The sequence below is a fragment of the Nicotiana tabacum genome, chromosome 10, assembly GCF_000715075.1.
Source record: "Nicotiana tabacum cultivar K326 chromosome 10, ASM71507v2, whole genome shotgun sequence".
Classification (NCBI taxonomy): domain Eukaryota; kingdom Viridiplantae; phylum Streptophyta; class Magnoliopsida; order Solanales; family Solanaceae; genus Nicotiana; species Nicotiana tabacum.
The window spans coordinates 381,043-453,131 of record NC_134089.1 but is presented as its reverse complement, the minus strand read 5'-3'; the positions used below and the strand labels follow the sequence as shown (position 1 = coordinate 453,131).

The following is a 72,089-nucleotide window of genomic DNA, read 5'->3' as shown; positions in this document are numbered from 1 at the left end:
GAAGATCATCATTCAGCTGAGCCCGCTTATCAGCTTTCTCCTTCTCCACCCGAAGTTGAACCTCTACCGATGTTAGCTTTGCCCTGGTGGTTTTCTTTTCTGAAGCCAGCAGATCCATCTTGCTCTTCAACCCATCGGCTATGGCTTGGATCTCGTTTATCTCCTTTCGGAGTTGGTCGACCTGGTCGATCTTTTGTTTGACTTGCGAGGTTTTGTTATTAGCCACTATGACTAGTTTCTCGTTTCTAACTTCAAATATGTTTACCTTTTCGACCAAGTCGGCATGTTCCCTCCTCAGGGACGATGCTTCTTTCTGAGCCCTATCCAGATCGACCAGAAGGTCCTTGATGGTCATGTCTTGTTGCTCACTGAGGAACTTGTACATATCCTTCTTACAAGCCTGGTCCTTGTGCTCGAGCTCGAGTTGATTGACCTCGACACAGTACCAGAGAAAGCTCTTGTGGTGAAGTACCGAGGCCTGCAAAACAATGAAGGTCATGAGAAATATCAAAACGTAAGTAAACTACAAGAAGACGTAATGATGCCTTACCCGGTTCAGCGCCTGCTGCGCCTCATTGAAAAGACACGGCATGTCCACTTCATTTATTTTGGCCTGGTCCTCCTCGGTCACCAGGCATCGGAGGTAACTAGCTATGCCCACGGGAGCAGATAGAACCCGGGCATCCTACGGGACAGTCAGAATAAGAGATCTCTTGCGACTAGAGTCCACACTCGGAGCAGGAAACTAATTAATCAATTTTGGGCTCGAACTCGGCCCGCCAGCTTCCGAAGATATATCTTTCTTCGGGACTTCCAGGTCACTAGCCCGGAAAAATCTTCCAAAGTGGATGAGTCCACACCATTGAAGAAAGAATGAAGGGGATCATCTGCTCCATGAACCCCTTCATTGGACTCCTCTTTTCCTGCTTGGGCCTCCTCAAGCATGGACTCGGTGTAGGAGGGCATCTCCACAATGTCTATTACACCAGGCGCTTCCTTTGGAACGGATCCGGCGTCCCGGGAGGTCCCACCCCCGTATCCATATCGGCCTCACGAATCTCACTCTCAGTTGCCGCCTGCTCCCCGAGAAGGGTCGATCCATTTGCGATAAAAATGTCGTCTTCTTCCGACTCATCCCTGAGCCGGAGAAGCGAGTCGGAATCTAGCACCCGGGAGATGGTACTCTTCTTGGGCTTACTATCCACACTCTTGTTTGGCTTCACTTCGGGACCCGGGGATCCCGGAGTTTTTCTTTTCCTCTTTTTATTTTTTCCCTTCGGCAGCCCCGGTCTGTCTCTTAATGGAGGGATCAACGGACAAGGATACGTTCTTGTCCCTTTCCAAAGGCCTAAGCTCAGTGGTCTTAGGCAAACCTATAAAATAAAGAATAAAGGTCAGTATAGTGTGAGTTAAGAACACGGTGATAACTATTCGATGGAGAATCTTACCATCAGACGGGCCTCCCATCGACCCTTCGAAAACGTGCACCATGAGCGCTCGAAGTATGACATCTATTTGCAGATGCCTTCGATCCACTACTTGAGCCCGGGGACCGTATTTGGAACCCGGGCAACAACTGCACAACCACAAATACGAATGATGAGAAAGGAAATGAAAAACAATTAACACTTAAGGAAAGGTTGCACTTACGAGATGCATTCCACTTCTCGGGGAATGGCATGAACTCGGGAGGGATCAAGTCTTCAGTCATCACCCAAAAGAAATGCCCATGCCAGCATCGGTCTCGATATTCGTCAATACACGAGAAAGGGGCCTTGCTGGCCCGTGAGCTTGATTAGTTCTCCTCGAATAATTCGGGGACTGTATAGACGGAGAAGGTGGTCGATGGTGAACCGATGAGACTTGGTGTTATCATAAAATAACGGAGGAGGATCACGATCCTCCATAAAGACGGGTGGATTTGCCCAAGGCACGCCTCGTATCTCTTGCAAAAATCCAAAACAACTAGGTCTATTACGTCCATGCCTTCCCATTTACAGTCATCTCGGACCACGGGAAGGACGTTATCGGTAACAAAGCATATATACCTCGATGCTCCCTCACCCCGTCCTGTTTAGATGAGGGTTTCTCGACCTTGAAGTCGTCCGCAATTGAACAACCCCCGGGAATAAAAATTTTCAAGGGGGGCTCCGGGGCCGGTTCGGTGGCAGCCACTTCGGGAACAGTCATCTAGAGAACAACTATTTCGGGAGTGACTATCTCAATACCGGCAGCCGGTTAGGAAGATGAAGAGGCAGCCTGCTGAGGAACTGGCTTGGAAGTTTTGGCCATTACTATCTGAGAAAGTTTGAAGATTTAAAGAAAAAGTATGGAGATTTGAAGAAGCAAGTTTAAAGGCTGAAGAAAAGGGTATGAAGAATTGAAGAAAATCTGGGTAAGAACCTAAGAACAATTCTAAAGATTTGTAGATCAAAGGGGAAGATATGAAAGTTTGAAAGAAGTTGATGATAGCTGGAAAATTCGCATTCGAAGATAACTAGCCGGTGGTTGACACGTGTTCGAAGCAAGAACTACACGAGAGATGGGACGTTCCGACTTCTTCAATGTTTCGGTCGCGACGTATGAAGGAAGGAACCGGGGTTCATCTATCATTTCTCATCATTTCGGCAAACCTACTATTTGAAAAATGAGGGGACTATCTGTATACGGGTAAAACTGGGGCTAGCGAGTAACCCGATTTCCCGGTGGAGGAAATAAAGCAATGACATAACTACTCGGAATCGAGAACAAAGCTAGGAACCTATCGCACTAAGGCCTGGACGAAGCACTCACCACTGGGGACATCAAGACAATGCCCCCGAATCCGGTTCGGGCTCCAAGACCTCAGAAGGCACAATCAAATGGTTGCACACGACTAACAAGAGGCAGTGATATCCACACCCAACCGAATCTCATAATGTGGATCTCGGTCCGTATCAAGAGTTGATCAGTGATTAGCGAAAAAATTTTTTTTTACCTTTCTTAGAGTTGTACTTAGGTTAAAACTCCCCTACTATATAAAAGGAGAAGTTTATTGTTCAATAGACACATTGTAACACGCATATCATGGCAATATAAACTTGTTTTCGCTGTTTCTAAGCTATTCAAAGGTTCTTATTCTTGTTCATTGCTTTTCATATATATTTTGGCTACAAATCGAAGGCAGATTAATCGTTAAGCCCACAATCGAGCCCGGATTCAATACTACTGCTGGTTTGGCTATTTATCTATCTTTCATTTACGTATCTAACATATTATTCACTTGTATCGTATTAATCCACATATCCTTAAAACCACGTATAAATTCAATTGTTATCCATTTTAAGGGTAAATAGTTTGGTGCCCAAGGCACACCTTGTATCTCTTGCAAAAATCTAAAACAACTAGGTCTATTGGGCCCAGTGTGAAGGGGTATGTGTAAACACTTAATTACCCCTCCATGTGGATAGTAATAGCGTCCTCGGGCCCAGTACTACTACGTCCTTGCCTTCCCATTTTCAGTCCTCTCGGACCACAGGAAGGTTGTCTTCTGTAACGGAACATATATACCACAATGCTCCTTCACCTCGGTCCTGTTTGGATGAGGGTTGTTTGACCTTGAAGTCGTCCGCAATTGAACAGCCCTCGGGAATAAACATTTTCAAGGGGGATCCCGGGCCGGTTCGGTGGAATCCACTTCGGGAGCAACCATCTCGAGGACAACTATTTTGGGAGCGGCTGCCTCAGTACCGGCGGCCGGTTGGGAAGATGAAGAGGCAGCCTGCTGAGGAATTGACTTGGAAGTTTTGGCCATTACTATTTGAGAAGTTTGAAGATTTAAAGAAAAAGTATGGAGATTTGAAGAAACAAGTTTAAAGGCTGAAGGAAAAAGTATGAAGACTTGAAGACTTGAAGAAAATCTGGGTAAGAACCTAAGAACAATTCTGAAGATTTGAAGATCAAAAGGGAAGATATGAAAATTTGAAAGAAGTTGATGATAACTGGGAAATTAAGGTAGAAGCTTGATCGAAAAGTGAAAAAAGAACAGAAGATAAAAGCTTTTATAAGTGAAGTACGTGGCGCTTCGCATTCGAAGACAACTAGCCGGTGGTTGACATGTGTCCGAAGTCAGAACGACACGATTGATGAGATGTTTCGACTTCTTCGACGTTTCAGTCGTGACATATGAAGGAAGGAACCGGGGTTCATCTATCGTTTCTCATCGTTTTGGCAAACCTACTCTCTGAAAAATGAGGGGACTATCTGTATACGGGTAAAACTGGGGCTAGAAAGCACCCTGATTTCCCGATGGAGGAAACGAAGCAATGACATAACTACTCAGAATTGAGATCGAAGCCACGAACCTCTCGTACTAAGGCCTGAACGAAGCACTCACCACCGGGGCCATCGAGACAACGCCCCCCGAATCCGGTTTGTGCTCCAAGACCCCAGAAGGCATAATCAAACGGTTGCACACGACTAATGAGGGGCCGTGATATCCGTGCCCAACTGGATATCACAGCGTGAATCTCGGCCCGTATCAGCAGCTGATCAATGATTAATGAAAAAGAAGATTTTTACCTTTCTTAGAGTTGTACTTAGGGTAAAACTCCCCTAATGTATAAAGGGGAAGTTTATTGTTCAATAGACACACTCTAACACGCATATCAAGGCAATATAAACTTTTTTCCTCTGTTTCTAAGCTATTCAAAGGTTCTTATTCTTGTTCATAGCTTTTCATATATATATATATATATATATATATATATATATATATATATATATATATGGCTACGAATCGAAGGTAGATTAATCGTTAAGCTCACAACCGAGCCCGGATTCAATATTACTGCTGGTTTGGCTATTTATTCTATCTTTCATTTGCTTATCTAACATTATTGATCACTTGTATCAGATTAATCCACGTATCCTTAAAATCGCGTATAAATTCAATTGTTATCTATTTTAAGGGTAAACAAATTTCTTAAAAATAAAAAATATTAAGTCATATTTACAGAATAATCATTAGTCATTTAACTAAATTAAATTTTTGACCATGCAAGATAATATTGTATCAATGGTAAGACGATTTTTTTCAACAAGTTAGAAGATAATTCACAACCCAATTCCAATTTTGGAGTGGTTAAAATTGGTGTAAGTTATTCAGACGAAAATCAGAGTCTGGAGCCAAGTGTTTAAGCTTTTGGTATGATTAAGCACGAATACCCTTAGAGAAATGTCGTTCGACTTTTTTGCCCTTTGAAAATAGAGTTTATATTGGACAAAACAGTCATAGCCATTTAATTAATTCATAATATTTAGACCTTTAAAATCAATTAGAAGTTTTGCCACTAAAGTTTCCTTATTTGAACTACTATGTAGTAACTCCAAATATTTAGAACTTTAAATCAATAAATTTTTTACCTTATATAAATTTTTTGTGTTAAACTTTATGTATTGTCCCGTGAAACTATTACAAAATTTTGGGCTGTTATTGCAAAGCATGTCTACAATTCATAAGCGGGAAATTAGATGCCTCGCCTATTCAAATATTGTGTTTGGACAAAATTGTGGCTTTTAGTTCAACTTTTCCAAAAAAAGGAATGCAAAAATTCTTAAGCACAATACACATGTAAAGAATACAATATATATGTAGAAATTTGCAAAAGGCTTAAAGATACTTGCATAGTCAAAAGTCTCCTGTTCTAACCTTTTTTTCTCTCCATAACTTCACTTAAGCATTACTTTAAAGTTTAACAGTATAAAGAAAAATATTTTTTCATTTTGAATTTCGAAATTAGTATATTGTGTTAATAATAAGTGAAAAACAAGAAAAATATTTTCTTTCGGGACTTCACTATATATAGAGAGAGAGACTTGGAATAAAAGTTAGGAGAAAGAAAATAAAAGAAAATAGTTAAAACCTACTATAGCACAGATGTTCAAAAGAATATTGAGAAAATGGTTGGTGTAAAAACTTGAAGAGAAATTATTAATTAATATGAACAAATCCACTTTCATGTCTAAATTGATAAAGAGCAAATCAATTTATATTAGCTAACTCACTTCCCTTTTATTATTGATACGCAATTAATACTGAGAAAATAGAAAACAAAAATCAATAATACTTGGTTTTAAAATAATTTTTTTTTATTTTCAATTATAGCATGGAAATGCTCAAAGGTAAAGAAAAATCTTCGAAAGAAGAACACTTTTGTCATTTGGATTATTTTATCCAAGTTTATAATCCATCATTATATTGTTATATCATATTCATTGAGGTTTAAAATATAATTCTATGATTATTCTAACAAATGATACATGCATATTAACTATAGTGATAACAAAATAAAGTATAACACAATACAACTTTTAAAAAGGTTATTTTCCTAATCCTTTTAACCAAACGTACCCCTTAGGGTTATGCTGATCTCAGAGTTCTGATACAATACTTCTTCCTACATTTCTACTCTTTCTTACAACAAACAGATCTATATATCTACAAGCCAATAGTTGCATGATCTTCTAGCTAATGACTTCTTAAAACCTTTTTTTCTCTCTCTAAAACGCACATAACGACTATTTTCTAATCGCGAGTTTCCTACACGCTCTAGTCAATGGACTCGTCGGACGGTGCCGCTCCGGCACGTTTGGAAGGTCAAACTGCTCTAAACCCAATGGCGAACCAGCCTACTGAACTTACAGATGGAAAGTTGTCTTATGCTACAAAAGTCATCACATCCTAGAATGTGCCGATTCCCCCAAATCGCCACGATAGAGAATCAATTGTTGCTACCCACACCACTCACAATGGGATGCCGGCGGTGTTTTTCAAGGCATCGGATTACTACGACATTATGGCAGAAGAATGAAAACTTACCATTGTTGGGCGATTTCTCAAGCCACGACCCCAAATTGACAAAATTAGGTCAAAATTCAAGGAGTTGATTTAAATTAAGGGATCAACAAAAATTGGGGTTTACGATAACTATAATATTTTTCTGGACTTCACCAACGAAGAATACTTCAATACCGTTTGGTTTAGAAGGGTCGTTGAAATTGAAGGCCAACATATGTGGCTGCAAAAATGGTCCCTTAATTTCAAACCTGAAAAAAACCTGCCTATTGCTCCGGTATGGGTCCTTCTTCCTGGACTTCCTTTCCATATGCACACCTGGAATTATGTTAAACAAGTTGTGAGTTCAATTGGTATACCTCTTGAGATGGAATTGGCTACCATAGGTAGGACTAGGCCAACAATGATAAAGGTTAGAGTTGAAATCGACTTTCTAAAAGACCAACTAGACTCTATTTATGTGGGGCAAATATTCGAGAATGCTCCTGAAAAGATTTTGTGCAAAAATTGGAAGTTGAAGGTGTTCCAAAATACTACAAGTTTTGTAGAAAGTTGGGGCATAATATGATCAATTGTAGAGCTTTAGAAAGGAAGAAAGCTGATGAAGCTAGAGAATTGGAAGTACAAAAAGCTATGGAAAATCAGAATGGAGAGGCAAAGAGCAATGAAAAAGTGAACAAGCTTGATGTATTTGAAAATGATATTGCTAAAGATAATCCTCAAACTAGTGCAGATACGGCAAAGAGCCAGTCGTGCCAAAAGAATGATGTTGAGCTGGAGAATGCCATTCAAGGGCCATCAAACAATATCAAAGATAGAACCAACAGAAAGGTCAAGAAGCGCAAGCAGAAGAAACTTCCTAAGAAGAAGGCTAAAGTTATTTTCAAGCCTATGTTTAATCCTTCAGAAATCACAAACAAGGGCAAGAAGAGAAACAAAGAGATAGCAATGGCTCTACAAAAATTGGATCAGGGAAGTAAACATGTTGATAACAAGGATAAACAGAGTCAACAGAGCTACAATAGTGAGGGGGAAGTTCAAAGCCATGATAACTTAGCCAGAAAGCAAAGCAATAATGTAGGCAATCGAACTCTAAATCATAGTGAAGCCAAAGAAGATTGTCATGAATCTATACAAGAAAATAGAGATCAAAAGGAAAATGGTGATCAAGAGAAAAGACAAGCAGGAAAGAAAGATCATACATGGAAAGACTATGTCAATGAATCAACTAGCATACCATCTGAGATTAGAAATCTCCCTGGGATTAATATGGTAGTCGATCTCAATGTTGAATCTAATTTGAAACAGGAAAAGCATGTCACAAGCTAACAAATTGAAGTGACCTCCCCTAATAGGGTGACTGTCATGATTCTGGATGACCAATTGCAAACAGAATTGAAAGATGGTTCTTTCCAGATCATAGAAGGCAAAGAAAAGAGGAAAAAAACAAAAGCAAAGATACTATACCTCCTAAAGGAGGAATCTCATTCTAATTATCTGATTTTTCCATGATAAGTGCTATATTTTGGAATACTGGATGAGTCAATACCAAAAACGCCTTACCAAGGCTAAAAAAACTGATTACCATCTATAAGGTGAAACTTGTTGCTATTTTGGAACCTTTTGCCAGCATCAATCAAATTGAGATGTGCAGGAGATTCCTTGGCTATCAACACTGTATTTTCAACACTAATGGACAGATTTGGATCATGTGGTCAGGTAACAACATGACCACTGTTTTGAACAACAATGATTAGTAAATCACTATCAAATTGCATTCTGGGGCTGCTAATAGTGATATCTATCTCACAGCAGTGTATGCTAAATGCACTCCAAAAGAAAGGAGAGATCTATGGAGTAGTTTAGAGAGTACACATCTCCAGGTGAATAGTCCATGGTGCATTGGGGGTGGTTTCAATGTCATTCTAGATCCCGATAAGAAGAAAGGTGGCAGACCACATAGAATGAACAAAAGTCTTGAATTCAATACTTGTATGGATAACTGTGGTGTGATATATTTGGGTTTTGTTGGGCCAACGTATACATGGTGTATCAATTGGGAACATAGAAGAAGAATCTAGAATAGGCTCGACAAAGTGTTTATTAATAATCAATGGCCTCAGAGTTTTCAAAACAATATAGTCAATCATTTGGCTAGAACTGGGTCTGATCATAGGCCTCTACTTATTCACTGTCATGATCTAAATCAACAAGGGATTAAATCTTTTAAGTTTCTTGATTTTTGGACTAACCAACCATATTTTTTGCAGGTAGTAGAAGAAGTATGGAGTAATCAAGTTCATGGTAACCCTTTGTGGAGGTTACAACAAAAGCTTAAAATGCTGAGTAGAAGACCGACTCAATGGTCTAAAGAAGACATTGGCAATGTCTTTGAACAAGTCCAGTTTTGGAAAAATAAAATGCAAGATCTCGAGCAAATTGATCTCAATAACAGTAATGATCATTCTAGAGCTTAATTAAATAGAGGTTAAGCAGAATACATTAGATGGATGGGGATGCATGATGCCATTCTCAAGCAGAAAGCTAAGGTGAATTGGTTTGAAGAAGGTGACTCTAATACTAAATATTTTCATAGCACCATCAGAGATAAAAGAAGAAGACTGCAGCTTCATAGAATTAAGGACCATAGAGGTCGGTGGATTAAAAGAGATGCTAACATTGGCAAAGCAGTTGTTCATCATTTTCAACAGTTTTTCAATATCAAACACCATTTCAGGGATCGAGATATCATCAATTGTATTTCTCGGTGCATTAATGCTGAAGATAATGAAATTCTTATAGCCATTCCTGTCATTGAAGAGATTAAAGATGTTGTATTCAGTATGAGTCCTACTAGTTCAGTTGGGCCGGATAGTTACAATGGGAAATTCTTTCAAACATGCTAGGATATCATTAAGGATGACATTGCAGAATTTGTTCAGGACGTTTTCAATGGTAGGAGACTTACTAAGTTCTTCTCACATACCTGTCTTGCTCTTATACCTAAAGTGGACTCTTCTAGTAGTTTATCGGACCTGAGACCTATTATTTTGAGTAACTTTACGGCCAAGATTATTTCCAAAATCCTATCTAGAATGAATCCTATTTTAGGGAAGCCCATCTCTGAGAATCAGAGTGGTTTTATCAAAGGAAAACTAATCACTGAAAACATCCTCCTAGCACACGAGATTGCTCAAGGCGTGAACAAGAAGAACATAGGAGGCGATGTAATTATAAAGCTTGAGATGGCGAAAGCCTATGAGAGAACTTCATGGACCTTCGTGATGGCAGTAATGAGGAAGATTGGCTTCTCTGAAAATTGGATTGATCTTATCTAAGGGCTTCTTCAGGGAGTCTGGTACTCCATCATTATTAATGGGGCAAGAACTAGTTTCTTCACATCTTCACAGGGCCTCAAACAAGGAGATCCTTTATCTCCTTCTTTGTTCATTATTGGAGCTGAGGTTCTTTCCAGATCTCTCAATGAGTTGAATGATTTTATTAGCTTTACTCCTTTCAATATGGATCACAGGGGGTCAATCATTAACTACTTAGCTTATGCAGATGATATTGTTATCTTCTGTGGAGGTAATAATATCACTATTAGGCTCATCAAGAAGGTTATTGACAGATATGAAAAGGCATCTAGCCAGAAAGTTAACAATGACAAGAGTTATCACAACTCCTCATACTTGTGCCAGCAGAATCAACAGAATTAGAAATGCCACTGGTTTTATGGATAAGTCTTTCCCATTTATTTATTTATTTGGGATGCCCTATTTATTATGGGAGAAAGACTAGTAGTCTCTTTGATGGAATGCTCTCTAAAATTATCAAAAAGCTCAATAAATGGCAGGGCAATATAATGTCTCCCGGGGAGAGAATGATCTTGATTAAACATGTCCATCAGTCTCTTCCCAATTATATGCTGTCTGCTATGAACCCTCCTAAAGGAATTACTAAGCTCATAGAGAAACACTTTGCTAATTGTTTTGGGGGGTCTAACGAAGGTAAACATAAATATTATTGGACTTTATGGAACAATCTTTGTCTCCCTAAAGATGAAGGTGGAGCTGATGTCAGGAAAATGGAGGATATCATCGACACTCTTAGCATCAAAAGATGGTGGAGATTCAGAACTCATCCTTCTCTTTGGGCCACTTTTCTCAGGAATAAATACTGTAAAAGAGCTCATTCGGTGAGCAAAAGATTCAGTCCTGTTGATTCTCATATATGGAAGAATATGTTGAGGATCAGATTTAAAGTGGAGCATAATATTAGATGGGAAGTTCAAAAAGGTAATTGTCGTTTCTGATGGGATAACTGGATTGGTAAAGGTGCTTTAGCCAATCACTTACAAGGTGGTGGTAGGTCTGCTAAAATGCAGGTGAAACAGTTTATGCATAATGAAGGATGGAATATCGACAAGCTTAATGAAGTTCTCCCTGGTCATCTTACTGACTTCATATCTCAATTGAAAATTAGTGATCCAAATGAAGAAGACTTTCCTGTTTGGAATATTTCTGATAATGGGCATTTCTCTTCTACTTATGCTTGGCAATCTATTAGATTTAAAAAGCAAAAAAATAATTTTATAAACAAAATCTGGCATAGCTCTATCCCTTTTAAAATCTCTTTTATCACTTAGAGACTTTTTAAAAATAGATTTCCTTTTGATGATGTTATAGGCAGACTTGGCACTAATATCATTTCTAGATGTTCCTGTTGTCTTTCTGCGCATGTAGAGACAATGCAACATGTTTTTAACAATAGCGATGTAGCCAACTTCATTTGAAATTCCATTGGAAATGCACTTGGAATCAAGCACCAATAAGAACCTGTAATTGCTACTTTCAAGAGATGGTGGGAGACGAACGCCAACAATAGAGTTCATCAACAAATCCTCCAGATTGCTCCCATGGTCATATGTTGGAAACTTTGGAAGCAGAGAAATACGTATAGATATGGAAAGCAGAAGAAGTTCCAACTCAACACCATGAGACATCAAAGCATTTGGGCTTTAAAAGCAGAAATATCCAAATACATTCCAGGTGACTTTGCTCAAGTGAATTGGCCCTCATTGTGTGAAAATATTGAGAGACTCAAGCCATCACAAAAATGGATGCAAGTTATATGGGAACCTCCTTTGCCAGAACTATCAAAGTTAATACTGATAGTAGCTTTAGCAAGGAAAGTGAAAAAGCCGGCATTGGTGGGGTGGTCAAGGACTGTCATGGCGACCTCATCATGGCCTTTTTTGTATTCATCAATTGTGTTAGTAACAATATGGCAGAGGCTAAAACGGCTAAGTTTGGAGGGAAATGGTGTAGCCAAAATGGATACACCAATTTTTCTCTTGAACTTGACTCCATGATTATTGCCGAGATGCTTACAAAAAGAGAAACTAACAACTTGAAGATCAAGATGGTGATTGATAGAACCTCCAACATTGTTCAACATGCTAGAATTAATGTAAAGCATTGCTTCAGAGAAGGTAACCAGGTAGCTGATTGTCTTGCAAAGCTGGTCACAACCACAAATCAGAGGAGATTGTTCCACTCATTCCAACAACTTCCTAATATTGTTAAAGGCCTTTCCTATTAGATAAATGGAAGCTTTCTAGCATAAGGACGAAGTACGAAAAATCTAATTTTTTCGTCAGTTAATATGTTCATAGATTTTCTCAAGTAGGAGGGCTTATATATGAACCTCCTTTCCTGCTATTTTTGGGGTGATGGAATCACCGTTGTTGTATTTTTCTGAGGTAAGGTATAGCCCCCCTCATTGCGCATTTTTGGAATACAACACAACTAAACCTCTGTCTGGGAAATTTTATTTAAAAAACAATTCCCCTTAGGGTACATAATGGCTTCCCTCTGATAAGGTTTTTGTTTTGTTTTTAAAATATACATAAGTTATTGTTTATTATTTGAATTACTTACTTCTCTCGCTTCCCTTTACATCTTAATCTACTTGGTTATGCTTACTTGACTACTTTGTTGGCACTTAATGTAGCCAATTTTTATGATATTGAGCTGAACTAAATTGAAAGGTTTTTGTAAGTTTGAGTTAGCTCTCTGATACATATTTATTGGATAGAGGTTAAATTATTTTATTTTCCCCTTCATACTCTACTAATGCCGTTAACTTTATCATGTTTAGAATCCAGCTTCTTGCTGTAACTAAAACTATTATTTTTGTAAATCATTCTACCAGATTTGAGTTTTGATTCATTTTTCATATGATACATCATACAAACGATTATATTTTGTATTTCTTTAATTTCGTAATATTATGGATATTCTTATCCTTTGAAAACTAAATCATTAATTTATCATTGATGTACAAAAATATAATTTAATGTTGGCCTTTTAAATTTGTAAAGAACTTATAATATTGAATATATCTAAAGTTTACACGTTTTCTCATTATTTGCCCCACATTTCAAAATAACTTTTGTAACTCTCTCATTTTGAATTTCCAATTTCACATAGAGAGCCAGCATTTATGGGGCAGTATATATTTAATAAGTTGAAGTTAGCAGAGAATCCTCAAAGTCCATTCACCATTGTGGTTTCTGATAGGTTTTCCGAACTGGGGATAGTTGTGTTGTGTTGAGAAATAAAGTGAAGTTATTACATATTGAATTGAATGCGCCATTGTCTTCTTTTCCTCTCTTTCTCTCTCCTGCTTTCTCCTTCTTCCCGTTACTTCCCTTTCCCCCTCCCTTTATTTCTTATTTTCTTGTCCCCCCTCCCCCCCTTTTATATTTCCCTTTTCTCCTTCTCCTTTCTTTCTCCCCCTATACCTCGTCTCTTCCACCTCGTCCCCCTATTTTCTGGCGCACTGACCTAGCCTAGCGGCGGCGGCAGAGACTATTTTCCAGCGAGCCTCGGGCGAAGCGGGCGGGAACTTCCAAAACATAACTTTTGTGGACAACACCTTTCTCAGCACGCGTTGTGACTTCATGTTCTATTGTTCTTGCTTAAAATTTGCTATTTGTTAATATTGGACTCGTCTGAGTTGATACCTCCCGTTTTTCAGTTTCCCTTTATTGTGTTAGTTAAATTGTTGTCAGCTTAGTTCGTATTAGTTTATTCACTGTATTAGTGTGCATGTAGTTGCAACTTGTCTTCTTCTGGTTTGATCTGTTATATTGTGCGTGATAGTGATTTCCCTTACTCTGTCGTAGGTATAGTGGATATGGTTTGGGATGGTCGAGTGAGATCATATCCTCGGGGGGAATCACTAAACGTCGTTAGCGCTTATGCGCCGCTTGTGGGCCTAGATGAGGAGGCTAAACGACGCTTCTGGGAGGAGTTAGATGAGATTGTGCGTCAGGTTTCGCCTACTGAGAAGTTATTCATATGAGGGGATTTCAATGGGCATATTGGGTGGACTGCAAGTGGTTATGGCGAGGTGCATGGAGGCTTCGGTTTTGGGGAGAGGAACGGAGGAGGGGGAGGCATTTGGTTACTTTTCAAAATGCGGTGGCGAAGACTCAGATTGACTATCTTCTCCTCAGAAGAGGTGACAGAGGACTGTGCAAGGATTGCAAGATGATTCTGGGTGAGATACGCACGACACAACATAGGCTCTTGGTGATGGACGTTGGTATTATGTTAAAGAGGAGGAAAAGGTCTACTCGAGGAAGTCCGAGAATCAGGTGGGGAGCCTTAACTAAGGATAAAGCCCATGAGTTGGAGGGGCGGTTATCAGCTATAGGATCTTGGAGGAGCAGTGGTGACGCGAGCACTATGTGGTCAGCGATAACAAACTGCATTAGGGAGGTTGCGAGAGAGGTGTTAGGAGTCTCGACGGGCATCTCTGGTGGGCACAAAGGAGACTGGTGGTTGAATGAAGTGGTTCAAGGTAAAGTGAAAGTTTAGAAGGTGGCGTACCTGAAGTTAGTGGGGAGCATAGATGAGGAGGAGAGGCGAGCATGCATGGAGAGGTATAAGACATCTAGGAAGGAGGCTAAGCTGGCGGTCACAGAGGCTACGACTGCGGCATATGGTCGTATGTACGAGGAACTGGGAAAAAAGGGTGGGGAGAAGAAGTTATTCCGACTGGCCAAGTTGAAAGGGAGGAAGGCTCGGGATTTGGACCAAGTGAGATGCATCAAGGACGAAGATGGTAGAGTATTAATGGAAGATGCCCAGATTAAGAGGAGATGACAGACTTACTTTCATAAACTTCTGAATGAAGAAGGGGATCAGGATATTGTTCTAGGCGAATTGGAGCATTCCGAGAGACACCGTGACTTTGGGTACTGCAGGCGTATCGAGGTTGATGAGGTCGTGGGAGCTATGTGTAAGATGAGTAAGGGAAGAGCAACCGGGCCAGACGAGATTCCAGTGGAATTTTGGAAGTGTGTGGGGAGAGCATGTTTGGAGTGGTTGACTAGGTTGTTTAATGTTATTTTTAAGGCGAAGAGGATGCCGGATGAGTGGAGGTGGAGTACGGTGGTCCCATTATATAAGAACAAAGGTGATATCCAGAGTTGTAACAATTATAGGGGTATCAAATTACTGAGTCATACCATGAAAGCGTGGGAAAAGGTGGTTGGAGTGAAGGTAAGGATGACAATGTCTATATCTGACAACCAGTTCGAGTTCATGCCGGGTCGTTCAACTACAGAAGCTATACACCTTGTTAGGAGGTTGGTGAAACTATACAGAGAGAGGAAGAAGGATCTGCACATGGTCTTTATTGACCTAGAGAAAGCGTATGATAAGGTTCCTAAAGAAGTTTTCTGGAGATGCCTGGAGGAAAAATGTGTATCGGTTCCCTACATTATGGAGATTAAGGACTTGTATGATGGGGCTAAGACTCGGGTTAGGACAGTAGGAGGCGACTCTGAGTATTTTTCGGTTATAATGGGATTACACCAAGGTTCTGCGCTCAGTCCGTTTTTATTCGCCCTGGTGATCGACGCGTTAACACACCATATTCAAGGAGAGGTGCCATGGTGCATGCTATTCGCCGATGACATAGTTCTGATTGATGAGTCGCGAGCCGGTGTTAACTAGAGTCTAGAGGTTTGGAGACATGCTCTTGAGTCTAAAGGTTTCAAGTTGAGCAGGACGAAGATGGAATACCTGGAGTATAAATTCAGCGCTGAGCCAAGGGAAGTGGGTGTATATGTGAGGCTTGAATCACATGTCATCCCGAGGAGAGGCAACTTCAAGTACCTTGGTTCGATTATCCAGGAGGGAGGGGAGATCGACGAGGATGTCACACACCGTATATGAATGAAGTGGAGGTTAGCATCTGGAGTCCTATGTGACAAGAGAGTGCCACCAATACTCAAAAGTAAGTTTTATAAAACGGTGGTTAGACCGACCATGTTGTATGGGTCTGAGTGTTGGCCCGTTAAAAACTCAAATATCCAGAAGATGAAAGTAGCAGAAATGCAGATGTTGAGGTGGATGTGTGGGCACACTAGGATAGATAAGATTAGGAATGATGTTATTCGGGAGAAGGTGCACGTGGCTCCCATTGATGACAAGATGCGGGAAGCGAGGCTTAGATGGTTCGAACATATTCAAAGGAGAAGCCCAGATGCTCTGGTACGGAGGTGTGAGCGGCTGGTTATGGAGGGCACGAGAATAGGTAGAGGGAGATTTCCGAGGACATGACACTTGATAGGAAGACGTGAAGGTCGAGTATTAGAGTTGTAGGTTAAGATGTAGTTGAGTCTTGACTTACTTCGTACCATTGTGGGACTAGCCACGTAGAGTTTTTGTCTAGGATAGCTAGTGACAATGTTGTGTTTTACTACTACGCCTTTCAGTGCATGTCCTATTTACTAGCTATCGTTTTTGCTTTGCATCTTTCTTCTGCATTTCATGGTGTTCCTATTTTTTCTATGATTGTTGTGGTGATACTAATATTGTCTCCTCTTATTGTTTTGTCTTTTTGTTTTCTTGAGCCGAGGGTCTTTCGAAAACAGCCTCTCTATTCTTTTGGGGTAGGGGTAAGGTCTGCGTACACACTACCTTTCCCAAACCCCATTAGTGGGATTCTATTGGGTTGTTATTGTTGTTGTAATTGAATGCGCCATTGAAACTCTGAAGTTAGTGTGAGTGATCATTGGGTGTGCTCGACCAATTGAGCTGAGATGAACTTGAATTCCCGATTGCACACAAGTTGCTCGACAAATTGTATCAGTGAGTGAGTTGCTCGAGTTACGAGTGGTTTGCACAATGAAGGATGAAGATGATTCTTTACCAGATGATGTACTCCACGACATCTTTTAACGTCTCTGAATCTTTGATGTGGTTCAGCTGAGTTCTTTGTCAAAAAGATGGACATACATTTGGACGGCAATGCCTTACTTGAACCTTGATCTTGTTAGCTCTTATTAAATTGCGACTGACAAATTCAAAGACTTTATCAATTGGGTATTAGTTTCCCAAAGCGCAACTAAACTTGTTTGTTTCTTCTCTGTTATGATGATTTCTCCTTCGATAATATAACTATTTTGCAGTGGATTCACGCGACAACAAGGCGAAATGTATGTTCGAGAATTAATTTGTCTTAAGCTTTTGTCTTGGTGAGCCATTTGAGTTGCCGTGTTGTGATGTTTAGTTATAATTACATATTTTTAGTGTATAACTTATCTTATATTTTGAGGTTTTAATGCTAAACTATATTATATTTGTGCTTAATTGAGTCTATTTTATGTGTAGGTGAATTGGAGATGAAAGTAGAAGAAAAAAAAGACCTACAAGTCGAAAGCGTGCGCAGGAGCAGTGAATGAGAGAACCTGGTGACGCCAGGCTTGAAGCTGGCTTTGCAAGGCTAAAGCCAGGCTGAAGCTGGCGTTAGGCTGGCGACGCCAGGCCTAGGGCCAGGTCCAATCCGGACTTAATTCGTTTTCGGGTTTGACTAGGACTTTTTCTACACGTTTAGGTCTTTTCCTACACATATAAATAGACCTAAAAATGCCATTGGGGAGAACATACTTGAAGAGAACATACATGGAGAGGACGTTTTTGAAAGGAAAACACAAGCACAGAGCCGCCATGGAGGCCGGAATTCATTAAGTTCCATCTTTCTCCCACCAAACTTAGTAATTTTTATGTTTCTTTGTATGATTTGTTGTTTGGCTACCATGTCTATGTGGAGCTAAACTTCACGTTCTAGGGTTGTGGTTCTTTCATGACTATTATTATTCGGATATTGATTTTGCCTTCTTGATTTATCATATTGGTTTATTTATTCAATCTTGCGCTTAATTATTTAATTGCTTGATCACCAAGTGAATACTATCTACGAATTTAGAATTGAACTCGAAAGTGGGAATTCTAGATTGCATATAGGATTGAGTAGAGCAAGTTCTTGAACTCGGGCTTCGGGGAACGAATTCGTGGTTAGGATAGACATATACCTAATTGCCTTGCTTGGTTGATTTACAAGAATTATAAATGTGTTCTTGTTGATTCTAACCCCATAGACATATAAGCGTTAGATTAGCTTGAATAGGCGAGTAAGAACTCGACAGATTATTATGAGCAATATTAACCCCGTCAACCAATAAGCTAGATAAATTAGTCGGTCAATTCAATTGAAGAATACAATAGGATTGTCAGATAGCCCATAACCCTAGATCGTTTTCATTACATTGATATCATAAAAATCTGCTCTTTTTCTGTTCAAAGTTCATTATTTATATTTTTTTATTTAATTAGTTTAGAATCAATTACTTTTAGGTTTAATTCTTGTTTAGATAATTAGGATAGTCTAATTTAGTTAATAGTTAATCACAAGTTCTCGTGGGTTCGACATCCAACTTTTAGTCACTTTATTACTTGCGTATACTTGTGTGTGCATTTGGCCGCAACGTGTTGTCTTGTAGCCTGTGAATCTTTGCAAGTTTCTAGACTACAGCCTGTGAATCTTCGCCGCGATCCGAACATTTCACCGGATCATTCAATCGGTAGGAGCGACGGACGATGTGTAGAAAGGCTAATTAAGTTTTAAAAAATACCTACATTTTTTCTACGAAGCGCAATAAAAAAAAGAAGGTATGTTGACTCATCTTGTCGACCCAACTCATTTTGATATTTAATCAATCTTTAAACCGGTTGAGTCACAACCCATTTTTTAATTTGACCGCTTTGACTCAACCAAGTTTCACTAAACCACTCATTTTCCACCTGTTTCGCAGGAATTGTCAATTCTAAAATTCAAAACAAAGCAAAGATTCAGACACCAAATTTGAGTTTATACAGGATCATAGAAAGGAAGAAGAGATTAAAACTTAGAACTGGTAAAAAGAAAAACACTTTGTTAGAGTGGAGGCCCACAAAACCAAAAGGATCCATACACAATCAATGCTTCAACTCTTTGTTGTTTTTCTCCCACTTTACTAATACAAATATGATAACACTAATATCTTTTCACACTTTTGCCAATAATGCAACCTAAACTTCTCAACAACTAACGTGATATCTTGTTGGCAAAATTGTTTACCAAAGCCAAAGCGTTGCTAGTCACCTCCTTCACCTTCCCTGCACGATCACAGACATCCAATTTCAATGGCTCGTCATCAGTAACATCCTCAAATCCATCGGTGCAAGTGTCCTCATTAGTTAAGGCTGCACTCATCCATGTCTGAACGTTACTCATCTGAAACCTCAACGACTCGCTGGAGCCACCGAGCTTACGCATCTGACTCAATGAATCACGTATTTGATCGATGGTGTCACCAAAAACTGAGAAGCAATCATGGAGCGCAGCTACAACTCGTGGTTGCGCTCCATAGTCAGCTTCGCGTGATTGGTTGGAAAGGAAAGCTGCAATGCGCTTGGCTTTGGCTAGGCTGACTCCGACGGCTACACGAGCTAGTCGAGCAGGGTCTTGTTGTACTGCAGTGGCATAGTGATTAAGTGAATGGTAGCAGGTAGCAGGATACATGGTGGTTTTACAACTCGAGCGAATATAGTCTGTGTCAGCAGAGACAAATCCAGGATTTAGAGGTTGAGGAGCGGCAGCATTAGGAACGATGGCAACTGATGAAAACATGGTAGGGTCGAGGAGAGCAAACGACGGGACAAGGCGGAGGTGGAGGAGAACGGCGGCGAAAAGGATACAGAAGAGGGAAAGAGGATGTGAGGTTTTCATGGTTTATTGTATTTAGCTTCTTTTTTTTCCAAGCATGCAGTACTTAAAGCATTATGAAGAGTCCTTTGATCTCATGTTTTTTAGGCTGTACTGTTTTTGGTTGAAGTACGCGAGCTGATATAGGCAATTGGTCTTGAGGTAAAATGACATTTCTGTCCTAAGAACCATATGTAACGTGTTGTCATGATTTCTATAGTTGAAAAGAATATTCATGTTCCTTTAATTCAGGAAGTAGTACTGAACATTGCAAAATATTTGACCTCTCACAATTTAAAAACGATGCACTAAGAATTGAACCTTATTTTAATTTTATTACAAAAACTGTTTGTTTTTATGTTTTATTTGGATCTCCATCCTCATATGTTCTCTTGAACGTTTCTATTACCTACTTCTTGTTTAATGACCTTTTTACCATATTCTTTATTTTTTTCATATAATTTTTTAAGACCATATTCTACTATTAAAAAGTCTCCCAATTCCCTCCCTCTTTTTTTTTTTGGGGGGGGGGGGGGGTGGGGTGTGTTAATAAGGTAAGACAGAGATTCAATTGCTAATCCTCATCTAAACATAGATCATAGCATTCCATTCGCTTTTAATTTCTTATTGCCTCCTACAAATATCATGCTTTAACTATTAGACCCGTTGTAAGGTAAAAACAAAGGCAAAATCAGGATTTGAAACTAATAGATTTGGAAATTTATTCATTTTAAGTTATTGAGTTCTAAATTAATAATTTGTACATATTCACTGAACTTTTAAAGACAAATATAGAGTTTGACTAAAGCTACTCAGTTCGGCCGAACCCGCGTCCAAAGCCCTGGCTCCTCCCCTAGGTAAAAAGTAATTACTTCTTCAATCTAAAAAGCGTTGGAAGAATCCAGCAGTCATCATATTTACCCACCACAAGGACTAAGATTTTGAGAAACATGGACCTCCACCTTTAACTTTCAAGTTCTTAATTTTGCTGTTAGTTTGCCTAAATTAACGCCACTTAACGGGGTGGACCGAATGACTTTTACTTTAATTATGTGTAACACCTAATCATAAGTAATAACTACCAAACATTGTGTACTTTTGACCTTTGGATGACAAACAAAAAATGCGTACCCACTAGAAAAAAACAAATATAATTGTTGATCTTTAGCATTTCAGCGACAAGACTCTACACTATGATTTATATGGACAATATGTTCTACCTACAAAGATAAAATAAAATTTTGTCAATCATGAAATTTCCAATGTGTTATTAATCTTTTTCTTTTGGGTACTTGAAAGACGTTTTATGTACTTTTCAAATACTAAATATTTTTGGAAATTAATTAATGACTGAAAATGGAAGCACTTAATTCCGACTTATTAGATAAAGGAGTCCATTCAATTCTTTAGAGATGTTATATCTAATCCGTTTTAAAGTATGCTTTATTAAAGTAGTAACTAGTAATATTAGAGCACTGCTATTATTAGTGGCTCTAACAGGTTTTTTAATGCTTCAGTTTTGGTAAATAACTAACACGTCACACGTGGAGTTAGTTATATTGTCATTGTTTTCCTTTCTGTTAGCTACAACGAGTAAGTACATTGAAATGCTCTTGCACATGGTCAATAACAAATTCGCGAATTCTTTGATATACTACGTACACTCTCTTTCTAAAAGATTGACATGCACTGTTACTATTTGGGAAGTTTACGAGATTGTTGTTTGATCACATTTTTCTTAAATATTTTATAAATATTTTGAATTATGAATTATTATGACTTATAATACTTTTTATGTAGTTTCTGAAAATATAAATTTTATTTTTAAAAATTTAAAGAATCTATCTCCCAATTCACAGTTAAAATTAAGTATTTTAACCCTTGTACTCCGAATTATGCCAATCTTTTTGAAACGGACTTTTTGACAGTATTAGAAATTAACTTGTGTTTTATTTCAATCCAACTTTTTGCCATCAATTCTTTACTATAAGGACGTACAACGGAATCTTAAAGAAATAAATATATCATCTTTTCCTATTTTTTTTCGTTTTTTTCTCAGGAATGGTTGGTTAGATGTTTGGTCGGAAGAGTACGCATGCAATAAGATTTTCTATTTATATATTTTGTCGAGATATAATCATAGAAGAATTTTTTATCTCGCCAAATATGTATGGCCAAATAAAACAGAAATAGCATGAAATGCTTTAGCCGCCAGTTTAGCATGGCCGGCAGTTAGTTGGTGCAACTTTAAATTGGGTCCCTTACATGTAACCCATGCTCTGAATATGGCAGTTTCAAGATACAAACAGTTTCAATGGGTCGAATAATATGATCTTTAACACCTTTTAACTAACTTTGACAAAAATATATAACTCCAATTTACTAATGAGCTAATCCCAAACAAGATTTTAACCAGACAGGTCTAGAGTAGACTGAAAGTTTTAGCTATATATATATATTTTATACACGAAATTAAGTTAGCTAGATTGAAACAAGCTCAAGCTGAATAATCACATTTATCACCAATCGATAGGTTGAAGCTCAGGTTCAAGTCATATGAAAATGTTAGTGAGAATGATATTGATCCTCCTAAAAATAAGGGGAAGAAAAAAAGAAGATATTTTCAAACTCTATTTTTAAATAATTGGCATTGTTCTCATCAAAGATTTTCATGTGAAGTACAATAGTTTTCTCATATCACTTTTTCCGTTGGCTCTTTCAAGTGAATTGACGAATTACAAGGTAATCATCACCATCAATGAAGAAAAGAATATATATAGAAGCCGTGTTAGAAATTAACTAGAAAATAATGAACTGATCCGCTTAGTCAGAAACGCAGGATTCAAATTCAAAGACGCCTTAGTATTATTAATGAAAAAGATTAATTTGAATCCAAGTTCCAAGAGATGCAAGTTCTCAAGTCGTCAGGGAACCTTTTGAGTGAAGTAACATTTGCTTTTCATGTATAACATTTTTTTGTATATAAAAGTGATTTTTATTACTGACTGGTGAAACAAATATGACAAAATGTTGAAAAATTGCGTGTTCTTGTAGATTTCTTCTTTCAAGTTGTAACGGGAATCGAATCCACACCAATTATATAGGAGACTCCTACCAATATAATTAAATTATCATCTTGGTACAGGTTTGTTTCTGTTTTATTTAATTTGTGGTATCTTTATTTCCCTAAGCTATTGTACAAAAATATGAGGCTTGGGGGGAGAGTTAAGTAGAATTAAACAGTGTGATTCTCAGGTTAAATAAAGAAAACAAGGGTTTATCTGTCCATAAGCAAAAATCGTGAAGTCCTTGTATTCCCAGATTTTTCGAAGTAACTTAGCAAGTTCACAATAGTAAGTTCTAAGTTCCAAGTTCTAAGTTCTAACCATATAACTAGCATTTGATAGGAGCAGAATCCCATGTGGATGTCTCGTACACCGCAAAATCTTGCATGCCATCTTTCTCAAGATAATAGAAATAGTCGTCCCTTCTCATTTTCTAAAACAGAAAAGCAAGAACTTCATTATCTTAAATAAATTACTCGTTTATCTCAATTCACTCTCTTATTTTAGTTTTCTAATATCATTTCACACGGTAAGTGTTACTGAGATTCCTTGGAGGGAGATGTAGGGCTAAGCAATCGATATTCGTGTGGTTATTATTTGCCAACTGAGGTCCCCTCCGTATGCTAGACAAGATTGTCAGTATCGTACGGGAAAACAAATATCAATAGCAATTGAGAGAACAAAAGAGAGAATTGAGAATGAAAGAAAGTTTGATTGCATTAATGAAAGCTATTACAGAAAAGCAACACGATGTCGAGGGTGAGAGACACCGGTACAGAGAATTGTTTGCTTGCTTGAAAGTTTGAATTGTTGATCCCCCTAATAATGCTTAAAAAAAATAAACCAAAGTTACAGAACTTGATCTAACTAAGCTAGAGAGACATTGATGGTAGGCTATAATTACGTATTTTAGTCGCTTATTATATTTATTTATCCTAAAATCGGATAACAATTGAATTTATATGTGGTTTTAAGGATACGTGATTTTACTTGGCACAAACTGAGAAAATATGCAAATTGATATTGAAATTGATTGTAAAAAAAAAATTAAAGCAAACCAAATGAGATGTGCAGCTTTGGCCCTCGAGCTGAGTTACCCTCGAATCAAATGAAATAGCAAATGAGATATGAGCAGAGTAACAGAGTATTGAGAACCTAAAGAAAAGAATAGTATATTGCTTTTTATTGCGTGAACGTCCGCCCTTTACCAATTGTTAGATCCCCTTTATATAGTAGGGGAGTGCTACTTATGGTATAATTCTAAATACAGTAAGAAATCCCATGAATGGCTAATTAATCTCTCCTTGATTTGTGCCATAATTTTCGCCGAGATTCTCCCCCTAATTACGGCTATAACGACTTTTTTGTTTCTTGGCTCGATCTTGATCCTGGTCGATCTCGATCTTGGCCGACCTCTATCTTGATCGGTCTCTGGGTCTCGAGCTCGACAATATATACTTTGCACCATGGCTCGATATTACAATGATAAACCTCGGACTATTATGTTCCAATCTCGATTAATCATACGAAGGGCAAAACTCGGTTTTGACCGTATACAGATAGTCCCCTCATTTCTCAAAAAGAAGATGACGAGAAACGATATGAATTTTTGGATTCAGACTTGATGGATGATGATGTCAGCGACTAGCCCGATTATGACGTATGTAACAAACGTCCCGTCGGTCTAGTTACCAAGGCATTAAATGCCTGTCAGTTGTTGGTCAGCCACTACCTGTTCTGAACCGTCATCACCAGGTTATAAATATTTACACTTTCATCCTCATCCAAATTTTCACTCAAAAGCTTTTTCTCTACTCTTGCATCTTCTTCAAAAAATCCCTTTGCTTCATACATTTTACATCGCATACAACCCTAATTCTCGTTCCCTTTGTTCATCAATGGCGAAAACCTCCAAAACGGTGCCTTAAAAAGAGGTCGTTTCTTAATCACGACCCGCCGGCGGCGAGGATGCGGCGGAGCCTCGCCCTGAGGAATTCGTTCCGATAGGGTGCTCAACTGTCATCGATTTTAAGGTTGAAAAACCTTCTTCGGTACCGGGCCGATGTGAGCCGATCTCGAGGTACCAGTGTTCAATCACCGAGAAAATTCTCGATAAAGTAAAATAGGAATGGAATTAGGGCGACAAGCACATGGTAGTCCCATCGCGTGAAGAATCAATTACTACCCACGTGGAAGGGTTCTTAAGTATTTATACTTATCCTTTCATGTTGGGTTCATTAGACCCTATCATCGTCGCCTTTTGCAAGAGATACGACGTGACCCTTGGACAAATCCACCATTCTTTTTGGAGAATAGTGATTCTTCTTCGATTCTTCTCAAGCAAAATCGAGGGGTGTCTTTTTACCCTCGATCACCTTATGCACCTTTATAGTCCCCAACTCTATCGTGGAGGGTTAATCAAGCTTGCTCGCCGAGCCAACAAAGCACCATTCTCGAGTATAGATGAAATTCGTAATCGAGGTTGGATGGGTCGATTTGTTCGAGTCAAAACCTCGGACCTGATCCATGCCGATCACATGTCGTTTCCTGAGAAATGGAATATGAACCATGAGTACTTATGTCCCTTCGAGCGTTTTAATTTGTGATTGCCTTTCATTTTCTTGATACACTTTTTCTTTCTTGTTACAACTATGGCTCGGATGTCGGAACCGATTCTGGGTCTTAAACAATGGGTTGAAGGTCTGGTATTACAGAGACCGTACTCCGAGCGCGCTTGGGTGGAACTATCAAAGGGTCGATGAGAGGCCTGCAGTAATGGTAAGTCTCTTTCTTAGTTTGTTTGTCATTTATTCTTCTTCACTTGCTTACCTCCCCCCCACCCTTTTTTTCCTTTGTAGGACTTGGGAAGGATGTTGCCATGAGGCCCCCATCTGCCTTCCCTGAAGCAGGTTAAAGAGAAGAAGATAAAAGATGCACCGATTTCCCCGGTCTCGAAAAAGAAAAATCCGGCGAAGAAATCTCTCAAGCCCAAGGGGGGCTCCGGTATCATGCCTCCGAACTCGATCCACCATTTAAGGGATGGGCCCGAAGAAGGAGAAGAGGAATTAGCCTGTGTACGGGCTAATATTGTGATACAACAATCCTCCGAATCAGCGGAGGTAGATAAGGGAACCCTGGCCATAATTCCTGAACAAAAAAAAGCCGAGACTATCCCGTCTCGAGCTGAGATGGTTGAAGGGGAGACCGAGGGCAAGACTTCTCAGGCAGTAGAAGATATCTCGAGGGACGAGCTCGGGGTAATCGACATTAGCAGATTCCCTTAGATTTTGGATGCTATGATCCGTGAGGCCAACATATTGGAAGGTCGATCTTATGAAGATATTCAGGAGCCGACTGATATCCACGACTTTCTGGATGGGCTCAAGTCAGCTGCCTCGGAGGAGATTATCGGGTTCGGTGGATTACCGATACCGAAGAAAGCATCATGGTCGGGCTCTACCGGGTCTTCATCATGTTTGGCAACGGCTTGACATGAGCACGAGGAAATGGCTGAGCAGGTATTCCGAATTCTTCATGATAGTGAAAATGAATTGGAGATAACCACTAACGATCCGATTTTGCAGGTTCGGCAGAGGCTCGAACAGATTGGACGGCTCAATTCGCAGGTAGATGAGCTACTGGCCGAGGCAAAAAAATTCAAAGAGAATATGGATGTCCTTGCCTCGAAAAAAGAGGTCATCCAAGCGCAATTAGAGTTGGTTGAGACCCAGCTTCGGGCTGCAAAAGAAAATGCCTCGGTGCAGATCGAGAAGATTAAGGAGCTTCAACATCGATTGCATTTGGCCACTTCTGATAAGGCAGGCTTGGCCGATGAACTCGAAGTGGACAGATCCAAGGTGGCCGAGGCTAATAAAAGAGTTGATGCTAAAGTGTCCCAGTTCAGGATCGATGTTGAGGTCAACCAGGCCAAGGCCAAGAGCATGGTCAAACATGCTAAATGGCAGGCTTGAAGGGAAGCTCTCGAAGAGGTCAGCGCTCAGGGCTTCGATGTTGCATCCGAAATTGAAAATGCCAAGGCGAAGGAAACCAGAGCCTGAAGGCTGGCCTTCCCGGAGGAAGACTCCGAGAGCTCGAGCGAATCTGAGGACGGAGAAAATTCCGAGGACGCAGCCTCCGATGAAGACCAAGCTACGTAGGATATTAGGTTTCTTGTTTTTCTTTTGTATGTCTTCTGGGGCCGATTCGGCCTTTTGTAAATTATTTTTGAATATATATATAAGGCTTTTCTAGCTCTTTTGATTCTTGTGTTTTCCCTTTGCTTTTCTGTATTTAATGAAGGTCGAAAATGCCTTAACATAAAATTGTGTCCGAGGTTTAGACAATTTGATTAGAACCGAACTAGTATAACCCTTAGGTTTTTCGATCGAGTGAGTGCTTGCTCAAACTCGAAGTAATGTAGCCCTTAGGCTTTTGTAAGAAAGGTTGTTTATGGCTTTCTTCCCATTTCGGCTTGAAAAAGTTTTTTATCATTTGTATTTGCAAAAAACTCATAATGCCTTAGCTTGAAATAAGGAATCGTTCAAGAGTTCGAACAATTTTGTACTCATTAGAGTTTTCGAGGCTTGATATTATCGAAGCCTTTTATGATTTTGTCGGGGGTAGCCTTTTTAATCAGTTTATGAAAGAATTTGAAGGCCTGTTTTGTTACGGAATTCGGACGTCTCCAACCCGTGTTCATTCGGCCGTAGTCTCTCTAGTTTGGGATTTGCCCCTTGGGCTTATTTTTCTATTTTACTTCGAGCTTTCCCGAAGTCTCAGTCCCCGAGTGGGTTGGCCGTGGACTATAAAAACCGAGGGTTGCCTAAAAGGTCTTGTGATCTCGGAATTTTAATAATTCGATCTCGTTTATTTTTCGGATGGCAGTCCGCGAGTGTGGGGGTAATTATACGAATTCTGGTTATGGTCGACCCTTAAGCCTGTTTACATAATAGATCGAGAGTATGAAATTGTAAAGTAGAATAATTTTTCTAAGGCATGAGATATCGGTAACGAAAAATACTTCTCTTTATAAATAATTATACATGCATACATGTTCTGTGCCAGGGCTCGAGCAAACTATGCGGACACGGTTCGTTTGACTATTTGGCCCTTACAAATTTTTTCTATCGAGACCCTGCTGGCATGAAGTAACTTCCTCGCATCAAAGTTGACATTCGAGGGCAATGCCCCCCAATATTTGAGGTTGATCGGAAAGAAACCTTGGATACTATCGAATTGTTCTAAGTTAACACGATCGATGGTTGCCTCATTAAAAACCTCGCCGGAAAACCCATTTGGGACAAAACCGGTCTAAGGGAAAAAGAGTGCAACGCGTGCTTTCATACCTGAAGGCTTATATGTCCAAGAATCCATTGATGTTTCTGGTCGAACACCTGCAAGGGTTAGTTTAAAATATAAATGAAAATGGAAGGGGTCGTACTTTAGCAGTAATATCATTTTAGGTGCAATACGTTCCAATTGCTCGGCAGTTGTTCGCCATTCATCGTGCCGAGCTTATAGGATCCTTTTCCGATGATTTCGAGAACCTGGTACTGTCCTTCTCAGTTCGGACCCAGTTTCCCTTCATTCGGATTTCGGGTGTTGAGGGTGACTTTTCTTAGCACCAAGTCCCTGATGTTAAAATGTCGAAGATTGGCTCTTCGATTGTAGTACCTTTCGATCTGCTATTTTTGGGCGGCCAATCGGACGAGAGCGGCTTCACGTCTTTCATCCAACAATTCTAGGCTCGTATTCATGGTCTCGTTATTCGACTCTTCTGTTGCATATCGAAACCTGATGCTAGGTTCTCCGACCTCGACCGGGATCAGAACTTCGGCGCCATAAACTAACGAGAACGATGTTGCTCCGGTAATGGATTTCGATGTTGTGCGGTATGCCCATAGAACCTCGGGTAGTATTTCTCTCCATTTTCCTTTGGCATCAGTCGATCTCTTCTTAAGATTTTGGATGATGGTTTTTTTGGTCGATTCGGTTTGTCCGTTACCGCTGGGATGATAAGGTGTTGATAGGATCCTTTTGATCTTGTGATCCTCGAGAAATTTAGTTACTTTGCTGCCGATGAATTATTTTCCATTATCACATACAATCTCGGAGGGTATCCCGAATCGACATATGATGTGGTCCCAAATGAAGTCTATGACTTCCTTTTCTCTGACTTTCTCAAAAGCCTGTGCTTCAACCCATTTAGAGAAATAATCAGTCATAAAAAAAATAAACTGAACTTTACCTGGGGCCGACGGGAGAGGGCCAACGATGTTCATTCCCCATTTCATGAAGGGCCATGGGGATAGGACCGAGTGGAATAGTTCCCCGGGTTGATGAATCATGGGCGCATGCCTTTGGCATTTGTCGCATTTTTGAACGAACTCCCTTACATCCTTCCACATATCGGTCCAATAGTACCCTGCTCTGATTACTTTGTGGACCAACAATTCGGCACTGGAATGATTTCCACAAGTACCCTTATGAACTTCTCGTAGGATGTAGTCGATATCTCCTGGTCCCAAACATATTGCCAATAGTCTATCGAATGTCATTCTAAACAGCATTCCGTCTACGGACAAAGTGAACCGTGTCGCCTTTGTGAATAGAGTTCTCGACTCCTTTGGATCCGATGGAAGCTTCCCGTTCTTTTAGTACTCTATGTACTTGTTTCTCCAATCCCAGGTTAAACTTGTGGAATTTATCTAGGCATGACCTTCTTCGATTATTTATATCATGAGTTGTACGACAGTCCCCGAGTTGAGTTCGTCATCCTCGACCGACGAACCTAAGTCCGCAAGAGCGTCGGCCTCGTTGTTCTGTTCTCGAGGTACATATTTCAAGGCCCATTCCTTAAATTAATGTAGAGTCACTTGTAGTTTATCCAAGTACCTCTGCATTCGGTCTTCTCGGACTTCAAAAGTCCCATTAACTTAGTTTACCACGAGGAGGGAATCACACTTAGCCTCTATGACCTTCGCTCCCAAGCTTATAGCTAGTTCGAGACCTACAATCATGGCCTCATACTCGACCTCATTGTTAGTCAATTTTGTAGTTCTGATAGACTGTCTAACTACATTACCTGTAGGTGATTTTAATACGATGCCTAGTCCGGACCCCTTCGCATTCGAAGCACCGTCCGTAAAGAGGGTCCAGACTCCCGAAGATGTACCCAATTTTATCAGTAGTTCTTTTTCAACCTCGGGTACGAGGGCCGACGTAAAGTCAGCCACGAAGTCCGCCAAGATTTGAGACTTGATGGCGGTTCGGGGTCGATACTCAATATCATACCCACTTATTTCTATGGCCCATTTGGCTAATCGACCCAAAAGCTTGGGTTTGTGCAAAATATTTCGAAGAGGATAAGTTGTTACAACACATATTGGATGACATTGGAAATACGGTTTTAGTTTCCTAGAGGCGCTTATTAAAGCAAGCGCTAATTTTTCTAAGTGTGGATATCTAGTTTCGGCCTCACCTAAAGTCCGACTAACATAATAGACAGGGAATTACGTACCTTGTTCTTCTCAGACCAGGAATCCACTTACCGCTATCTACGAGACTACCAAGTATAGGTAAAGCTATTCGTCCACTTTCGGGGTGTGAAGTAGCGGCGGGCTCGATAAATACCGCTTTAGTTCCTCCAAGGCCTGCTGGCATTCCAGAGTCCATGCAAAATTGCTCTTCTTCTTAAGCAGCGAGAAGAATCGGTGGCTCCTTGCAATAGCTTATAAAAGTGTTGCATTAAACCTAATGGTAACGGTTGCAAACCGTTGCAATAGAGGAAAAATAATCATTCCATCAGAAAAAAGAATAACCGTTATGATAGATGGTACTACAGCAACGGTTAATACAACTGTTACCCAAACCGTTGCTTTAGAGCATTTGGCACGCGACCTGGTGGAACGGTTACTAAACCGTTGCGATAGAACAATAGTAATGGTTTACATGTCTATTGCAACGGTTTTGCATGCGTTGCCATAGGCTAATTTTCCAGTAGTGCCTATTGAGTTCGTAATTGTACCTGTTAATCCAAATTGTCTATGATTGCTAGTTGACCGGATCGTTTATATAAATAGCATGTTCCCACAATACTATATGTCTATCCATAATATATCAACCATATATTCCTATGGTCTTGAATCTATCATGAACGAATATAATACGGTATTCAACTAAGCAAGACTATTAGGTATATTTCTTCTAACCGCGAAATCTTTTCCCGAGCCATGGGTTCAGAAACAAGCTCTCTCTAATTCTACTCTAATCTAAATACGGCTTTCCCAAGCATAGCATAGATAGTAAATAGAACTCAACTGCTGGCCAAACAATTAAGCAATTATGCACAGAATTAGAGAAACAACCAAAGATGATAACTTGAATTAACGGTAATATAATTAATAAATTTCAATATTCATGACAACCAAAACCCTGAACGTGAAATTTAGCTCTATATAGACATGGTAGCAAAACAATAAATCATCAAGAAAAAGTAAAGATTACTAAGTTTGATGGAAGAAAGATGAAATCTGATGAACTCCGGCCTCCATCGCGGCTCCGTGCTCTCCCTAGGTCTAAAGTATGTCAATAGTCCTCTAAAAATGTTTTTACATATATTTATACTAAGTAGGGTCGGGCCCAGACGAAAACACATTTTCTAGCCAAAATAAAAAAACTTGCAAACTTATTGCTTTTCATGCGTCGCACTATGCGTTGCCCCGTGCGTCGCACTAGTGCTTTTTCCTGTCAGACCACAAAAAAAACAGTCTATGAACTTTGGAGATTTCTGACAAAACTTTGCTCTAATGCGTCGCACAGTGCCTCACACAGTGCCTCGCACTAGTGCATTGCTTCAACAGTTGCTTCTTCCTTGAATTTGACGTCCACAATTGATCCTCGACCCCCGAACACGATCCCAGCTTAATCCCTTGGGCTTTTACTTAGACTTCAAAGCTCCAAATAGCTCGAATTCATTCCATAACATCTACATAACTCAGAATCACTCCTACGAGGCATAAAACACGCAATTAGTGCAAAACACTAGCAATTAAAGCTCAAACTCAATTAAAATATAGCAAATTAGAGTATTGTATATGGTCAAAACTGAGTTTTGCCCTTCGTATGATTAATCAAGATTAGAACCAATAGACCGATCAAGATCAAGGTCGGCCACGATCGAGATCGGCCAGGATCAAGATCGAGCCAAGTAACAAAAAAAATGTTATAACCGCAATTAGGGGAGAATCTCGGTGGAAATCACGACATAAATCAAGGAGAGATTAATTAGCCAATCATGGAATTTTTTACCGTATTTAGAATTGTACCATAAGTAGGACTCCCCTACTATATAAAGGGGGTCTAACAATTGGTAAAGGGCGGACATTCACGCAAAAAAAATAATATACTATTCTTTTCTTTAGGTTCTCAATACTCTGTTACTCTGCTCATATCTCATTTGCTATTTCATTTGGTTTGAGGGTAACTGAGCTCGAGGGCCAAAGTTGCACATCTCATTTGGTTTGCTTTTATTTTTCTTTATAATCAATATCAATATCAATTTGCACATTTTCTTAGTTTGTACCAAGTAAAATCACGTATCCTTAAAACCACATATAAATTCAATTGTTATCCATTTTTAGGGTAAACAGTTTGGCGCCCACCGTGGGGCTAAGGATAATAGTGATTGCATGGTGATAATTTTCATAACACACACTGGTTTATACTTGTTCTTGTAAGCGTTTTTGATTCCAGGATCAGCATGTCGAACTCTCAAGCAGTACCCACACACATTGACAATGGCCTTGGTTTTCATTGCGAAAATGACAACGTAGCCGCCCCAGGAAACGAAATGCTTCCAGTTGAACTCGAGGGAGTACCAGTTGCAGACCCCATCGACGTCAGTTCCCATGTTGCCCTGAATGCAAATCTGGGCATTGACCCCAAAAATAGCATCCGCAGAGACGTTCGATCAGCGTGTCAAAACGCACAGGGCGGCAAAAAAGGCAGAATCAGCCTTCAAATTATATTCGAAATGCCACAGGATCAACAAGCTTCAATAGCACAACTTCAAAATTAGAACCACACACCGAGTAGGGTCGAACCCGAGGCATCATAGGAAATTATTCACAGGGCCGAACCAGTACTGGGGAGGTCAAATGTGAATGAGTCAGGGACCGACCCCGCTATTTTGAAAATGTTCGAGGAGCTGACAAAGAGAATTGAATCGGGGGAGAAGAAGATTGAAATGAATGACAAAAAAGTGGAAACATATAACTCCCGAGTTGATCAAATTTTGGGAGCACCACCGATTTTGAAGGTTTTGGATTCAAAGAAGTTCGTACAAAATCCGTTCCCCCCGAACGCGGCTCCTAAGCCTATTCCGAAGAAATTATGCATGCCATAAATTCCCAAGTATAATGGAACTACCGATCCTAACGAGAATGTCACTTCTTACACGTGCGCAATAAAGGAGAACGATCTAGAGGACGATGAGATACATTTCGTACTGCTAAAGAAATTCAGAGAAACTTTATCAAAGGGGGCGATGATATGGTACCATAATTTACCACCTAACTCCATTGATTCTTTTGCCATGCTCGCAGATTCATTCGTCAAAGCGCACGCTGGAGCGATAAAGGTCGAGACTACAAAGTTGAACCTCTGCAAATTCATACAGAAAGACAATGAGATGCTCAGAGAGTTCGTATCTTGGTTCCAAATGGAACGTATGGATCTGCTCCCGGTCGCCGAGGATTGGTCCGTTCAGGCTTTCACTTAAACATATGAAGTTCGGTAGCCTAACAATAGTTGAAGCAGAACTTGATCAAATATCCAGCTGTAACCTAGGTCGATGTGCATAATCGGTACCAGTCAAAGATTAGGGTCGAGGATGACCAGCTGGGGACTCCTTCCGGGTCCGTTTATCCAAATAGGACCGTCGACAGAGTTAAAAGGGATATTGACCGGGAACCACGGTCAAACAGAGATCGATATCAGCCATACGGTGGAAATCGTAGAAACAATGGGCCTGGACGCAACCCCGTTTGAATTGATAAGAAATGATCGAGGATATATCTCTTGAGGGCTCATGAGTAAGAGTGGCTTCGACAGAAATGTTGAACCCAAAGAAGCACCACGACTATCAAAATACAACTTCAATATTGATGCATCAGCTATTGGATCGGCCATTGGGCGCATCAAAGACACCAGGTGGCCCTAACCTCTACAGACTGATCCGGCCCAGAGAAATCCTAATCAAATGTGCAAATATCATGGCACCCATGGTCATAGAATAGAAAGTTGCAGACAGCTGAGGGAGGAGGTAGCCCGTTTGTTTAACGAAGGGCATCTTCAAGAACTCTTAAGCGATGAGGCTAAAAACCATTTCAAGAACAGAGATTCAAATAGACAGAATAAGAAAGAAGAGCCGCAGAACATGATCCACATGATTGTTGGAGGGGTCGATATTCCTCAGGGGCCCGTATTCAAGCGCACCAAGGTGTCGATCACGAGGGGAAAATGGACTCGAGACTATGTACCGGAAGGGACATTGTCTTTCAATGACGAGGATGCATAGAGGATCTTACAACCCCACAACGACGCACTGGTAATATCTGTCCTTATGAATAAAATTCAAGTTAAACGTGTTTAGATTGATTAAGGTAGCTCGGCCAACATTATTCGATCGAGGGTCGTAGAACAACTCGGCCTACAAGATCAAATTGTGCTCGCAGCCCGAGTACTTAACGGCTTCAAAATGGCAAGTGAAACCACCAAAGGTGAAATTACTTTACCAGTGAACGTGGTCGGGACCATCAAAGAAACAAAGTTCCATATGATCGATGGTGACATGAGGTACAACTCCCTGCTCAGAAGGCCTTGGATCCATAACATGAGGGCAGTGCACTCGACCCTTAACCAAGTTCTGAAGTTCCTGATATCTGAGGGAGTTAAAACAGTGTACGGGGAGCAACCCACCGCCAAGGAAATATTTTCAGTCGATGAAGTGATATCGGTATCGGCAATCTCATCAACGAAGGGATCGAAGGGAAAGCAGGAGGCCAAATAGCAATTACAGATACCGGCCTCGACCCAATTGCAGGAGCAAGGGATCGAAGAGGATGACGACTACTAGATCCCTCGATCCTTCGTAATTCCCGATGTCTCCGAACCTACCAAGTCAACGGTCGAAGAGCTGGAACAAGTCACATTGGCCAAGCATCAGCCCGAACGAAAGGTATACCTGGGCACGGGGCTAACCCCCGAGCTCAGGAAAAATCTTATTCATTTCCTTAAAGCTAACATGTATTGCTTTTCTTGATCCCACCTCGATATGACAAGGATACCACCATAAATTACCACTCACAAACTAAGCCTGGACTCTAAATTCTGCCCGGTGAAGCATAAATGAAGGCCCCAGTCCGAGGTCAAACATAGTGGTAGTCCCTAAGAAGGGAAACAAACTTAGAATGTGTATAGATTATAAAGACCTAAATAAAGCATGCCCCAAGAATTCTTTTCCTTTGCCTAATATCGATCGTATGATCGATTCCACGGCCAGCCACGAGACTCTCAGTTTTTTTCGATGCCTACTCCGGGTACAACCAGATACAGATGAACCCGGAGGATCAGGAAAAGACCTTGTTTATCACTAAGTACGACACCTACTATTATAATGTAATGCCATTCGGTTTAAAAAATACTGGTGCAACTTATCAATGCCTAGTAAACCAAATGTTAGAAGAACAAATAGGAAAATCAATGAAAGTATATATTGATGACATGTTAATTAAGTCCATGCGAGCAGAGGACCATTTAAGGCATTTGCAGGAGACTTTCAATATACTGAGGAAGTACAATATGAAGCTCAATCCCGAAAAGTGTGCATTCGGGGTTGGCTCGGGCAAGTTTTTTGGTTTCATGGTGTCCAACCGGGGAATCAAGATCAGCCCCGATAAAATCAAAGCTATCGAGGATATCACAATAGAGGATAATATAAAGGCCGTGTAGAGGCTGACGGGGTGGATAGCCTCCCTAGGACGATTCATTTCGAGATCCTCAAAACAATCTAATGATATCACAACGGTTTTCTAATTCTATTGTTACGATTTTTCATATTGCAACGCTTACTTACAATAGGTTTGATTTACCTAGTGGGACGGTTTACAAATCCTATTGCAACGGATTGTGTGACCTATTGCAATTGTTTACACTATCTATTAAATTATATTTTGTATCCTATTGCCAATCCAACAACTTAATTAACTGTGAGATATATATATATATATATACACACACACACCTCGCTGTATAATTATAAATTTTAATACACCAAAATGTATATAAGTCACATAATAAATTACTCATAAACTTTTACAATCCAAAATAATTGTCAAACAAACTAGTAATTAATATCCATCAAAGCAAAATATTCAAACCCATCCAAGTGCATGCATAAGCGTTTACAATTCAAGTGTTAGCATAAAATATTATTAAAACATCTAAAATTTCTGCAATAATCCAAAAATCTTCTTAAGTAAGGTCTAGATCGCCAATGTCTCCGTCTTCCCTTTCACCATTTTCACCACCTACAAAAAAGATAAATCAAGTCATTACCTTCAAGCGCTAGTTGACAATTCAAGCAAGTATGGACAAAAAAGCAAGTAATTTAATTAAACTTCGTGTTAAATACGGGAAAATCATAATGGCCTTTCCAGTTCCAACATAATTGGAAAGCGTAAAAACAAATTTCACAGCAGAGAATTTTATCAAGAAAGTGACAGTAAGTTGAGAGGGGGAAGCATAGAATTACTAGAGCAAGATAATAACATAACTAGGTTCAGTCACAATAGCAAAAGTATCTTGCTTTCAAGATCAGTTAAATTGTGACAGTAACAACATTTAATTAAGATAGCAAAAGTATTCTTCTAAAGGTTACTCCTCATGTGTGGAAGAGCATATTATATTCCCAGGTTCAAGATTCTCCAGTTGAAGGAAGTGAATGGTTATAATCTCTAGTGAAGAAGTTAATGCCGGTAGCAAGTTTATGAGGTGATTCTTGGGCTAAAGGAAGCAAACCTTACTCATCACGAGTTTCACGTCGACAACTTAAGAAATTAAAGACAGCGCAACACTCAAGCTCACAAAACTGAAGTCCTAACTCTATGATCATTATTAAATAATCTAAAAGGAGGCTGAAAATAAGTCATGCCACAATTCTGACAAGAACTCTAAGCTCTGAAAGCTAACGCCCAACTTTCTGTTTCTTATTACACGTCTAACATTAGTTCGATTTCTTCATTCAAAGATAATAATTATTCACACAGATATGGAAAATCCAACTAAATGCTAGTTAACATCAATAATAACCCCCTCATAGCTAGCCAGGTGAAACAACCTTTCTCGGAACCCTAGGAAGATACCAAAAGATATTGAAAAGTGTACTCCTCCCAGACAAGAAGCTTAGGACTTGACAGAAAAGACGCCATTATTCCCTTCTCCCCATTTCTATACATCATGGCTAGCCAGCGGAAAACATTGTTTGTGAAGCTTCTCAATTAAACTATGAAATTTTGTGACCTACCATTCTTGCAAGTTCCTTCGAGACCTCAACTCCCATGGATTGGGTATAGCAATAGACAAGAAGAAAATAAAGATTTACATCATTTATGCCACTATATTACTACTGAGAACTAGCTGTATTCACCTAATGAAGATGAGAATTTCAATACCAAATCTGCAAACCTCAACCTCAAGCAACTATAGTTGGCTTAATTGTTTCTATGTAATAAAACAATAGTGTCTCGCATATTTTCATGTAACAACCATTTAAATCCTAAAACATGGATACTAACAGATCCTTATCAAGAGAAACTAACTGAATGCAACTATCAACCAACAGAACAACCAAGCTAATTTATCAATCGGCTAAAAGCACGAACTAACAACAACTAGATGTCAAGGAGGAGATGGTAATATCCGAACTACACGCGAAGACACAAACAAAGTCTAATTAAAGATTCACCACTTAAACAACATCAAACTATCGAAAGCCACACAACCAGTAGAAGATAAAAAAAAATTACTATATTAATCGGACTTGGCCAGCATACTAATTTTCCTCTAAGAAATATTGTCAAACATATTGCGTGCATGAAGCAAGATAGAAGAAAGGGAGAGAGAAAGAGAAAACAATAAGAAAACAAATTATGAACAGAGAAGAAGAAGAAGAAGAAGAAGAAGAAGAAGAAGAAGAAGAAAGAAAAGAAGGGGTGTAACATTTGGAGTAAGTACTAACCTCGATTGTTACTATCAGTAGAGAGGCGATTGATTAATTGAATAACATTTTGTTGTGCAGATAAAGCTTCTCCAGGTGAACGAACACTAAAGTTCAGCATGTTAGGATCAATTTGTAATCCTGAATTCATACGTCGAAGTTGTGAAACGACATTAAGTGTAATTTCTTGTTCCCAAGCATCCTTGTGTGCATTGAATTTTTCCAACATCCTTTGTTGCATCCTCTCTTCCATTTCCTCCATTTTCTGTTGCATCCTGTCCTCTGTAACATTTAAAGAGGGTCCAAAATTTTCCATTTTCCTTTTTAAGATGGTCTTGGTAACCGCACGTCCATACAATCTTATATGACCTGGATGCTTAGGTCCCATTACAGACCTATGCAGCTGGGAGTACAAACTGTGTTTGTACATAAGCATATACTTTAATTTTTGGAAGTGTTGTAACATTATTACCAGATTTGGAGTTAGTTACAATTAGTTAGATTTTGTTAGTTAGTTCAGGAGGCAAAACTTATACTGCAGAAGAATTTCAAGATTAAAGACTTGAGATACTTCTTGGGAATAGAGTTGGGGCATTAGTAAAGATAGTGTAAAAAAGTTTAAATGCTAGACCTCACGGATTAGAGCAAAACTTGTCTTGCCAGCAGTGTGTGGGTGCTTCAATTTTTTTCGATTCTCAATGTTGGTTTTGGATTGTTTTTGCAAATAAAATGAGTCAATACATTTGGCAGCATCAATGAAAATATAACTCAAGATTTGGCAGCATGGTTTGTTTCTCCAAAACTCATTGCCCCCAAACAAGTGCTGCAGAAAAGGAGAAATCAAGTGCTGCAAACAAGTGCTGCAGAAAAGTAGAAATCACCTTAACTAGATATGTCTAACCTACCTATAGCACCCAAAACTGGAATAAACAACCAGATTATGAGATTCCCAATCACAGTTGTGACAGAAAACAGAACTGTCCGTACAACACAATATAGAAGCCGGAGAAGAATCACAGAGTAACCAACGTGTATGCTTAGTGAAAAGATGATTATTGGAATGAACTTCACGGCCACAGCTAAAACAGAGCTTAGCAGAATCTGCTCTGCAGTACAAAAGTGTATTATTTTCACCACAGAGTAACCAACGTATATGCTTAGTGAAAAGCTTATTGAATTCACAAGATTAGAGTAAATATTAATCCTTTTCTCAAGTTTACCTTGTGGGAATCAGAGTTCCAATAGTTAAGAAGATCCTTAAAGTGAGATTCCGAAACATCTACCGGCCTATTCTCCATTCGAAGCTCGTCATTGGCATAGTATTCAAAGTAATCCTTCTTCAATTGATTCTTATACTTTCTCCAAGCAACCTGAATTGAATGAAAAACCCATGGTTTCGCCTCCTCGAGGATGTCATATTTTGCCTACAAATTTGGTGCTATTAGATTAGTGTAAAAAAAATAAAATATCATCCACGCTTATTGAAAATTGAGAACTTCAAACCTTGATATATTTACACATATCATCTTTTGTGTCTAGTTTCCTCCAATTAAATATATTAAGCGGACAAAAGGTCCCATTCCTTGCCAATGTGCCGAGAAAGCTACCCAACTCTTTTACAACTTCATTCTCATCGAATGAAAAATAATAATAAATGCGTTAGCATACCAAATTCTGTTAATCAGGCAAAGAGGTATACAAGATCAGCTGCATTTTGGATTTTTTTTCTTTTGAAAATCCATTGTCATATAATACAGTTATAATTGTCTATACCATGTATCCAAACCACGTTAAGAAAAGCAGTCCACCAAAAACTTGAACTGCAAAGTCTTTGTTGACCATTTATGATAAATCACTCTGCTTATTCATACTGCATATACACAGAAGGTTTTAAAAAAGAAATAAAGAAGGAACAAATAACCCTTTACGCAAAAAAACTATTAGACATTAGATGTATAACACAGAGAAAATATTGTCTTATAGTAAACAACCAAGTGCGGAAAGAAAATTGAAATACTCCAACCTTAATGACTCCTGCAGTAATTGATGCCAAGTGTAGCAGTAGGGAAGTAATTTAATTTACAGCATTAATTATGCAGTGGAAAATTTCCTTCACAATTTTCCAAAGGACAATTATTCCTGCTTTTTTTCTTTGACAGAAACTGATTATCTAACTAAATTATTTAAGACTAAGACTTTGTCAGTATAATATAACTTAACAATCTACTAATAAGAAAACCTAGCTAGCTAGTATTTAGGTAGACATTTGTTGGCAGGCAGCAGCATCTTCTTAAATAATAAATAATTTACTCATGTTGAATTGATACCTAAAAGATTATCAGTTCAAATTATTCATGTCGACACGCATAGTCTTTGTACTAACAAATACCCAACTGCTCTCTGTTTGCCCTTGTCTCCATTTTATTTACCTAAGTTCTTACTTGAATTTGGTGACACATGTCTCATCATTTACTTGATTTCTACATGAGAGTGAAATTATCAGCACAATATTCCCCCAGAAAAAAAGATCACAACACAAGAAAAATTGTGTATTTCCAATCAATAACACTACATCGCTCAAATACCCCAAAAATAAAATTAAAATCAATTAATCTGGAGTAAAGGAACTTACGATGATATTTATTCCACAGCTACCAGTGGCAAATTCTTCTTCAGTGAGAAATGAAATCTGCGAATTAGGGCTCAACTGTTGAGAAATTGCAAAACCAGTAAAAGAAGAGCATGCGAAATAAATCAGAAATTTATGAGAATTGAGCAAAAACCTAGAATTAGGGATCTGTGAAAACTTGACGTATTAGCGGAGCTTAATCGAGAAAAAAACCTAAACTTATTGGATGATTCCAATTGTTTGAAGGAGGAGGTTGTTTATGGTGCGAATTAGGGCTCAACTGTTGAGAATTGTTTGCTGAGATTTGGTGGGTTTAACAGAGGTTGGCAGAGGGACTGTCGCCGGCAGTGTGTCACCGGCGTGGGACTGTCACTGGCGTGAGTGAGGTTTGGCAGAGAGATTGGGTGTGTTTGGTCTTTGGCAGAGAGATTAGAGATGCTCAATAATTTGGCCTTCTCCTTTTAATTAATTAGTAGTACTATTACATAAAAAATACAGGTAAAAAAAATAGAATGTAAATAATTTGGGGATTTTGGCGCGTTTCACGAAAATTCAGGGGGGGAAATAATTAAGTGGAATTAATAACCGTTCCCATTAATTTTCTTTCTTATATCCGTTGCAATAGATTCGTCTATAGGAACGGTTAAAAGAGACGTTGCAAAAAAAATAGTTATTGGAACGGTTTCCATGCAAGTGCAACGGTTTTATGATTAAAGTGTGCCGAATGTACCCCCATGCTTTATTGGAATTGTTCACCCGTTGCCATAAGCCCTCTATAGCAACGGTTTATAAACTGTTATAAAACATTTGTTGCCATAGGCGAATTCTCCAGTAGTGAGGATTGTTAAACCGACCACAACCCTGGAATCTATATCTCCCTCGGTTACACGTTTAAATTTCGCAATAGTAGTTGTAATAGAAAAATCAAACTCTTGATTATCTTGGACAATTAACTAATTTTAGCTTTCTTAGTTAACGGTTAATCTAAGTCTGTGTGGGTTCAACATCCGACTTTCGAGTCACTTTATTACTTGATGGCCACGTATACTTGCGTGTACTTGGGGAACCAACAAGTTTTTGGCGTCGTTGCCGGTGACTTAGTTATTGATTGTTTATCTAAGTTAAGCTTTTAATTGATTTCTGTTCAAGTATTTAATTTTTCTTTTTAGTTATTTTTTTAGATTAGACTTTTACTCTTACCTTTATAGGTTTTGTTTATTTTTTTCTGATTGTAAATATTTTTATTTTTATAACAATTTGATTTTTCTCTTAGTGTGTTCATAGTTCTCTCAACATGACATCTGGGGATGAAATATCGGGAGGTAAGGTTATTGATGAAGAATCTTGGTTGACGGAAGACTTTTATGGCTCGTCCTTTTAGGCTTGTCATGACCTGAACTCTAGGAGGTCTGAATTTGAATATGGGAGTAAGGGTTGGTATTGGGACGGATATTCACGATTAAGGGAATATGTGGAACGACATTATCTTCTAACAAAATTGGTGAATGATTGGTCGAATGAGAGAGTTGATCTTGTATAAGAAATTGACAAGTTTGGCTGGGCTTTGCACAACTTGGATGCAAATTTGAGTACGATGGTTGATGCGTTCAACACCCAACAATTTAATGATGTGTTGTCTGAAATTGAAAAAAAATCTTCTAGACCAAATTGAGGAGCTAAAACGAGAATACCAAGCATTAGACCATATTTTTCTTGAGGATGCCAATGCTGAAAAGAGTGTTCTAGAACCATGTGAGGAAGTAGATAATATTATACTTGAAGACTCTAGTGTGTGTATATATGAGGATGTAAATAGTGACGCAATTCTAGAATTGGGGCGTACTGGTCCTCATGCCATACAATTTTCAACATTGTGTTTGGATGATGACATGGAAATAGACTCATCGGAGCTTTTGGAGGAGCCAATGGACAAGGAACGGGGTGCTTACATTCTTGAATTCGTCTTGCCAGAGACAAAATTGCATGCCTCGTCTGAAGGCCAAGAAGTGTAGAATGCGATATTGGTTGCTTGGCCTAATTAAATTTGTCTTACCACCCCAGGAGCATAAAAGAAAGCCTGAAGCCAAATTAGGGGCTCAATTCATAAGTTCAAGGTGGAGGCAAAAAATGGTTCACGTCGTGCCCCGACGTTAAATCAGGCGCTTGTTGGTAGGCAACCCAGCTTTACTACTCTATTTTATTTTTATTTTTATTATATTATTTTTGTAGCGTCTGTTTTTATTTTGTAGGATTATAAGCATAGGAAGCAAAGCCATTGGAAGAGTGCAAAAGCGATCTAGATGGTGAGAACTAAGTGTGGGGTGCCCACATAAAGGACCATGCCTAGAGGAAGTCTGAGTACCCTGTGAGTCGCTGATGCTTCGGCCTTTGGCCTTTCAGGGAGTTTCTTGTCCACCATCATTATTGTTTTGCTTTATTTGTGCATTGAAAATACTGCACTGCTTTAAGTGTGGGGTGGGAGAATTTCTCTAGATGATTAGTAGTAGTGTGTTAGAAAAATGTTAACTTCTTATTTTTGTTTTTGTAGTTGTGTAGTATTAAAGTAGCTCTTAAGAAATATTGAAAATCGAAACAAAAAAGTAGAAAAATGGACTTTTTCCGACGATGGATCTCATTCAATAGGTTTCTTGAGGGACTTAAGTCTAAAGAAAAAGGACAAAAAGATTTTCTTTGTAGATAGTGTAGTAATTCCCCCTTGGTTTTTCTTTGTGCCGCGGTTCTTTTCTAAGGGTTTTGTTTGAACCGGGTGTAGTTAGTTTTATTTTTTTTGGAGTAGGAGCCATTGTGCTATGAATTGAATTGAAGCAATATCTCTTGACTTTATTATGCCTTGAGAATAGTGAGTACTTTGGTTGTGACACTTAGGCTTAGTTTTTGACTCTTGTATAAGTACCTTAAATTGTATGATCTTAACTTTGCTTAACTACTTTGACTAGAGTGTCTTGGTGAGTCCAATCCTGAGTGAGTTATGTGCCATATGTGTGTGAGGTTTGGGTGTTATTCTGTGCATTGTATTTGATGTCTAGAACTTGCCCCGTGTATTTGCAAAGCGAAATAGTAGTTTTGTTCAGTCTTGAAAGTGATATAGGTATTTTTTTGTTAAACCAGTTATATATTTTACCCGCCTAATTGTTATGTATCGTAGTTAACCCTTTGAGCCTATAATACTTTTTCTTTGGCAACCACATTACAAGCCTTACCCATTTGTTTGAATTAACCATCTATTTGAACTTTTTCACCTCTCATGAGTACTTGAATTGTAATGAACTTTGTAAAAGTTAAAGTGTGGGGTAGTTGGTTTGGCTTTTGAGTGGAACTAATAAAATACGGAGAAAGGTGCACTATTTTGAAAAGGTAAGAGCCACTTGAATTGAAAAAGAAAGAAAACAAATAGTTGTATTGCTGTGAAAAATATTCCTTGATAGAGGTGACTCTTGATGTAATTGTACTTAAAGAAGTATGGAGTTAATATACATTGATGTGAAGGTGGAGTTATGGTTTGACATAAGTTTGTAGTTTTAAATGTTAAAGTGTATGTATTAAAGTACTTAGGGAGGTGTAGTCACTCTTATATCCAAATGTATCCTACCCGACCCGCAACCTACATTACAACTAATTAAAGTCCTACTTGATCTTAGACTGAATGAGCTCGATTAGTAGAGCAGTACACTACGGACAAGCCTATAGTGCATCTTTTGTGGCATATAAATGTTATTTCTGAGAGTGAGTAATTCTTTCTATCTTGAGTTCCTAATTGTTCTTAAATTTTATTGTGTGTGGAACTACTCTCTTTTGTTGTGTAAGGGCACTTGATTTATGAAGGAAAGGTAATGTCATTGACCTCTATGTTAGAGTAAGAGAGTGAGTTGTGAATAATGCATGGTACTTGTGAGTCAAATCTTGAGGGGAAGATGTTACACTCTTGTGCTTAGTCTATTTTAAAGATTCTTGGTGTGATGAGTTAGGAGAATTATTTAAAACGGTCGTGTCTATATAAAGTGTAGTTTGATTGCTCAAGGACGAGCAATGGTTTAAGTGTGGGGTGTTGATGGTAGGCTATAATTACGTATTTTAGTCGCTAATTATACTCTAATTTGCTACACATTAATTGAGTTTGAGCTTTAATCGCCAGTATTTTATAATAATTGCGTATTTTATGCCTTGTAGGAGTAATTTTGAGTTATGTAGATGCTATGGAACAAATTTGAGCTATTTGGAGTTTTGAAGTATGAGTAAAAGCCCAAGGGATTAAGCTGAGATCGTGTTAGGGGGTCAAGGATCAATTCTGGACGTCAAAATTCAAGGAAGAAGCAACTGCTGAAGAAATGTACTAGTGCGACGCACGGGGCAACGCACAGTGCGGGGCAGCGCACAGTGCAATGCATGAAAAGCAATAAGTTTGCAAGTTTTCCTATTTCGGCTAGAAAATGTATTTTCGTCTGGGCCCGACCCTACTTAGTATAAATACATGTAAAATATTTTTAGAGGACTTTTGACATACTTTAGACCTAGGGAGAGCACGGAGCCACCGTAGAGGCCAGAATTCATCAGATTCCATCTTTCTTCCATCAAACATAGTAATCTTTACTTTTTCTTGATGATTTGTTGTGTTTGCTACCATATCTATGTGGAGCTAAACTTCACGTTCTAGGGTTGTACTTGTCATGAATATTGAAGTTTATTAATTATATTACTGTTAATTCGAGTTATCATCTTTGGTTGTTTCTTTAATTCTGTGCATAATTGCTTAATTGTTTGGCCATGGAAAGGCTACATCTAGTACCGGACCGATGATTTGGATGACACGCCCCGATTTTTTTTTTTCAAGCATGACAGTTGAGTTCTATTTACTATCTATGCTATGCTTGGGAAAGCCGTGTTTAGATTAGAGTAGAATTAAAGAGAGCTTGTTTCTGAACCCGTGGCTCGGGGAAAGATTTCGCGGTTAGGATAGGAATATACCTAACAGTCTTGCTTAGTTAAATATCGTATTATATTTGTTCATGATAGATTCAAGACCATAGGAATATAGGATTGATGTATTATGGATAGACAGATAGTATTGTGGGAACGTGCTATTTATATAAACGATCTGGTCAACTAGCAATCATAGAAAATTTGGATTAACAGGTGTAATTACGAACCCAATAGGATTGATAAACCGACCACAACCCTGGAATCTATATCTCCCCGGGTTACGTGTTTAAATTTCACAATAGTAGTTATAATATAAAAATCAAACTCTTGATTATCTTGGACAATTAATCGATTTTATCTTGCTTAGTTAACGATTAATTTAAGTCTCTGTGAATTCGACATCCGACTTTCGAGTCACTTTATTACTTGACGGCCACGTATACTTGCGTGTACTTCGGGAACCAACAGACATAATGGAAATACAGCAAGTAAAACTACTCTATATTTACAATAAAAATGGCTTAGATTCCTACAAGGTAGAAGCATGTCCGTTGTCAGCAACCTTATCTGTAACATCAGAGTCTGCGCGCGCGCCGCTGTTTGCATCTACCTGCGGCTGGGCGCTGGCGAGAACTATCGGTGGGACGACATAGTTACAGATGCGCTTGTCATTTGGCGCGGCCAAGACCACGAGGCCGTCCATGGCGCTAGGCTTTGGGAGGCTTGCCAGGACGCCGTGGGGAACATCCAAGGGGTCATGGGGCATGGTTGGAAAGCCGCCCATGACATAAGTAATTCGTGTATGCTAAAAGGTATTGGTAACTCTTCATAAGTCCTAATCTTGAAAAGAAAGCAAGTTAATTACCTGTTATTACAAATAAAGGTGACGTAATAGTATAAAATTATTCCTATATTATTGATGTATATAATTTAAACTCATTAATTTAAATGTAACCTAATTTTGATCCGTGTCTGAGCATAATCTAGCAGTATAATATTCTCATTAAATTCTTACACTAATGAAGTTAATTACCTGTTATTTGTCACGACTCGAAATTCCCACCTTCGGACCGTGATGGCGCCTAACATTTCACTTGCTAGGCAAGCCAACGTTATAATAATATTAACTAATTTTTAAACAATCTTTAAATTATTAATAATCAAAGAAACAAATGCGGAAGAAAAGTTTGAAATATAGTGAAATAATCCATAAAAATGATGGTGTCTAAATACCATCCCAGAATTGGTGTCATAAGTGCACGAGCTTCTAGAATAAATACAAATAAAGGTCTGAATAAAATAAAATTTTGTGAAAATAAACACACAACTGAAGTAAAATAGAAGGGGACTTCAGAACTGCGGACGCCATGCAGTTATACCTCAAGTCTCCTCTAGTAGCTGAAATCCGAGCAAGTCTATGGTACGCCGCTGGGACCAACTCCAAAATCTGCACAAGAAGTGCAGAGTGCAGTATCAGTACAACCGACCCTATGTACTGGTAAGTGCTGAGCCTAACCTCGACGAAGTAGTGACGAAGCTAAGGCGGGTCACTTACATTACCTGTACGCAATATTAGTAACAGCAACAACAATAGAAATAAATCAGGTAACTCATTTATAATAATTGAAGCCAACTCAGCAGTCATAACCAATTATTATTTTCATCAATTCTATTGCAGCGTGCAACTCGCTCTCACAATACATTCGCATTCAATTCTGTTGCAGCATGCAACTCGCTCTCACAATATATTCACATTCGGTTATGTTGCGGAGTACAACCCGCTCCTCCAAGATATTCATTTTAATCAAGTTTGTTGCGGCGTGCAACCCGATCCACCAATATATATATGTATGTCCACTTTTAAATAACTCTGTTGCGGCGTGCAACCCGATCCTCCAATATGGACTTTTAATACGTCCGTTGCGACGTGCAACCCGATCCTCCAATATGGACTTTTTAATAAGTTTGTTGCGGCGTACAACCCAATCCTCCAATATATTCATTATAATTAATTCTGTTGCAGTGTGCAACCCGCTCCTCCAACATATTCATTTACCAATTCTTATAGAAGAAATTTCCCAAATAATTGCAATAATTGATATAAAATTATAAGACAACAAGCATACAATAATTATGATTTAATTATGAAATAAACAATGTCAAATAGCAAATTATTATAGAAATCAGGGAGAAAATAGGCAATTTAATATTTAATATGCTAAATGTCAAATAATAACTAAGACACATAATTCAAGTAGCATGTAATAATTAATGCAAGAATTCAAGAATTAATATTTTACAACGAATAGGAGAGAAACAATTATTATAAAAATTGATTCATGATTTAAAATAATTTATGATTTTTCAAGTAACAGGCAAACAATTAATTTGACGACGTATAGACACTCGTCACCTCGCCTATACGTCGTTCGCATGCAATTCACATAACAAATAATTTAAGGGTTCTATTCCCTCGAGTCAAGGTTAACCACGACACTTACCTCGATTTGCAAATTTCAATCAATTATTCAACCACAATTTTTCTTTTTAAATTTGCCTCCAAAATCTTCGAATCTATTCACAAATAATTCGATATATTCAGTACGAATCATAGGAATTAATTCCAGATGAATTTACAAATTTTTCGGATAAAAATCCAAAATTCATTAAAATATTCGGTAGTAGGACCCACGTCTCAAATCTCGGAAAAACTCACGAAATCCGAACACCCGTTCCGATACGAGTTAAACCATATAAAATTTGTCCAATTTCGATATCAAATGGACCTTCATATCTTAATTTTTTATTTTTGGAAAGTTTTAAAAAAAATTCAATTTCTTCCATCTAAATCCGAAATAAATGATGAATATAGGCTTAGATTTATGAAATACAATCACTATATGATAAAGAACACTTACCCAGTTCGAAATCGTGAAAAACTCCTTTGAAATCGCCCCTAAGCCGAGTTATAATTGAGGGTTTGTGAAAAATGGAAAAAATCCCGCTTTGGTTCCGTTTTAAGTCACAGGGGTTAGGCCTTCTTCGCGTTCGCAAAGGGCCTGTCTCATTCGCGATGAGTAGCAGCCCGTGGCTTTTGCGTTCGCGAGTCCTCCTTCGTGAAGGCTTTCCCCCACTGGCCTTCACGTTCGCGAGGCATTGCTCGCGTTCGCGATGAAGGAATGATCAACCCTCCCCCAGGTGTGCCTAACACTACGCGTTCGCGACTAAGCCTTCGCGTTCGCGAAGAAGAAAACTTCAGCTGCCCAGTTTACTCTTCGCGTTCGCGAGAATACCTTCGCGAACGCGAAGAAGGACATGCCAGAACACCTGCTGCAGCAAAATACCAGATTTTCAAAGTCCAAAATATCCCGTAGCCTATCCGAAACTCACCCGAGCCCTCGGGGCTCCAAACCAAACATGCACACAAGTCCTAAAATATCATACGAACTTGCTCGCGTGATCAAATCGCCAAAATGACACCTAGAACTACGAATCGGACACCAAATCAAAGGAGGTTTTCAAGAAAATTTTAAAACTTATATTTTTATAACCGGACGTCCGAATCACGTCAAATCAACTCCGATTCCCACCAAATTCGGCAGACAAGTTATAAATATTATAGTGGACCTATACCAGATCATTAAGCTTTCAAGTTTCATCAAAATTCCATATGTCGGGTTAGGGACCTCGAAATTCGATTTCGGGCATACGCCCAAGTCCCAAATCACGATACGGACCTACCGGAATTGTCAAAACACTGATCCGGGTCCGTTTGCTCAAAATGTTGACAAAGTCAACTTAGTTGAGTTTTAAAGCTCTATTTCACACTTTAATCCATTTTTCACATAAAAACTTTCCAGAAAATTGTACGGACTGCGGACGCAAGTCGAGAAATAATAAATGGTGATTTTCAAGGTCTTAGAACATAGAATTACTTATTAAATTTAAAGATGACATTTTGGGTCATCACATTCTCCACCTTTAAAACAACCGTTCGTTCTCAAACGGAGTTAGAAAAAAAATACCTGAGCTGGTGAATAAGTGTGGATATTTACTCCGCATGTCCGAATTGGACTCCTAGGTAGATGCCTCTACCAGCTGACCTCTCCATTGCACCCGAACTGAAGGATAACTCTTTGACTTCAACTGTCGGACCTGCCGGGCTAGAATAGCCACAGGCTCCTCCTCGTAAGTCAAATCTTTGTCCAATTGGACTGAGCTGAAATCTAACACATGGGACGGATCACCATGATATTTCCGGATCATAGACACATGGAACACCGGATGAACCGCTGATAAACTAGGTGGTAATGCAAGCCTGTAGGCTACTTCACCCACCCTTTCAAGAATTTCAAAGGGTCCGATATACCTAGGGCTCAACTTGCCCTTCTTTCCGAACCTCATTACACCTTTCATAGGTGAAACCCGGAGCAATATTCGTTCTCCAACCATAATGCAATATCACGAACTTTACGGTCGGCATAACTCTTTTGCCTAGACTGAGCTGTGTGAAGTCGATCCTGTATAATCTTGACCTTATCCAAGGCATCCTGTACCAAATCGGTACCAAATAACCGAGCCTCTCCCGGTTCAAACCAACCAACTGGCGATCGGCATCGCCTTCCATATAATGCCTCATATGGAGCCATCTGAATGCTCGACTGGTAGCTATTATTATAAGCAAACTCCGCAAGTGGTAAGAAATAATCCCAAGAACCTCCAAAGTCTATAACACAAGTGCGAAGCATATCTTCCAATATCTGAATAGTGCGCTCTGACTGTCCGTCTGTCTGTGGATGAAATGATGTACTCAACTCCACCCGTGTGCCTAACTCACGTTGTACAGCCCTCCAGAAATGTGAGGTAAACTGCGTACCTCGATCTGAAATAATAGACACGGGCACACCGTGAAGGCGGGCAATCTCACGAATGTAAATTTCATCTAACCTCTCTGAAGAATAGGTAACTGCCACTGGAATGAAATGGGCTGACTTGGTCAACCTGTCCACAATGACGCAAACTGCATCAAAGTTTCTCTGAGTCCATGGGAGCCCAACAACAAAATCCATAGTGATACGCTCCCACTTCCACTCAGGAATTTCTAACTTCTGAAGCAAACCACCAGGTCTTTGATGCTCGTACATAACTTGTTGACAATTCAGACACTGAGCTACATGTGTAACTATATCCTTTTTCATTCTCCTCCACCAATAATGTTGCCGCAAATCTTGATACATTTTGGCGGTACCTGGATGAATAGAATACCGGGAACTCTGTGCTTCTTCAAGAATTAATTCACGAAGCCCATCCACATTAGGCACACAAATACGACCCTGCATTCGCAGAACCCATCTTCCCCCACAGCAACCTGTTTGGCATCACCGTGCCACACTGTGTCCTTAAGGACAAGTAAGTGAGGATCATCATACTGCCTCTCTCTGATGCGCTCATATAAAGAAGACTGAGCGACTGTGCAAGCTAGAACCCGACTGGGTTTTGAAACATCTACCTCATGAACTGATTAGCCAAAGTCTGAACATCTGCAGCTAATGGCCTCTCACCAATCGGAATATACGCAAGACTGCCCATACTCGCAGCCTTTCTACTCAAGGCATTGGCCACCACATTGGCCTTTTCGGGGTGATACAAAATGGTGATATCATAGTATTTCAACAACTTCATCCATCTTCTTTGCCTAAAATTAAGATCATTTTGTTTGAACAGATACTGGAGGCTACGATGATCAGTAAATACCTCACACGAGACACCGTAGAGGTAATGCCTACAAATCTTTAGCGCACGAATAATGGCTGCCAATTTTAAGTCATGAGCAGGATAATTCTTCTCATGAACTTTCAACTGCTGCGACGCATATGCAATTACCTTGCAATCTTGAATTAATACTGCACCAAGCCCAATGTGATATGCGTCATAATATACCGTATACGATCCAGAGCCTGTGGGTAATACCAACACTGGCGCCGTAGTCAAAGTAGTCTTGAGCTTCTGAAAGCTCAACTCACATTCGTCTGACTATATGAATGGGACACCCTTCTGGGTTAGTCTGGTCAATGTGCTTGCTATAGATGAAAACCCTTCCACGAACCGAAGATAATAACCTGCCAAACCCAGGAAACTCCGAATTTCTATAACCGAAGTAGGTCTGGGCCAATTCTGAACAGCCTCAATCTTCTTAGGATCCACCTTTATGCCTTCTGCCGATACAACATGTCCCTAAAAGGCAAATGAGTCTAACCAAAACTCACATTTTGAAAATTTGGCATATAACTGATTATTCTTCAAGGTGTGAAGCACACTTCGAAGATGCTGCCCATGCTCCTCTTGACTGCTGGAGTAAATCAAGATATCATCAATGAATACAACCACAAAAGAATCCAAATAAGGCTTGAACACTCGATTCATCAAATCCATAAATGTTGCTAGAGCATTTGTTCACCCAGATGACATCACTAGGAACTCGTAATGTCCATACCGAGTCCGAAAAGTTGTCTTAGGGACATCAGATGCCCTAATCTTCAACCGATGGTGGCCAGACCTTAAATCGATCTTCAAAAATAACTTGTCACCCTGAAGCTGATCAAATAAGTCATCAATTCTTGGCAGCGGGTATTTGTTTTTTATAGTGGCCTTGTTCAACTACCGATAGTCTATACACATCCTCATAGAGCCATCCTTCTTCTTTACAAATAATACTGGTGCACCCCAGGGCGAGACACTAGGTCTAATGAATCCCTGATCAAGCAAGTCTTGTAACTGCTCTTTCAATTCTTTCAACTCCGGCAGGGCCATACGGTATGGTGGAATAGAAATGGACTGAGTGCCCGGAGCCAAATCAATACAAGAAGTCAATATCTCTGTCGGGTGGCATCCCCGGCAAATCTGCAGGAAATACTACTGGAAATTCAAGAACAACTGGTACTGAGACCATAGAAGGGACATCCGCACTAGGATCGTGAATATAAGCCAAATAGGCTAGACACCCTTTCTCTACCATACACCGAGCTTTCATATAAGAAATAACCCTGCTGGTAGAATGACTAGGAGTTCCTTTCCACTCTAACCGAGGTAACCCCGACATAGCTAGGGTCACTGTCTTGGCAGGACAATCCAATATAGCATGATAAGGAGACAGCCAATCCATACCTAAGATGATATAAAAATCTACCATATCAAGAAGTAGAAGATCCACACTAGTCTCAAGATTACCAATAGTAACCATACACGAATGATAGACATGATCTACTACAACAGAGTCTCCCACCGGTGTAGATACAAAAACAGAAGCACTTAGAAAATCACAAGGCTCAACCAAATATGAAGCAAAATAGGAGGACACATAGGAATAATACCTGTGATCACATCATCGGATGACTCGGCCTCAAGCCTAGCTGGAAAAGCATAAAATTGGGGCTGGGCCCCACCACTCTGAACTGCGTCCCTGGGACGGCCTCTGACTGGCTGGCCTCCACCTCTAACGGTCTGACCTTCACCTCTAATGGCCTGACCTCCACCTCTAATAGCCTGACCTCCACCTCGAGCTGCCTGACCCCTACCTCTAGCTAGCTGAGTAGGCGGTGAAGCAACCGGTGCCGGTATGATAGCATGAGAATCTTGCCGAGATCTGTTACTCGCCAATCTAGGGCAATACATCCTGATGTGACCAATGTTCCCACACTCATAGCACCCATCCTGATGCCGTAGCTGCTAAAGCTGAAGCTGACCCAAATGGGGCGGATAACCGCTGTAGTAACTCTGGAGTGGTGGTGCACTGATAGGAGCTGAATGTGCACTGAATGCTGGCTGCCCAGAGTAAGGCATAATAGGACCGTGACTCCCTGAAGTACCGGGAGATGCATGAAGTGCTGAATGAAACGGTCTGGGAGGATGACCCCTACCAAAATTACCTCTGCCTCTAGATGAGGCACCACTGAAACCACCGAACTGACGAGGCCTCTTATCGGACCTCTACCCTCTCTCCTGTGCAAAAACCATCTCGATTCTTCTTGCGACATTAGCAGCCGCCTGAAAATAAATCTCTCTTCCGGTCTCATTGGCTATCTGAAGTCTGATAGGGTGTGTGAGTCCCTCAATAAACCTCCTCACTCTCTCTCCCTTCGTAGGTAGTAAAAGGAGAGAGCATGACGGGCCAAATCCACAAAACGGGACTCATACTAAGTAACAGTCATACTGCCCTGCTGTAGACGCTCAAATTGCTTGCGGAATTCCTCTCTCAGTGTGATAGGAAGGAACTTTTCAAGAAATAGCTGAGAGAACTGCTCCCATGTAAGTGCAGGCGATCCGACTGGTCGGGTCAATGTGTAATCTCTCCACCACCTCTTGGCGGAACCCGTCATCTGAAATACCTCAAAATCTACCCCATTGGTCTCAACTATACCCATGTTCCGCAGCACCTCATGGCAGCATTCAATATAATCTTGTGGGTCCTCAGAAGGTGTACCACTAAAGTGAACTGGAAAGAGCTTGGTAAACTTATCCAGTCTCAATAAGGCCTCAAAAGATATGGCGGGCCTATCACCGATTTGTGCCGCAACAACTGGCTGAACTACCCCAACTGGCGGGGCTGCTGGAGCCTGATTCTGGGGAGCCATCTGCTCCGGAGCGGGAGTAGTGGGAGTTTGTGCTCCTCCCCCAACCTGTGAGACGGCTGGTGCCACTGGAAATGTACCATTCTGGGCCACGCCCTCCATAAGACTTACCAAATGGGCTAGAGCATCCTGAAGTACTAGAGTAGCTATGAATCCTTCCGGGACCTGAACTGGTCCAACTGATACATTCTGAACTGGAACCTCCTCCTGAAGGTCTACATGTGGTTCTACAACAGGTGCAGCTGCTCGAGCTCTAGACTGAGGTCTACCTCGGCCTCTAGCACGGCCTCGGCCTTGACCTCTACCCCTGACCATAGTTGCCACCGGGGGTTCTGGTCCCTGTCTATCGGTAGAGGTATTATGTGTTCTCACCATCTGCGAGAGAATAAGAGTATAATGGTTCAATCATCGATGATAGAATAAAATCGCATGACAGAATAAGAAAGAGGTGATATTGTTCCTAAACTTCATAGCCTCTGAGAGATAAGTCGGACGTCTCCGTACCGATCCTTCAGACTCTACTAAGCTTGCTCGTGACTCGTGAGACCTATGTAACCTAGTGCTCTGATACCAACTGTCACGACCCGAAATTCCCACCTTCGGACCGTGATGACGCCTAACATTTCACTTGTTAGGCAATCCAACGTTAGAATAATATTAACTATTTTTTAAATTATCTTTAAATTATTAATAATCAAAGAAACAAATACGGAAGCAAAGTTTGAAATATAGTGAAATAATCCATAAAAACGACGGTGTCTAAATACCATCCCAAAATTGGTGTCACAAGTACACGAGCTTCTAGAATAAATACAAATAAAGGTCTGAATAAAATAAAATTGTCTGGAAATAAACACACAGCTAAAGTAAAATAGAAGGGGACTTCAGAACTGCGGACGCCATGCAATTATACCTCAAGTCTCCTCTGGTAGCTGAAATCCGAGCAAGTTTATGGTACGCCGCTGGGACCAACTCCAAAATCTGTACAAGAAGTGCAGAGTGTAGTATCAGTACAACCAACCCAATGTACTGGTAAGAGATGAGCCTAACCTCGACGAAGTAGTGACGAGGCTAAGGCGGGTCACTTACATTACCTGTATGCAATAATAGTAACAACAACAATAATAGAAATAAGTCAGGTAACTCATTTATAATAATTGAAGCCAACTCGGCAGTCATAACCAATTATCATTTCCATCAATTCTGTTGCAGCGTACAACCCGCTCTCACAATACATTCGCATTTAATTCTGTTACAGCGTGCAACCCGCTCTCACAATATATTCACATTCGGTTCTGTTGCGGCGTGCAACCCGCTCCTCCAATATATTCATTTTAATCAAGTCTGTTGCGGCGTGCAACCTGATCCACCAATATATATATATGTATGTCGACTTTTAAATAAGTCTGTTGCGGCGTGCAACCCGATCCTCCAATATGAACTTTTAATAAGTCCGTTGCGGTGTGCAACCCGATCCTCCAATATGGACTTTTAATAAGTCTGCTGCGGCGTGCAACTCGATCCTCCAATGTGGACTTTTAATAAGTCTGTTGTGGCATGCAACCCGATCCTCCAATATATTCATTATAATTAATTCTGTTGCGGCGTGCAACCCGCTCCTCCAACATATTCATTTACCAATTCTTATGGAAGAAATTTCCCAAATAATTGCAACAATTGATATAAAATTATAAGACAACAAGCATACAATAATTATCATTTAATTATGAAACAAACAATGTCAAATAGCAAATTATTATAGAAATCAGGGAGAAAATAGGCAGTTTAATATTTAATATGCTAAATATCAAATAACAATTAAGACACATAATTCAAGTAGCATGTAACAATTAATGCAAGAATTCAAGAATTAATATTTTACAAAGAATAGGAGAGAAATAATTATTATAAAAATTAATTCATGATTTAAAACAAGTTATGATTTTTTAATTAATAGGTAAACAATTAATTTGACGACGTATAGACACTCGTCACCTCGCATATACGTCGTTCACATGCAATTCACATAACAAACAATTTAAGGGTTCTATTCCCTCGAGTCAAGGTTAACCACGACACTTACCTCGCTTTGCAAATTTCAATCAATTATTCAACCACAGCTTTTCCTTTGAAATTTGCCTCTGAAAGCTTCAAAGCTATTCACAAAAAATTCGATATATTCAATACGAATCATAGGAATTAATTCCACTTGAATTTACAAATTTTCGGATAAAAATTCGAAATTAATTAAAATATTCGGCAGTGGGACCCACGTCACAAATCTCAAAAAAACTCACAAAATTCGAATACCCGTTCCGATACGAGTTCAACCATACAAAATTTGTCCAATTCCGATATCAAATGGACCTTCAAATCTTAATTTTTCGTTTTTGGAAAGTTTTACAAAAAATCCAATTTCTTCCATCTAAATCCGAAATAAATGATGAATATAGGCTTAGATTTATGAAATACAATCACTATATGATAAAGAACACTTTCCCAGTTCAAAATCGTGAAAAACTCCTTTGAAATCGCCCCTAAGCCGAGTTATAATTGAGGGTTTGTGAAAAATGGGGAAAATCCTGTTTTGGTTCTGTTTTAAGTCACAGGGGGCAGGCCTTCTTCGCGTTCACGAAGGGCATGTCGCGTTCGCGATGAGTAGCAGCCCGTGGCTTTCGCGTTCGCGAGTCCTCCTTCACATTCGCGAAGGCTTTCCCCCCTGGCCTTCGCGTTCGTGAGGCATTGCTCGTGTTCGCGATGAAGGAATGATTAACCCTCCCCCAGGCGTGCCTAACACTACGCGTTCGCGAGGATCTTGTCGCGTTCGCAAAGGGTAATGCCCCCGTCGCTTCGCGTTCGCGAAGAAGAAAACTTCAGCTGCCCAGTTTACTCTTCACGTTCGCGAGAGTACCTTCGCGAACGCGAAGAAGGACATGCCAGAACACCTGGTGCAGCAAAATACCAGATTTTCAAAGTCCAAAACATCTCGTAGCCTATCCGAAACTCACCTGAGCCCTCAAGGCTCCAAACCAAACTTGCACACAAGTCCTAAAATATCATACGAACTTGTTCGCGTGATCAAATCGCCAAAATAACACCTAGAACTACGAATCGGACACCAAATCAAAGGAAGTTTTCAAGAAAATTTTAAAACTTATATTTTTACAACCGGACGTCCGAATCACGTCAAATCAACTCTGATTCCCACCAAATTCAGCAGACAAGTTATAAATATTATAGTGGACCTATACCAGGCTCCAGAACCAAAATAAGGACCCGAGATTAATAAATCAAATATCAGAAATTTCTTAGAAATCATTAAGCTTTCAAGCTTTTAATGTTTCATCAAAATTCCATATCTCGGGCTAGAGACCTCAGAATTCAATTCTGGGTATACGCCCAAGTCCCAAATCACGATACGAACCTACCAAAATTGTCAAAATACTGATCCGGGTCTATTTACTCAAAATATTGACCAAAGTCAACTTAGTTGAGTTTTAAAGCTCTATTTCACACTTTAATCCATTTTTCACATAAAAACTTTTCAGAAAATTGTACGGACTGCGCATGCAATTCAAGAAATAATAAATGGTGATTTTCAAGGTCTTAGAACATAGAATTACTTATTAAATTTAAAGATGACATTTTGGGTCATCACATTCTCCACCTCTAAAACAACTGTTCGTCCTCAAACGGAGTTAGAAATAAAATACCTGAGCTGGTGAATAAGTGTGGATATTTACTCCGCATGTCCGAATCGGACTCCTAGGTAGATGCCTCTACCAGCTGACCTCTCCATTGCACCCGAACTGAAGGATAACTCTTTGACTTCAACTGTCGGACCTGCCGGGCTAGAATAGCCACAGGCTCCTCCTCGTAAGTCAAATCTTTGTCCAATTGGACTGAGCTGAAATCTAACACATGGGACGGATCACCATGATATTTCCGGAGCATAGACACATGGAACACCGGATGAACCGCTGATAAATTAGGTGGTAATGCAAGCCTGTAGGCTACTTCACCCACCCTTTCAAGAATTTCAAAGGGTCCGATATACCTAGGGCTCAACTTGCCCTTCTTTCCGAACCTCATTACACCTTTCATAGGTGAAACCTGGAGCAATATTCGTTCTCCAATCATGCATGCAATATCATGAACTTTACGGTCGGCATAACCCTTTTTCCTAGACTGAGCTGTGCGAAGTCGATCCTGAATAATCTTGACCTTATCTAAGGAATCCTGTACCAAATCGGTACCCAACAACCGAGCCTCTCCCGGTTCAAACCAACCAACTGGCGATCGGCATCGCCTTCCGTATAATGCCTCATATGGATCCATCTGAATGCTCAACTGGTAGCTATTATTATAAGCAAACTCCGTAAGTGGTAAGAAATGATCCCAAGAACCTCCAAAGTCTATAACACAAGCGCGGAGTATATCTTCCAATACCTAAATAGTGCGCTCTGACTGTCCGCCTGTCTGTGGATGAAATGTTGTACTCAACTCCATCCGCGTGCCTAAATCATGTTGTACAGCCCTCCAGAAATGTGAGGTAAACTGTGTACCTCGATCTGAAATAATAGACACGGGTACACCGTGAAGGCGGACAATCTCACGAATGTAAATTTCATCTAACCTCTCTGAAGAATAGGTAATTGCCACTGTAATGAAATGGGCTGACTTGGTCAACCTGTCCACAATGACACAAACTGCGTCAAATTTTCTCTGAGTCCACGGGAGCCTAACAACAAAATCCATAGTGATACGCTCCCACTTCCACTCAGGAATTTCTAACTTATGAAGCAAACCACCAGGTCTCTGATGCTCGTACTTAACTTGCTGACAATTCAGACATCGAGCTACATGTGCAACTATATCCTTTTTCATTCTCCTCCAACAATAATATTGCCGCAAATCTTGATACATTTTGGCAGTACCTGGATGAATAGAATACCTGGAACTGTGTGCTTCTTCAAGAATTAATTCACGAAGCCCGTCAACATTAGGCACACAAATGCGACCTTGCATTCGCAGAACCCCATCTTCCCCCACATTAACCTGTTTAGCATCACCGTGCCACACCGTGTCCTAAAGGACAAGTAAGTGAGGATCATCATATTGCCTCTCTCTGATGTGCTCATATAAAGAAGAGCGAGCGACTGTGCAAGCTAGAACCCGACTGGGTTCTGAAACATCTAATCTCACGAACTGAAAGTCTGAACATCTGCAGCTAATGGCCTCTCACCATAGCCTTTCTACTCAATGTATCGGCAACCACATTGGCCTTTCCGGGGTGATACAAAATAGTGATATCATAGTCTTTCAACAACTCCATCCATCTTCTTTGCCTCAAATTAAGATCATTTTGTTTGAACAGATACTGGAGGCTACGATGATCAGTAAATACCTCACACGAGACACCATAGAGGTAAGGCCTCCAAATCTTCAGCGCATGAACAATGGCTGTCAATTCTAAGTCATGAATAGGATAATTCTTCTGGTGAACTTTCAATTGTTGCGACGCATATGCAATTACCTTGACATCTTGCATTAATACTGCACCAAGTCCAATGTGAGATGCGTCATAATATACCGTATACGATCCTGAATATGTGGGTAATACCAACACTGGCGCCGTAGTCAAAGCGATCTTGAGCTTCTGAAAGCTCAACTCACATTCGTCTGACCATCTGAATGGGACACCCGTCTGGGTTAGTCTGGTCAATGTGCTTGCTATAGATGAAAATGCTTCCATGAACCGATGATAATAATCTGCCAAACCCAGGAAACTACGGATTTCTGTAACCGAAGTAGGTCTAGGCCAATTCTGAACAGCCTCAATCTTCTTAGGATCCACCTTTATGCCTTCTGCCGATACAAGATGTCCCAAAAAGGCAACTGAGTCTAACCAAAACTCACATTTTGAAAATTTGGCATATAACTGATTATTCTTCAAGGTGTGAAGCACACTTCGAAGATGCTGCTCATGATACTCTCGACTGCTGGAGTAAATCAAGATATCATCAATGAATACAACCACAAAAGAATCCAAATAAGGCTTGAACACCCGATTCATCAAATCCATAAATGCTGCTGGAGCATTTGTCAACACAAATGACATCACTAGGAACTTGTAATGCCCATACCGAGTCCGAAAAGTTGTCTTAGGGACATTAGATTCCCTAATCTTCAACTGATGGTGGCCAGACCTTAAATCGATCTTCGAAAATACCTTGTCACCCTAAAGCTGATCAAATAAGTCATCAATTCTTGGCAGCAGGAATTTGTTTTTTATAGTGGCCTTGTTCAACTACCGATAGTCTATACACATCCTCATAGAGCGATCATTCTTCTTTACAAATAATACGGGTGTACCCCAGGGCAAGACACTAGGTCTAATGAATCCTTGATCAAGCAAGTCTTGTAACTGCTCTTTCAATTCTTTCAACTCCGGCGGGGCCATACGGTATGGTGGAATAGAAATGGGCTGAGTGCCCGGAGCCAAATCAATACAGAAGTCAATATCTCTGTCGGGTGGCATCCCTGGCAAATCTGCAGGAAATACTTCTGGAAATTCACGAACAACTGGTACTGAGTCCGTAGAAGGGCCATCCGCACTGGGATCGTGAATATAAGCCAAATAGGCTAGACACCCTTTCTCTACCATACGTCGAGCTTTCATATAAGAAATAACCCTGCTGGCAGAATGACCAAGATTCCTTTCCACTCTAACCGAGGTAACCCCGGCATAGCTAGGGTCGCTGTCTTGGCATGACAATCCAATATAGCATGATAAGGAGACAGCCAATCCATACCCAAGATGACATCAAAATCTACCATATCAAGAAGTAAAAGATCCACACTAGTCTCAAGATTACCAATAGTAACCACACACAAATGATAGACATGATCTACTACAACAGAATCTCCCACCGTTGTAGATACAAAAACAGAAGCACTTAGAGAATCACAAGGCTCAACAAAATATGAAGCAAAATAGAAGGACACATAGGAATAAGTAGATCCTAGATCAAATAGAATTGAAGCATCTCTATGGCAAACTAGAATAATACGTGTGATCATAGAATCAGATGACTCGGCCTCAGGCCTAGTTGGAAAAGCATAAAATCGGGGCTGGGGCCCACCACTATGAACTGCGTCCCTGGGACGGCCTCTGACTGGATGGCCTCCACCTCTAGCGGTCTGACCTCCACCTCTAATGGCCTGACCTCTACCACTAATAGCCTGACCTCCACCTCTAGATGCCTAACCCCTACCTCTAGCTGGCTGAGCAGGCGGTGAAGCAACCGGTGCCGGTATGATATCACGAGAATTTGTTACTCGCCAATCTAGGGCAATACCTCCTAATGTGACCAATGTTCCCACATTCATAGCACCCATCCTGATGTCGTGGCTGCTGAAGCTGAAGCTGACCCAAATGGGCCGGATAACCGCTATAGTAACTCTGGAGTGGTGGTGCACTGATAGGAGCTGAATGAGCACTGAATGCTGGCTACCCAAAGTAAGTCATAATAGTATCGTGACTCCCTGAAGCATTGGGAGATGCATGAAGTGCTGAATGAAACGGTCTGGGAGGATGACCCCTACCAAAATTACCTCTGCCTCCAGACGAGGCACCACTGAAACCACCGAACTGACGAGGCCTCTTATCGGACCTCTACCTTCTCTCATGTACAAAAACCATCTCGATCCTCCTTGCGACATTAGCAGCCACCTGAAAATAAATCTCACTTCCGGTCTCCTTGGCCATCTGAAGTCTGATAGGGTGAGTGAGTCCCTCAATAAACCCCCTTCACTCTCTCTCCCTCCGTAGGTAGTAAAAGGAGAGCATGACGGGCCAAATCCACAAAATGGGACTCACACTGAGTAACAGTCATATTGCCCTGCTGTAAATGCTCAAATTGCTTGCGGAATTCCTCTCTTAGTGTGATAGGAAGGAACGTTTCCAGAAATAGCTGAGAGAACTGCTCCCATGTAAGTGCAGGCGATCCGACTGGTCGGGTCAATGTGTAATCTCTCCACCACCTCTTGGCGGAACCCGTCATCTGAAATACAGCAAAATCAACCCCATTGGTCTCAACTATACCCATGTTCCGTAGCACCTCATGGCAGCGTTCAAGATAATCATGTGGGTCCTCAGAAGGTGTACCACTGAAGTAAACTGGAAAGAGCTTGGTAAACTTATCCAGTATTAATAAGGCCTTAAAAGACATGGCGGGCCTATCACCGATCTGTGCTGCAACAACTGGCTGAACTACCCCAACTGGCGGGGCTGCTGGAGCCTGATTCTGGGGAGCCATCTGCTCCGGAGCAGGAGTAGTGGGAGTTTGTGCTCTTCCTACAACCTGTGAGACGGCTGGTGCCACTGGAAATATACCATTCTGGGCCACGCCCTCCATAAGACTTACCAAACGGGTAGAGCGTCCTGAAGTACTGGAGTGGCTATGAATCCTTCCGGGAACTGAACTGGTTCAACTGATACATTTTGAATTGGAACCTCCTCCTAAAGGTCTACCTGAGGTTCTACAACAGGGGCAGTTGCTCGAGCTCTAGACTAAGCTCTACCTCGGCCTCTAGCATGACCTCGGCCTCGACCTCTACCCCTGGCCATAGTTGCTACCGGGGGTTCTGGTCCCTGTCCATCGGTAGAGGTATTATGTGTTCTCACAATCTGTGAGAGAATAAGAGTAGAATGGTTCAATCATCGATGATAGAATAAAATCGCACGACAGAATAAGAAAGAGGTGATATTGTTCCTAAACTTTATAGCCTCTGAGAGATAAGTCGGACGTCTCCCTACCGATCCTTCAGACTCTACTAAGCTTGCTCGTGACTCGTGAGACCTATGTAACCTAGTGCTCTGATACCAACTGTCACGACCCGAAATTCCCACCTTCGGACCGTGATGACGCCTAACATTTCACTTGATAGGCAAGCCAACGCTAGAATAATATTAACCAATTTTTAAACAATCTTTAAATTATTAATAATCAAAGAAATATATGCGGAAGCAAAGTTTGAAATATAGTGAAATAATCCATAAAAACGACGGTGTCTAAATACTATCCCAGAATTGGTGTCACAAGTGCGCGAGCTTCTAGAATAAATACAAATAAAGGTCTGAATAAAATAAAGCTGTCTGGAAATAAACACACAGCTGAAGTAAAATAGAAGGGGACTTTTGAACTGCAGACGTCATGTAGTTATACCTCAAGTCTCTTCTGGTAGCTGAAATCCGAGAAAGTCTATGGTACGCCGCTGGGACCAACTCCAAAATCTGCACAAGAAGTGCAGAGTGTAGTATCAGTAAAACTGACCCCATGTACTGGTAAGTGCTGAGCCTAACCCCGACGAAGTAGTGACGAGGCTAAGGCGGGTCATTTACATTACATGTACGCAATATTAGTAACAACAACAATAATAGAAATAAATCAGGTAACTCATTTATAATAATTGAAGCCAACTCAGCAGTCATAACTAATTATCATTTCCATCAATTCTGTTGCAGCTTGCAACCCGCTCTCACAATATATTCGCATTCAATTCTGTTGTAGCGTGCAACCCGCTCTCACAATATATTCACATTCGGTTCTGTAGCGACGTGCAACCCGCTCCTCCAATTTATTCATTTTAATTAAGTCTGTTGCAGCGTGCAACCCGATCCACCAATATATATATGTATGTAAACTTTTAAATAAGTCTGTTGCGGCGTGCAACCCGATCCTCCAATATGGACTTTTAATAAGTCCGTTGTGGCGTGCAACCCGATCCTCCAATATGGACTTTTTAATAAGTCTGTTGCGGCGTGCAACCCGATCCTCCAATGTGGACTTTTAATAAATTTGTTGCGGCGTACAACCCGATCCTCCAATATATTCATTATAATTAGTTCTGTTGCGGCGTGCAACCCGCTCCTCCAACATATTCATTTACCAATTTTTATAGAAGAAATTTCCCAAATAATTGCAACAATTGATATAAAATTATAAGACAACAAATATACAATAATTATAATTTAATTATGAAACAAACAATGTCAAATAGAAAATTATTATAGAAATTAGGGAGAAAATAGGTATTTTAATATTTAATATGCTAAATGTCAAATAATAATTAAGACACATAATTCAAGTAGAATGTAACAATTAATGCAGGAATTCAAGAATTAATATTTTACAACGAATAGGAGAGAAATAATTATTATAAAAATTAATTCATAATTTAAAATAATTTATGATATTTTAAGTAACAGGCAAATAATTAATTTGTCGATGTATAGACACTCGTCACCTCGCCTATACGTCGTTCACATGCAATTCACATAACAAACAATTTAAGGGTTCTATTCCCTCGAGTCAAGGTTAACCACGAAACTTACCTCGCTTTCCAACAAATAATTAAAATATTCGGCAGTGGGACCCACATCTCAAATTTCGGAAAAACTTGCGAAATTCGAACACCCGTTCCAATACGAGTTTAACCATATAAAATTTGTCCAATTCCGATATCAAATGAATCTTCAAATCTTAATTTTTCGTTTTTGGAAAGTTTTACAAAAATTCCAATTTCTTCCATCTAAATCCGAAATAAATATTGAATATAGGCTTAGATATATGAAATATAATCACTATATGATAAAGAACACTTACCCAGTTCGAAATCGTGAAAAACTCCTTTGAAATCGCCCCTAAGCCGAGTTATACTTGAGGGTTTGTGAAAAATGAAAAAAATCCCGTTTTGGTTCTGTTTTAAGTCACAGGGGTTAGGCCTTCTTCGCGTTCGCGAAGGGCCTGTCGCGCTCGCGATGAGTAGCAGCCCGTGGCTTTCACGTTTGCGAGTCCTCCTTCGCGTTCGCGAAGGCTTCTCCCCTAGCCTTCGCGTTCGCGAGGCATTGCTCGCGTTCGCGATGAAGGAATGACCAACCCTCCCCCAGGTGTGCCTAACACTACGCGTTCGCGAAGGGTAATGCCCCCAAGCCTTCGCGTTCGCGAAGAATAAAACTTCAGCTGCCCAGTTTACTCTTAGCGTTCGCGAGAGTACCTTCGCGAACGCGAAGAAGGACATGCCAGAATACCTGCTGCAGCAAAATACCAGATTTTCAAAGTCCAAAACATCCTGTAGCCTATCCGAAACTCACCCGAGCCCTCGGGACTCCAAACCAAACATGCACACAAGTCCTAAAATATCATACGAACTTGCTCGCGCGATCAAATCACCAAAATAACACCTAGAACTATGAATCGGACACCAAATCAAAGGAAGTTTTCAAGAAAACTTTAAAACTTATATTTTTACAACCGGATGTCCAAATCACGTCAAATCAACTCCGATTCCTACCAAATTCGGCAGACAAGTCATAAATATTATAGTGGACCTATACCGGGCTCCAGAACTAAAATACGGATCCGAGGTCAATAAATCCAACATCAGTAATTTCTTACAAATCATTAAGCTTTCAAGCTTTTAATGTTTCATCAAAATTCTATATCTCGGGTTAGGGACCTCGGAATTCGATTTCGGGCATACGCCCAAGTCCCAAATCACGATACGGACCTATCAAAATTATCAAAATACTGATCCGGGTCCGTTTGCTCAAAATATTGACCAAAGTCAACTTAGTTGAGTTTTAAAGCTCTATTTCACATTTTAATCTATTTTCCACATAAAAACTTTCCGGAAAATTGTACGGACTGCGCACACAAGTCGAGAAATGATAAATTGTGCTTTTCGAGGTTTTAGAACACAGAATTACTTATTAAATTTAAAGATAACATTTTAAGTCATGGTTTATCGAGTTCCATTCTGCTGACTGCTTGACAGTGCCAAACCTTTGAATTCTCTAAAGAAGTCCATTAATAACACTAATTTTCGTATTCTGTGTATGGGTGTGGACTGTGGAGTTTCCAACTCAAACATATTTCATCATAGGATTCATAGAAACATTATATTAGGTGTAGTTGATTAGGATGACCATTAGTCAGGTAAGAAAAGGGTCAAACATAATTATGTATGATTTGTTTTCACCTCATTTCACCCCAAAAAAACACTGCTTGCTTTATCCTATAAATACATGTTGTCAGATTCCTTAGAGTTAACCAATTATATTTGATTAATTTTTTTTTTTTTTGGCATTTTGTAAATGCTTTATATTTTTAAAGGTATGGTGCATATTTAAGTAGTTACTAAATATGATTTTTTTTTCTATTTTGAATCAGAGCGCAGCGCTTATATCCAAAGTCGAACAAAAAAAAAACATAGTTGATTCTCGTAAATGAGTATACACATTTGAATATTCATTTTGTTAATACAAAGGCTGTAATAATTGTAAGTATTTCACAACTAAAGTCAAGGCAATTGTAACTGATGCCCAAATTGAAGGCATATCACATCTTGCATGCTGGAAAAGGAAGCCGAAGCCATTTTCAATTGTTGAAAAATAAAAGCCCATATCACATGCATGCTCTAAAGGAGATACCCAATTTCTGGATACTGTTAAAAAGATTGTATGGACAAGTATGAGAGCAAGCTCCCGTGAAAGGAATTGACACGAGAGATTTGTCATTATATAGTTCTTAGAACGCTTATGATTTACATTGGATAAATGCAAAGCTGATAACATTGTAAAAGTTTGGGTCAAGTTGAGCGGATTGGGCTATAACCTATTGTTTAGTCTATCTTGACCAACCCATATTGATCCAAGTGAACTTTGGGTTGGATTGGGCATTGATCCATTTATTGGTTCAACCCATCTTAACTAGCCCAAACTGTTAAAGGGGCACAACCATTGGAGATGCAGAGACAGAATAGAGGAGGAAGAAGAGAGATAGAGAACTACTTTTAGGAAATATCGGATATTCTTTATAAGAGTATATTGTACATGTATATATACATACTGTCAAGCAACCACTAACTTCTTAACAATAATGTAATAGCTGTTGACAGGTGTACTACTAACTCACTAACTAACTCCTAACAGTCCAACTAGCTCCTACACTGTATATGCTTCTCAACACTCCCCCTCAAGTTGAAGGATAGAAAAGGTTCTTCATTTCCAGCTTGCTAATCAAATACTCATGTTGTAGCTTGCATAGACTCTTGGTAAGCAGATCAACAGGTTGTTCCTTAGTCCCAATGTGTTGAGTCTGAATCTGGCCAGCTTGAATTTTTTCCCTTACAGAATGGCAATCAATGTCAAAGTGCTTTGTCCTCTCATGGAATATAGGGTGTGCTGCAATCTGTATAGCAGCTTTGCTATCACAAAATACCTGCACAGGAGTGTTCACTGTAACTCCCAGTTTTTCAAATAAGCCAACTAGCCAAGTGACTTCAGCAACAGTAGCTGCCATGCTTTTGAATTCTGATTCAACTGAACTTCTAGAAATTGTACTTTGTTTCTTGGATTTTCAAGAGATTAAAGCTCCATCAAACTTAACTATATAGCCAGTGATATATTTCCGTGTCTCTACACATGAACCCCAATCTGAGTCACAGTAGGCAACTAGCTGCTTGTTTCCTTTTGCTGGTATAAACCGTCCCAATCCTGTTGTTCCCTTGACATACTTGACCACTCGTATAGCTACTTCCATATGCGATTGCTTGGGGGCATGCATGTGTTGACTAAGTACTTGAACAACAAAGGCAATATCTGGCCTTCTCATTGTCAAGTATAGTAGTGTGCCTACTAACCTATGATAGCTACTTGGGTCCTCAAGTTGTGTATCTGTAGATGCTTCACCTTTGTTCATGAACTTGTCAAATGCTACTGAGGCTCAGCTCAGACACTAACTCAAGAGCATATTTCATTTGGTTCATAAGAATTCCTTCTTTAGATCTGGAGAACTCAATTCCTAGAAAGAATTTTAATTCTCCCAAGTCCTTCATCTTGAACTTAGCTTGCAAACCTGTCCTCACCTGATGAATAAGATCTAAGTTGTTTCCAGTAACCAGAAGATCATCAACATACACAAGAATTATGACTAGATCACCACCTACTCTTTGTGTGAAAAGAGAGTAGTCATAATGAGACTGTACAAATATCATATCATTCAAGGCAGAGGTCAGCTTCAGGTTCCACTGTCTAGGAGCCTGCTTAAGCCCATACGGGGACTTATGCAACCTACATACCTTCTAATGATGACACTCTCCCTGGCTGGCTAAGCCATATAGAATCGACATATAGACCTCCTCAAGGAGATTACCTTGAAGGAATGCATTGTGCACATCTATTTGGAAGATAAACCAGCTAGATACTGCAACCAAAGCCACTACAAATCTCAATGTGACCATTTTGGCCACAGGAGAGAAGGTTTCTTTGTAATCCAGACCTTCAAGATGATTATACTCCTTAGCAACCATTCTATCATTATATCTCTCTACCTCCCCAGTAGTCTTATATTTAACCTTGAATACCCACTTGTAGCCAATAGGGTCCTTACCAGGAGGCAGGTCTACAATGGACCAGGTCTGATTCTCCTCTAGAGCAGCAATCTCAGCCTGCATGGCTTCTGTCCACTTAGGATCAGTACTTGCCTCAACATAAGATGTAGGCTGAGACACAACTGAGTAAGTAGCAAGATAAGCCTGATAAGCAGGAGATAGCTTGTCATAGCAAACATATTGGGAAATAGAGTAATTACAAGTTGCTCATTTGGAAGGGACAACATAATTCTTCAACCATATAGGAGGAATAGAAGTCCTAGAAGATTTCCTAATAGGAGAAGGATCAGCAGCAATACTGGAGGTTCTAGACTGCAGATGATCATCAGAAACAGGCTGACTAGGTGCAACAGGTTGGCTAGAAGCAGAAGAAGGTGTCTCAGCTACAAAATTCCCAGGAGTAGGGATGGAACTGAGAAAGGAACAATCAACTTCTGAAATATCCAAAATAGAAAATAAAGGAGAGGAACTAGATGTAACATACTTGAAAGGAAAGACATCCTCCTTGAAGATAGTGTCCCTAGTGACAAATAACACTTTAAAATGAAGGTCATATAAGATGTATCCCTTTTTCACATAGGAGTAGCCTAGATGTACAACAGGAATGGTCCTGGGGCTGAATTTGTCCACATTCCTAGCAGAGGTGGCATAGCACAAGCTACTAAAGATCCTCAAGTGTTGAAGAGAAGTAACCTTGTCATAGATCTTCTCAAAATGAGAGGTTCCCTTCAACAAGACTGTAGGCAATCTATTCAAAAGATATATTATTGTAGATACACATTCACCCCAGAACTGTAGTGGAACAAATGCTTGAAACCTCAAGGCTCTGGCCATATTAAGGATGGATATGTGTTTCCTCTCAACCTTACCATTCTGTTGAGGTGTATAGACATAGGAACTCTGATGAATAATTATATGTTGCACTAAGAAATTTTTTACCTGCTCATTGAAGAGCTCAGTACCATTTTCATACATGAGGAACTTAATCTTGAGACTAAACAAATGTTAAAAAATTATTTTTAACACAACAATAGATTCTTCTTTAGTATTCGTTAAGAAGAGCTAGGTGTACCTGGAGAAATCATCTACAATGTCATAAAATACCTCTTACCATCATGAGTTGGTACCCTATATGGTCCCCATACATCATCATGCACAAGCTCAAAAGGATGAACAAAACAAGAAGTATTGTGAGTAAATGACAGTCTAGATTGCTTAGCAATAGGACACACTGTACAATGATGATCTTGCATAGGAACATGAGGTAAACTACTTATCTTTTACAGAACTTTAAGAGGTGCATGCCCTAGTCTCTTCTGCCATAAAGACACAATACAATTCTCAGTAGAACTAGTATGGACTTATTTATTGTTGCTAAAGCTAGAGACATTATTTATAGAAGATACTAGACTGGTACTTTGCTTTGCATCCTGCAGTTGCACTGAGTCCTTAGAGATATATGGCTTCAGAATGTAGAGCCCACACTTTTCTTTACCAATCCCCATTACCTTCCCACTCAAGAGGTCCTGAAAAAGACAGAAATCAGGAAAAAATGCAACAAAGCATCTCAACTCCTTTGTAAGATTTGAGACTGAAAACAAGTTGTATTTGTACTCTAGAATATATAAGACATTCTGTAGTGATTTATTTGTGAAGATTTTGGAAACACCAGTATGACTAATAGGAATTTGTTCGCCATTAGAAAGATGGACCTTGTTTCTATTTACATCAGTCAGATCCTTGATTTTACTTAGTAACTTTGAATTATATACCATATGATTGGAGGCTCCTATGTCTACTATCCAGTTACCACTAACTAGATGAGACATGAAGGCTGTTATAGTGCCTGTGTTGTTCATAGTTGCTGCATTTATCACAGGTTCTACTTGCTTTCCTTTGCTCAGCATTTGCAGGATCTGATTATATTTTTCTTAAGTGAAAAATGGAGCAGGGGAGGAGAACTGAAGAGTAGATTGAGGAGCATCAGGAGTTTGAAATCCCGAAGCAATAGATATATTTTTCACATGAGGACCTGAATAAACTCTTCTCTTGGCTTTGAAATCAGCAGGGTATCCACAAAGCTTGTAGCAAGTGTCCTGGGTATGGCCCTTAAGGTGACAGTAGTCACATTGACGTATAGACCTTCCAAAGTTGTTTCTAGGTTTGAAGCTATTGTTTCCATTCCCAAGGTTAGTATTACTCATCAATGTTGCAGGGTCACCAATGCCAGCACTCAGAGCTGCATTATTTTTTCTTTGACTTTCAATATTAACTACCATAGCATATGCTTGATTAACATTTGGAAGTGGTCGAATCTTGAGAATCTGATCTTTAGCATTATTAAAAGATTCATTTACACCAGCCAAAAACTGATACAGTTTCTACAGTTAATAGTGTTATGTATGTTGCATGGATTCAGGGCATGCACATGAGGGAGGAGGAGCTAAGGCTTCATACTCATCCCATAACTCCCTAAATTTCGAGAATATATTCAGATTCAGTTAGTAAATTTTGAGTTAGCAGATCCAGAATAATCTAGAAGCATTCACTTTATCAAACCTCTCAAGAAAATCTTTCCTGACCTTGTGTACATTAGAGGCATAAATCATAGTGCTCAGTAAATTAGGAGCAACAACGTTTATTATCCATGCCAGAACAATGGCATTACATCGATCCCAGATTTCATGAAGACTCGCATCTTACAGCTCTGTCCTACATATTCCTACCACAAAACCTAACTTATTCTTGTCATGCAGCACAATTTTCATAGATCTACTCCAAAAAGAATAGTTTTTCGAACCTCGAAGTTGAATTAAGATAAGGATTGCACCTTGAGTATCAGAAGGATAAATTTACAAAGGATGATTGTGATGAACTAAGTCGAGATTCAGAGTATCTGATGGTGACAATGTAATAGTAGTCGAAACAGATTCATTTTTATTAATTGCCATATTAACTTCGTAGATTTGTGAATTCGAGAAAATTACTCACTCAAATTGTTGCAGGAACTCAAAAAATTATTGAATTTTCTCAAAATCAGCAAACCCTAACTCGAAGGAGAAGCTATATCTTCAGCTGTAATTTGAAGTAAATTTTGGATTCAAGTAGCTCAATTGAACTTTCTCCTCACTCGTTTGCCATTGTTGAACTTGCC

The 72,089-nt window shown here is 39.7% G+C and overlaps 2 protein-coding genes across 5 annotated transcripts; both read right to left on the bottom strand.

The window, feature by feature from the left end:
* Positions 1–19,110: 19,110 nt before the first annotated feature.
* Positions 19,111–20,070, bottom strand: LOC107814820 (21 kDa protein-like). The gene has a single exon (XM_016640284.2). The coding sequence runs from the start codon at positions 19,964–19,966 to the stop codon at positions 19,283–19,285; it is 684 nt and encodes a 227-aa protein (XP_016495770.2). The 5' UTR covers positions 19,967–20,070; the 3' UTR covers positions 19,111–19,282.
* A 16,275-nt stretch (positions 20,071–36,345) lies between these two features.
* LOC107773588 (uncharacterized) lies at positions 36,346–41,436 on the bottom strand. 4 transcript variants are annotated; one of them, XM_075222410.1, is made up of 8 exons: positions 41,068–41,436; positions 40,917–40,973; positions 40,058–40,154; positions 39,788–39,913; positions 39,505–39,708; positions 39,190–39,385; positions 38,306–38,566; positions 36,346–36,596 (listed from the first exon to the last, which is right to left on the bottom strand). In XM_075222410.1, the coding sequence occupies exons 3-8, from the start codon at positions 40,124–40,126 to the stop codon at positions 36,541–36,543; spliced, it is 912 nt and encodes a 303-aa protein (XP_075078511.1). In that variant the 5' UTR covers positions 40,127–40,154; positions 40,917–40,973; positions 41,068–41,436; the 3' UTR covers positions 36,346–36,540. The 4 variants fall into 4 exon arrangements, with proteins under 4 accessions (XP_075078511.1, XP_075078513.1, XP_075078514.1 ...); XM_075222412.1 differs by having other exon boundaries at positions 39,788–39,906; positions 41,068–41,428; XM_075222413.1 differs by lacking the exon at positions 40,058–40,154 and having other exon boundaries at positions 41,068–41,428.
* Positions 41,437–72,089: the final 30,653 nt, after the last annotated feature.

Bases quoted from the DNA above. Each gene is read 5' to 3' on its own strand.
- LOC107814820 (XM_016640284.2), bottom strand. From the start codon at position 19,966: ATGAAAACCTCACATCCTCTTTCCCTCTTCTGTATCCTTTTCGCCGCC.
- LOC107773588 (XM_075222410.1), bottom strand. From the start codon at position 40,126: ATGGTCAACAAAGACTTTGCAGTTCAAGTTTTTGGTGGACTGCTTTTC. The intron at 39,914-40,057 runs GTATAGACAATT...TCATTCGATGAG, and splicing joins TAACGTGGTTTGGATACATG to AATGAAGTTGTAAAAGAGTT. The intron at 39,709-39,787 runs GTTTGAAGTTCT...CCAAATTTGTAG, and splicing joins ATATGTGTAAATATATCAAG to GCAAAATATGACATCCTCGA.